Source organism: Pseudochaenichthys georgianus, chromosome 18 (assembly GCF_902827115.2).
Source record: "Pseudochaenichthys georgianus chromosome 18, fPseGeo1.2, whole genome shotgun sequence".
Classification (NCBI taxonomy): domain Eukaryota; kingdom Metazoa; phylum Chordata; class Actinopteri; order Perciformes; family Channichthyidae; genus Pseudochaenichthys; species Pseudochaenichthys georgianus.
In genome coordinates, this window is record NC_047520.1 from 19,271,767 (window position 1) to 19,343,855 (window position 72,089).

General features: G+C 42.1%; 1 protein-coding gene across 5 annotated transcripts; it reads left to right on the forward strand.

The window, feature by feature from the left end:
- Nucleotides 1–2,167: 2,167 nt before the first annotated feature.
- Nucleotides 2,168–54,023, forward strand: elavl2 (ELAV like neuron-specific RNA binding protein 2). 5 transcript variants are annotated; one of them, XM_034106434.1, is made up of 8 exons: nt 2,168–2,454; nt 22,062–22,152; nt 26,855–27,098; nt 41,988–42,091; nt 45,297–45,450; nt 46,938–47,163; nt 47,704–47,742; nt 52,033–54,023. In XM_034106434.1, the coding sequence occupies exons 2-8, from the start codon at nt 22,081–22,083 to the stop codon at nt 52,361–52,363; spliced, it is 1,170 nt and encodes a 389-aa protein (XP_033962325.1). In that variant the 5' UTR covers nt 2,168–2,454; nt 22,062–22,080; the 3' UTR covers nt 52,364–54,023. The 5 variants fall into 5 exon arrangements, with proteins under 5 accessions (XP_033962325.1, XP_033962327.1, XP_033962326.1 ...); XM_034106436.1 differs by having other exon boundaries at nt 26,858–27,098; XM_034106435.2 differs by lacking the exon at nt 2,168–2,454 and adding an exon at nt 3,190–3,280.
- The last annotated feature ends 18,066 nt before the right edge of the window (nt 54,024–72,089 follow it).

A 72,089-nucleotide genomic window follows, 5' to 3' on the forward strand; every position in this document is an offset into this window, starting at 1 on the left:
AATCAGCTAATTGATATTTTTGGCGAGGATAATAACATCCCGTAGCTCAATAGGAGGAACTTAAAACATACCAGATATGACTCTGTTTCTGATCATGCTTTGTGTCCTCCTGGATTGCATACTCATATTCAAAGTGCACTGTTTCTGCATGATAAATAACAGGAAATGATGCATAGTGTACATTCTTAATACTGCTACTGAACAATGCTAACACCAGGTGAAATCAGAAAACATCACATATATAATAATATGCATCCTAAGGAGGTCATGCTTTCGGTGTATTGTGCCTGTGTGTGTGTGTGTGTGTGTGACTGTGACTGTGTGTGTCACTGAGAGCTGTCCGTGGTGCTAAATCGGACAAAGAGAGACCTGTACCTTTTTCAGTTTTATGTAACGGTACGTCCACACGGCGGCGTGCGTTGAAACTTGCAGGTGGGCGGGTCTGAAACTCGACCAACAACCAATCACACACATGAATCTCCCGCCCCGGACACAAGGGCACGCGGTTTGATTGGCTAGAGCTTGTACTGGCATATGATTTGATTGGCTGACGCTTCCGTCGAAGCTTCAAAAGTTGAACATTGCTCAACTTTTGAAGCGAGCAATGTGTAGCAACGCTCCCACAATGCAGTTTGGTGAAGCGTGACGTCACCCCATTCAAAGTGAATGGGCAGAAGCGTTGAAGCTTCAACGCACGCCGCCATGTGGACGAGCAGTAACGGCCCCTACACACACGCTTGGCGGTGGGCGTGTCTTGAGCTTGAGGAGTTTACGCGAGCAACGCGACCAACAACCAATCACATGCATCTCTCCTGTCAATTGCATAAAAGGTTTTACATGTCACACTTTATATGATGAACATTTATGACATTAATGTCTATGGTGCTATTTTACGCAACATTCCATGCTGGCTAAATACTGTCTATGTCTGCTAGCTGTCCATTCAAACGAAGTACACTGGATATAAAATCCCCAACAGGCGAAAACCTACCAGTTTCACCCACTGTCTCTGCCACCTCCCTCCATGCCTGGCTCCTCCGGTTTGTATCCCGGTAGGTGAACAGGGAATGATCATAAAGCACCGGATGATTCCCTACCGCTACGAATATTTTCTCCTCCATTTTTTGGCATATGAGGAAATGAACTGCGGTTTGATTGACTAGCGCTTGTACTGGCAGATTTGCATAAGCGGGATTTGATTGGCTGACACTTCCGTCGAGGCTTCAAAAGTAGAACATTGCTCTATACTTTTGCCTCGAGCACCGCGAGAAAAGCTACGCTTTGCTCCCACAATGCAGTTTGGCGAAGCGTGACGTCACCCCATTTAAAGTAAATGGACAGAAGCGTTGAAGAGTCAACGCATGCCGCCATGTGTAGGGGCCGAAGGCTGAAGGAAAACAGACCCGTCCCTAACACAAATACATCAGGTCTGTTAGTCTCCTCGATGATGGTGACAGGGTGGAGATGGGAAATGAAAAATATCAATGAAAAAAAGGAGTAATATTTGTTATTATGCAAGGTGGAGCCTCGCAGCGGCGAAATAAGCGCATATATCCGCATATAGCGCATAAAGGTGCGCCGCATTTGCGCTTCAGATGAGGCTCCATCCGCAAGTCTGTGTGATCTGCGTGTGGGGAGGGGCGGCCCTGCGTCCAGACATCCAATCAGAGCAGACTGGGCTCTGGTTTCAGACAGAGGGTGAAAAGAGGTGCTGCAGCACAGGAAGTATGAGAAACATAAAGTGCTTTTTGAACATTAAATCACGTAAACATGTCACAGTAGAGGCACAACATACAAATATCAACCTGAACATGAGCTGAATAGGGCTCCTTTAATATTCAGGTTGGATAGAATGGATGTATAGTAGGCTATAGGGTAGATAGAAGGATGCAGGGTGCATGTCTTATGTCTGACAGTGCAGTGAGTGACGGTGTGGAGGACGAATGGCACGCGGATGTCTGCCGAGATCCCTGCAGGCTGCAGCCAATCCCCTTGCAGAGCTCGTACAGCGAACGAGTATGAGGTATGCCTCCGCGCTGTGTGTGTATGTCGAAAGCTTCGGCGGAGGGTTACAGACGTAGTGATGTGGCTTGAATATCAAGGGTTAGGACTACTTCCTTTAAAGAGCTGCTCCTCGCGCTGCGCCGCCACTCAGTAATGTCGCGCGCGTGTGTGGCACCCCTGTGAAGAGAGACAGGCACTGCCGGCTTTTTTAATGATTTGATTCCTTTTATTTATTCTGTTTCCTTTTTCCTTTTGTTTCATGCCTCTGCCGAGAGGAGCTCATTGTTTGTGTGTTTTGATTTAATAAATATTTCATTTCCTCATTTTATCCTGTTTGTGTTGGCTTTTATGTTTCCGAGTTAAAGAGCGGAGCCGTCATTGTGACTATTGGCCAGGGTTCACTCAGAGATTGTTTCCTCAGGACGTCCGTAACTTTCATTTGTAGAAACGGTAAGATCTCTTTTACACTCATTCCCCTGCAGCGCTGTGATGGATGCTGTGTGCATGCGACACTGACTGACGCTGGTGATGCTTCATTGTGCTCTGACGGAGAGATGCTGCACATGTGCTCCTCTCCACATCTCCTCATCTCCTCTCCTCCTCATCTCAAAGGTGCCAGACATGCTCCGGAGTGTATCTGTGTCCATAGGCCGAGCCACGGAGTCTGCACCCGGAGTAAAACTCGCGTCATGTTGGGAATATTCGGAATCGGGACTGTATTTGGAGATTTATGGCTGCTGAAAACAAACCAAACGATTTTCAACCTGGATTTAATTGAGAATTTCATTTAAAACACGTGATTTAAAACACGTGGTTTAAACTAAGGCAATTACAATGGTTTAAATGCTAAATAATGCTTGTGATTTATAGGTTAAAGTGCACTTGGAGTTAATTTCTGCATGTTTAAATAGGATTGCTGGTCTTATTGTAGGTGTATACAAGCCTACAGTTCTTATACTGAAAGCCATGAGACTGTGTATTTTAAATGCTAAATGCCACTTAACAGCATTCATTTTATTAGCTTTTATAACTATAATTATAATGCCAAAGGTAAAATAATGTATCTGTACATCTCGCAGTGCACGGCAGCTAATCAATGCTTCATAGTGTATTTCCGGGTTGCACGCTGATTGGCTGAGGCTCTGATTAGTTTACTTAGGGTGGCCGTGTTCCCGCCACCGCCCCTTTTCCGCTGCGCAAACCTGCTGCGACCAAAAGTTTGAGAGTGCACACTTTAGCTCCATAAATAACCGCAGCGCCGAGCAAACACCTACAGGTAAGAGCCCCCCAGGGTACACATTCTTTATTTGAAATATATAAAATATATCAACCGTGCATTAAATGTAGGCAAATTGAATGCATTTATCGTTGACCGCGGCTAGTGTCACAAAGGAGGAAGACATGTTGCTGTGCAAAGCTCCTGCTAATACACTTGCTCACGTTGAGCTAGCTTAAATACTGCATTAGTGTGCTAGCTAACCTCCAGCGGTGTGTGTTTAACCCAAAGTGTGTCCCACACACCGCCGCCTGCTGCTCTCTGCCGGACTAGCATGTACTTTCTCAACATTTAACACAATGTGCCTACAAATATGCTCCGTGTTTAGCTTTTGTAGAGGGTTTCCTCAGTGTTTCTGAGTTAGCATTTCTGGTAGTCAGTGCAGGTGTGCTGCAGTGCACAGGTGTGTCTCGTTAATCAATCAGAGCTCTGTTCACCTGCAGCTCTGCGGCTGTAACATGCAGCACAACGGACTTCCCTTTAAATTAAACGAATAAAATAGATGTGTGCAAGACTACAAATTACAACAACTTAAATATTTTTAAAAAATCAATCTTTTTTTTAAACAATATCATTTACACCAGAGATATCCATAATGTAAACGCATTGATTTCAAGATTTAAAATAAAAGCTTTGCTATTAACCATACTCCAATTTTGAAAGCATTTTTATTCAGACCGTTTTAATGGAATACACATTTCTTTGAGCACTGTAGCTTTGTAGTTCTATTTTGTATTTAATATTATACTTTTGCTATGTAACATCATTTGCAACTCTCTGCAGAAATTAATTCCTGAATTAAAACGACATTATCAGCCTCTCTGCACATAAAGATACAGCTTCATGTGGTGGTGCATTCAGGGTCCAGAGTTTGAGGTGTGTGCCATATATTAGTAATTGTATGCCTTTCATGGTTTGTTCAGGAATGGTTTGCACACATTCACGTGTCCATTAATTTGAAGAAATCTTCAAAGAATGGCACAGGGCACTACTTTTTTGTGTTTTTAATCCATGTCATAATCATGTCTCTGTATATTCTTCCAATCATTTTTTTACACTTATATGGACCTAGGAGTCTGAAACCAAGAAAGGCTGAATCAACAGGATATTTATTTATAGCTGTGAAGTAATCGACACACTCGCAGATTTTTTTGCGGTTGGTCTGAGAGGTGTCTGTACATACAAAAGAAAAAGGAATGCATGATATTGTATATAACTGACATTGCCATATTGTATATTGCAGTGTGAAAAACTAGTGAAATGTTTACCTGATGTCTATAAACTCAGTTACCATCTAAATCTTGTATCTGCAGTCATCTGGAGTTTCTACAGCGGGGCCTAGTTGGCTCTACAGTAAACTGATTGATTGTGAAGGTTGGATGTCACTCAGTAGCAACAAACTCTTGTTAGAGATTAGCCATGGAAAAGGCTTTGCTTTTGTACTGAGGTTGTAGCACGCTGCGTTTGATTTATGTGCCTTACTGGCGATGGCGTGTCGTGTGATGCATGCACACATTGAGATGAGGATGCTGACACTAAATTAAATCATGCAGGTGATGCTGTCCACATGTTCAGAGGACGTTTTTTGGCGTGTTTCTTCCTGCTGACAGATCAGTGTTTGTCCTCAGTAGTGTTTGTGCTGCAAGCGTTGCAGAGTGTTGTACAGTAATGTGCTGAATATAAACAGATGCGTGCTCTTTGTCTCTGTGTGGCACCTTTTCCTGCTTCTGATGGTGTGCAGAGAGTGGCTTTGAATACAGAGCAGCTGATGTCTGAGGCCACAGGCACTGAGTCATCTGCAGTCTGAGGGTCAGGAAAATGTTTATATTTTACTTTGTACTAAGGTACTTTGCATGTTATCTACCTGTGTGCATCCTGCAGGGGCGGTGCATGCACACTTTAGTGTAGAATTCTGGTATTTAAGATATCTAAGAGTATATTGTGTGCATTTGAATGCTCTCGTGCTCCAGAATTAACATGGTCACATGTCTCCTTAGTATTGATTTTAGGCTATGTGAGAAGTCGGGCTGCTCGATTATGGCAAAAATCATAATCTCGATTATTTGGGTCAATAATTGATATCACGATTATTAAAAACGATTATCCATTTACTTTGAAAACATCCATTTATTGGAGAGAAAAAATGTGAACAGTATGTTTTTAACAGTTGAAACTTTAAGTAGAATTCAACTGAAAAACCAATTAATAATATAATAATTATAATAATAAAAAAATAATCGTTTTATTTAGATTACGTTGTTTTCGTAATCGTTGCAAGCCATAATCGTAATTGCGATTAAAATACGATTAATTGAGCAGCCCTAGTGAGAAGTAAGTTGAAGTTTGATATTAATGCAATATGTGTTGAGTGTAAATGCAAAAATATATTTGATCAAAAACTCCACAATCATGTTTTGTTTAGTGTTTCTTAAATAGTAATTTTGCACAATTTCTTTAAGTATCAGTTATGTCAAGAGCAAAAGAGAATATCATTTCAAATCTTTAAGAAATATTTCCCTAATGTATAGTCATCAGTACTGCAGCTAACACATGACTGTCAAGGTCTATCAATCTGCTGAATATTCAACCAAGTTTTTAGTCTAGAATGTCTGAACATTGTGAATCATTTATTCCCTAAGCTCAAGATCAATACTGTAATATCTCAAAACATAAATACTTTTCTCATTAAATTACTGAAATGTAGGAATAAATTGTCTAAATAGTTGGCTTTTAATTTAATAAAATGGCAACTTCGGCATACATCTTTGAAGCTGTAGATTGGGGAAGCCCTTATGTTTCTATATGTCTGTCCTTATAGTTTGAGGCGTTGTCCTCTTTGTGTCCGTGCTCCTCAGGAGACTCGAGATCTGCTTATTTTATTTTTATAGGAGTTGTTTTGTCTTTAAAATGTCAGAAAGTAACTAAATAACTCAACCTAATAAATCTGTTATCATAATATTTGGCAACTCATGCATAAATGTTTGCAGCTGTAGACAGGAGATGCCCTCATGTTAATATACGGTCCCATAATGCAGACTGAGGTGTGTGTGTGTGTGTGTGTGTGTGTGTGTGTGTGTGTGTGTGTGTGTGTGTGTGTGTGTGTGTGTGTGTGTGTGTGTGTGTGTGTGTGTGTGTGTGTGTGTGTGTGTGTGTGTGTGTGTGTGTGTGTGTGTGTGTGTGTTCCTCTAAATAAATATAAATGCAGAGTGCTCTGTCAGATGATCTGGGTTATACTCCTTTTGTCCTTCTTAAATGTCCTCCTCCCCCTGGCCTTTTAGTGTGTGTGGGGTCATTACAGCCTCTCAGCAGGCTGTGCAGCCACAGGTCTCCTATTGGTGTTGTATTTTGTGTGTAGTCCTGAAGCAGAGCTGATGTAAATAAATATAGTTTGTTATTTAATTTGTATTTGCATGTCTGTTAAAGTGACAACATCAAAGTGAGGTTAACAGTGTAAAACCTGCAGAAAATAATGAATATTATATGTTAAACTTATCGGTGTGCAAATGTGTTTATGGTCTGGTGTCTTAAGTTATGTTGTGTAATTCTGACGTCAGACATGCGTAATGTATTAGTCATTCACAGGTTAACTCGGCATGAGCGGTGCAGTGAAATGTGTTGCACGAGAGTAATAACATGTATATAACACTATTTATATGAAATGTAAATGCATTAAAAGGATAATTAGTCGCACAATCAACAAAAGTGAGGTACAGATCAAATGAATAAAAAAGTAATAGACTTGCCTATTTACTAAAAAGTTAGATGCGTTATTAAGAATATAGACAAAATACAAATGGTAACAAGTAGCATTATTTAAAAATCAAGTGAACATATGAAAGTATTGAAGGAGCAAATTGTACAAAATCCACTTTGTCATGTCTCTTCTACATCAACATGTGTCCCCTCTTCTCCATGTCTCTTCTGCATCAACATGTGTCCCCTCTTCTCCATGTCTCTTCTACATCAACATGTGTCCCCTCTTCTCCATGTCTCTTCTACATCAACATGTGTCCCCTCTTCTTCATGTCTCTTCTACATCAACATGTGTCCCCTCTTCTTCATGTCTCTTCTACATCAACATGTGTCCCCTCTTCTTCATGTCTCTTCTACATCAACATGTGTCCCCTCTTCTTCATGTCTCTTCTACATCAACATGTGTCCCCTCTTCTTCATGTCTCTTCCACATCAACATGTGTCCCCTCTTCTTCATCTCTCTTCTACATCAACATGTGTCCCCTCTTCTTCATGTCTCTTCTACATCAACATGTGTCCCCTCTTCTCCATGTCTCTTCTACATCAACATGTGTCCCCTCTTCTTCATGTCTCTTCTCCATCAACATGTGTCCCCTCTTCTTCATGTCTCTTCTACATCAATATGTGTCCCCTCTTCTTCATGTCTCTTCCACATCAACATGTGTCCCCTCTTCTTCATCTCTCTTCTACATCAACATGTGTCCCCTCTTCTTCATGTCTCTTCTACATCAACATGTGTCCCCTCTTCTTCATGTCTCTTCTACATCAACATGTGTCCCCTCTTCTTCATGTCTCTTCTACATCAACATGTGTCCCCTCTGTGGAAAGAGACTCTGAAAGTTTCAGGAACAAAGACCCCTCTCTTTTTGTCCTGATCCATTTCTATAAAAACCTGTCTGAAAATGAGCTGATCAGATTATGGCCACTTTATGATGTCATAACGATTTTTTTGTCTTGTGTGACCATTAGCCAATCACCAACCAAGGTAACCAAGGGATTATGGGTAATGCTGCAATGATCTGTTTGGTGTTTCAGACAAACTTCAGAGACATGTTTTGTGTATATCTGAGAACTATAATATATTGATGAAAACAGTATAACAGGGTACCTTTAATATAAACTGACTTATATTTCTGTAGTTACATTTTATAGTTTTGATACTATTACACCTTTTCTGCAGAAAAACAATTCCTGAATAAAAACTTCATTACCAGCCTCTCTCTGCAGTTTTAGTGAAGATATTTGTATACCATGCAATGATTATATCTCTGAGTTATTCCCTTGTTTATTTATTAACACTACTATGGACTTAATGAATGGAGCAAGTCAGGCTAAATTAGTAGAATATTTATTTAGCTGTGAATGAATCCACACACTTGCAGTTATTTTAAGTAGATGGGATTGGTTTCTTTCATGAAAATAGAATTACATGATTGATGTTGTAAATAACTGAAATTGTCAAATGTGTTTCCCCCATTATATATTACAATGTGATAAAGTGATGGATTCTTTTAACGAGAAGACAACAAATTCAGTTTCTTTTTGCAATGAAATCTCTTTCTGCAGGCCTCGGATGGCAGCAGGGCCTGATTTAGCTGTTTAGTAATTTGATTGATATATATATATATATATATATATATATATATTTATATATTGTTTCAAAAAGAAAACTGTGATAAGAGAGCAGGAGGATGTTGATATGTTGACATTAGTTCCAGACAGATAGTATATATTTACTAGATGGACATGTGTGAATTTTGTTTCACACTGACTGTTGAATCTCGTTTATTTGAATAATTCCTTTCTCCATAAGTGTTGGTGAGGTAACGATCATTAGTGTGAGAGTTATGATATAAATAAAGTTGTAAACAACAGTAGTGCACTGATGTGTTTGGAGCATTGGTAACACAGTGTCAGCACAGTTGGCCATTTTTATATATATAATTATGAGCAGATATGCTGGTGTGGAAATTATTTATTGTGTATGCAATTCTATGTGTAATGTTGTGGAAATATTGTATTTTCAATTGGTTACAATACTCTCTAAAATAGTTTTTATAACGGTACTAATTCCCTTTTCTATGTCTATGTATGCAATATTTAAACCAAAGCAAATGTCCTAATTTTTGTAAGAATACTTGGTAATTAACCCGATTCTGAAAAGTGAGATAAGAGAGCAGGAAGATATAGACACAAGTTGGTGGTCTTTTACATTAGTTCCAGACAGATGTTATGTATAATGCACATGTGTTGCAGCTGGATGTTATTCCACACTGACTGGTATTTTGGTTTATTCTAATTATTCCTTTTTCCATAAGTGTTATTTGGATATAATGCACTGTTAGTTTGGAGTCAGACAGACAGTTATATGGAGTGTTTCATCCCTTTTTACTATATTTATTTTTCTATGGTGTAAGTCATGTCTGCAGCATAACATTTGAAGGAAACACTTTGTGTGGAGACATCTCTGCTCTTCTTTAAATGCCAATCGGTAATCATAGCTACTTTGCATGTAGGGAAGGTTAAAACAAAGCTAGTTTTGAGGTGTTGCATGTTGTTCCAGGGGCCCTATTCTGCTCATTTAATTCAGGTTCATTTTTGTATTTAGTGCCTCCACTGGGACAGGTTTCCATACTTTTACTTTAAAAAGACTACTACATGGAAATCATTTCAGATGCACATATAAATATATGTATCTCCATATTTGATAGCATTCTCCTCCTATTGCAGTGTCAGATCTGTTTGCAGCGAGGACATGTTGAACCTTCTTGCATGCGTTTTACTTTTCAAGGACGTGTGCCTGCGTGCGTGCTTTCCTGTTCTCTTATCTGTCACGCTCAGTGTAATCCTCTCCGGAGCTGCAGGAGAGCCTCCTCTTCCTCCTCTTCCTCCTCTCTCTGAGTGCTCACTCAGGTTCAACAAGTTCATCACATCTCTAAATCATCTTCTGATCACACAGAAGGTCTTACACAAATTGTTTCATATAATCCCTGACATTTACAGAGTTATTAATAATACCTATTTTAGCATATGTATGGCAATCATATCATGTTTCTTACTACAGATGTATTTTAATATCTCATTTTAGGAAACCAGAAACCATATGCATAACATCTTAGTTGAGCTGAAATTAAGAGAAATATTTAATTTTCATATGAGTCTCCTACAGAAAATCACTGTGGTCTGACTCAATGCACAAAACATAATTATTTTCCAAAATTATAATTATTGTCCGGGAATAGATGTAGTATCACTCACATACTGTAACATGCGCTCAGGAGTATTTATATTGTCTTTCACCCCTAAATAAATCCTTTTTAAAATGAAGGTACAGGTCACCTATAATACATAATGAGTAATTTGAATACTTTAAAAAAAAAAATGAATACAGGATTTTACTTGTAACGGAGTATTTTGAAACTTTGGATTTGCTCTTTGCATGCTGGGAGCTGCAAGAGGAGCTGGTGTTTCTGTGGTGCGTTTGAGGCCTCCGGGGGATCTGGATGCTGCGCTGGCTGCATGCTGAAAGCCTCGGCTGCTGCTTTTATATATTTTTTATTTTTTTTGGGAGAGGCGTCCTGCCAAGCGCTCTCTTCCAAGTGTTTATCTGAGAAAATGTTCCTGCCTCGTGGCTCCTACTCCGGCGGGACAGCAGCCAGTATTTGTGAATAAAAAGGTTAAACACATGGAGATTGAAGGCAGACGGCTTCTCTAACACAGTATGTTCTCGTGAGGATTTTCGTGGCTCAATATTACTTTTAAAAATGGCTTTCTGTCCTGCAGAAACGTCCAATTGTATGAGCTTATTTTCAGGCTCTGACTGGGTTTATATTTGGAGAAAGCAGATGGAAAGAGCAGCAGGAGGCAGACCTGAGCTGCACCACGCCTGAGTCTCTCACCTTTAATGACCATTATCAGCTGAAGTTCAGAGGATGATATGCAGCTTTGTTGTCGATATTTATACTGCATGAAGCGGAAACAGTAAACATCCTCTTGCATTGACAAATATCCTTTTTTAAGTCTTTAGGTGCAGCAAAAATGCATTTCTTTTTATGATTTAGGATGTTGTCTGCTGGTTTATGCTGATCTAAAGCAGTGGACACAATTTGTTTCAATGTTTTTACATCTTGGAAGTGTAAAACCACTTTTAGATGCTCACATTGTCACAACATTTCAATATATAAGAAAATGCATGATTTTTATAACATTTTAATACATTTCCTGCCGTAACGGCCCGTCCACACAGCGGCGTGCGTTGAAGCTTCCAACGCTTCTGCCCATTCACTTTGAATGGGGTGACGTCACTTTTGTTGCTGGCATTGCTCGCTTCAAAAGTTGAGCAATGTTCAACTTTTGGCGCCTCGGCAGAAGCGTCAGCCAATGAAATCCTGTTTATGCAAATCTGCCAGTACAAGCGCTAGCCAATCAAACCGCGTGTATGCTGGGAGAGACTACGCAGGTCATTTCCTCATATTCCAAAAAATGGAGGGAAAATTCATTATGGCGGTAGTGAATCACCCGGTGCTGTATGATCAGTCTCTGTTCATCTACCGGGATACAAACCGGAGGAGCCAGGCATGGAGGGAGGTGGCAGAGACAGTGGATGAAACTGGTAGGTTTTCGCCTGTTTGGGGATTTTATATCCAGTTTACTTCGTTTTAACATTGCTATTGCTTTGTATGTCGGGGGCGGGAGATTCATGTGATTGGTTGTTGGTCACGTTGCTCGCAAATAATCCCCAAGCTTCAGACACGCCCACCGCCAAGCGTCAACGCACGCTGCTGTGTGGACGCTCCGTAAGTATTGTAGTATGTAGGGATGGGTATCGTTACGGTTTTAACGGTACTACTACTTTGATCGATCCCGCTTATCGGTCCGGTCTTTTAACGGTACTCTTATCGGTTCTTTTGGAGAAAAAAGGTAAATTAACTAAACAAATTAACATTGCATTTTATTTAAATTAAATACATAATATTTCACATCAAAAGAAACGACAATGTTTTAACAAATCGTATTAAATAATCTGATGAAAGAACTGTAAACAGAATAGCTGAAACTTTAACAAAATAAATAACTCAGTTTCCTCTAATCATTAACCCATGTTTGTATAATGTAGTTAACTCAGTGTGTTGCTGCTAGCATACATAACACCTGACGTGGAAACGTTCCTCGTGGATGGGGATAAAGAGCTACTAGAAAGACAGTGGAACCCGGTGCATTTCTCCGTCTGAATGTGGTGCACTTTTGCTAAATGTTTAGACAAATTGCTTGTGTTACCGCCCTTACATGCTAAACTCTTATTGCACTTTTGGTAACGAGCATTGTCCACATCGAGACAGGTAAAGTTTAACCACACCTTGGAGCGCTTAGTTCTCTCTGCCATCCCCTCCGTTAGGGATGCACGATATTGGGTTTTTGAAACCGATACCGATAACTTCCTGCTTCTCAAGACCGATACCGATACCGATAACCGATAATAAAAATGTTACGCCACTAATTATTTTAACGCGATTAACGCATATGTATTTTTTTTCCTCGGCCGCCCCGTAGTTTCAGAGCGCATCGAGTTTAAAATACCATCTACAAGCTGATGCTGACAGCCCCGCTCCTGCTGCCGGCTTGTGGCAGACCACACTTCCACGCTCACCGGCAGGCACCGACTGGCTATTGGGAGGACCGGGAGGGTGTGTGTCTGTGTGGCCCGAGCGAGCGTGAGAGAGACCTTACGTGCATTGTTGTTGTTAGCATCTGGTGCTAGCTAGCTGCGCTAACGGATATAAGGAGCTGTTTAAATGAAAACAGAGGAGCGACATTTCGCCACAACTGCGCTGAGCACTTGACTTTATGCAGGAAGCCAGACAGTGAGACATTGTATGAAAAGTCAGCACACTCAGCAGCACGGATAGTGCAACATGATTGCAGCGTCCAGTAGGGCTGTACCCGAATATTCGACTATTCGAATATTCGTTCGTTGGCCAACTATTCGGGTTTCAATTTCATTATTCGGATATTCGTTTTTTTTTTTTTTTTCAAACAAAAAAATATTTTTAAAAATAAAATATTTTTCAAACAAATTAATATATTTTTCTAAATGTATGCTATTAATAAAGGCGAATTGCCATATTCTTATACTATATTTATACTTTTGAATTGCACTGTTAAAATGCGGAAATATATACAATCTCAGCCTGTGCTCCTGACATTGCGTTCACTGTTCACAGTCACGAACGCAAATGGCACGCTTCACCTCGCTTCACCTCGTTTCACCCATAAAATGCCGAAGACTTCAGCTGTGTGGGACCATTTTAAATTGGACGACGGTAAAAAGAAGGCAGTGTGCCAAATATGTGATAAGAAACTGGCCTACCACGGTGGCACAACAACTCTGAAAAGTCACCTGGATGCTGTAACCTAGCTTAGCTTAGCTGTTGTGAAGTTGCCATGATGAAGCTGCTTTATCCGCCGTTTAAACAGTAACGTTAAACATGATAAAAACGTGCACTTACTTTGCTTGGAAAATAGTTGCAAGCAAGCAACCAAATTATTTTTTTATATTAGTTTTTTAATTTTATCAGCATAGTGAAAATAATAGGAGTAATGTGGGAACATCTGGGGCTAAGGCAATTATTGGCATAAAGTTGAGTAGCTCAGCCTAATAATACATTGTGGCCATAGGTGCATCCCCACGCATCCCAGCCATCAACATCCTCAACAATACAGCAGACCCTACAGTTAAAAAAAACGATAACGGAGAAAAGAAAGATAGAGATAACAGATGCCATAGTACATTTCATCGCTATGGATATGAGACCCATTTACATAGTCGAAGGCGAAGGCTTCAGAAAATTAATGAAGAAGATGGAGCCCGGCTACACTGTCCCCAAACGCTCCAGTATTTTAGATGCCATGTCTCTGAAGTACAGCGATCACCGAGACCAAATTGTAACTCAGATTGAAAACTCAACTGCCGTAAGTTTTACAACGGACATTTGGACCACCTCGGTGCGTATGGAGGCGTATATGGCTGTCACCTGTCATTTCATAACTCGCGAGTGGAAACTCTGTAACTTTGTTTTGGAAACCAAAGTAATGGAAGTAAACCATACGGGAGTAAATATTGCAGAACAGCTTGGAGAAGTGGCGGACGCCTTTGCCATTCCGAATTATAAGCGAGTAGCCGTTGTCCACGACAATGCCAGCAACATGAAGCTGGCAGCTGAAATATGTGTTTTGTATCTTTGTTTGACTGTTCAGGTTGTAAAATGTTATAGACGGAATGTGGAACCAGATTTGGTCCCCGGGTGCTGCGCTGGGTTAAATGCAGAGGACACATTTAGTTTTAATGTTTGCGAGTACTGATACAATAAATACATATAAATCGTAATAGTATGCTCTATCTGCGCTTCTGCTTAACAGCGTGTTGTCAGGTGTCTCGGATTCGGAGCGTGTTATGAAACCTTTTGGGGAAAAAAAAAAAATGTGGAAAAAAAATGTATTAAAAAAAAAAAAATACAAATCTCTCCGCACCGAATATTCGAATATTCGCTGCTGATTACTACCGAATATCCGGAGCCCGAAAAATGGTATTCGGGACAGCCCTAGCGTCCAGGCAGCTCCGGTTCGAGCATATGCCTTGAGTTGCACATAGCTCCAACGCGCGAGCACACACTTTGTATTGTATTATTGTCTTCGTACGCTTTTAACACACCATCGTAGCGATGCCGATGTTTGAAGTGACTGATCTGGTTCGAAGAATTAGGGAGCGCTGGATTTGTGAAGAACTCCCCTCTTCCTAAACCACAGTACTGGCAAAACGGGAGGAGCCGAGTGAAAAACAAACGCCCCTCATCCCAATCCACCCACACCGCAGTATTTTTTTCTTTTTTTTTACCCACAAAATATATTTTATATTATCGGGACTATTAATACTGGTATCGGGATGACGTCATAATTCCTAATATCGGACCGATAATTATCGTGCATCCCTACCCTCCGTGTGTGTGTTGTAGAGATGGGCGAGTCCTGTTTCATCCGGATCATTAACTCGGATCCTAGAAATGAGCTGGTCGTGACGAGTCTCCCCTCTCCATTAACCCGAGTCCTTTGAGCCCTACACCTGGGGTGACGTACAAATTAAAACTATAAATTGCGTCACTCGCTACTCTCTTTATAACATGTAAAATAACATTACAACGTACCCCAGTCCATCTGCCTACCCTTTAGCAAGTAGGATAGCTTCCAGAAGTTGTCGTTTGGCTCAGGTTGAGGGGACGCGGATCAGTGAAACTTCTTGCAGACTCGTGGGGACTCAGAGGGGCCGTAAGTTACGGCTCCTAACCCTTATAGCATAGCAGATCCAGAGATCCATACTCGTCATGTGCACGAGCATAGCTGCGGCCGGGAAGACATTTTACTTAGGGGGTGTGGCCAAAAGTGGGGAGAAAGATTAACAGTAACATGTTGCAGCCCCTCCTCCAGCTCCCGGCTCCCGCGGCTATATTATGCACGAGTCAACAGCAGACTCAGAGATTCGCAAATCCTGACTCACTGTGCAAAACATAGCAGACTCGTGCGGACTCAGAGCCGTAACCGTATAGCAGCCGATCCAGAGATCCAGCAGACTCGTCGTCATGCAGGAGTCAACAGCAGACTGAGATTAGCAAAATGACCCTTTTTTTTGCGATCAACATGTTTTATTAAAGCAAAAGACACGACTTTACACACATTTAACACATACAAACACCAGTATTGCAATGATTACGCAGTCCATGAGAAAATAGGAGGGGGGGGCCATATGATTAGATCTACATACACACTAGTGTTGTCACGATACCAACATTTTGGTTTCGATACCGATACCAAGTCAAGAATTGCGATTCCGATTCTTTTTCGATACTTTTCTTAAAAAAAGGGAAACACGGAATATCGGCTTTAAAATTAGGAATAACAGGATGTTAGCAGTCAGAACAACTAAAGCAGCAGTTAGTAATAACAGAAACGCCAAAGAGTCACATCTAATATAAATATATATAAAAGCATTTATTTAATTGTGTAGCAGTCAGTTTATAATTCTGGCAGCACTGTTGAGCATTTTGAAAATGTATTTTCATGCCTCTGTGCAAGGCTTAGTCTTTCTATCTTTATAGTCACTGGTGTAAAGTAACTAAGTTCATAAACTCAAGTACTACTTGGGTACAATTTTGAGATACTTGTACTTTATTTAAGTATTTCAATGTTTCTTTTGCTACTTTGTACTTCTAATCCACTACAGTTCAGAGGTACATGGTGTACTTTTACTCCACTACATGTATTAGTGATGACTACTTTTACTGTCGCTACTTTAATACTTTTACTTGAGTAACATTTTGAATGCAGTACTTTTACTGTAACAGAGTATTCCTACACTCTGGTGCTTCTAGTACAAGACCTGGGTACTTCTACTTTTACTCAAGTACAAGATATATACTTATACCACCTCCGTTTATAGCTTATGAAAAAAACTAATAGAAAACGAAGGCTAAAGCTAACGTTAGCAGATAGTGATGCTAGTTTGCTAGTTAGTTTGCTCCGCGATAATATTGCGACAAACACTTTTCAGTGCACATCACGCTCTGCCGCTCCGACAGGGAGCTCTGCTCTGAACACCTGAACGGCCCGTTCACAGACTTCTGGCGTCTTTTTTGTCAACAAGCCGAGGCGCAGCGGCAGTTGCACTCCCACTTGCAGCCATGCTTCTCGCTTTCTCACATGCTCTGGCAGCTAGCGCGTGGCCGCGTGCACGAGAGAGGGGAGGGACTTAGAACGTGCTTGAGAGGAGCGGGACTGCAGGCACGGCTGCAGGGAATGGAAGCAGAGCGCTGAACACACACGGCTCTTATTAAAACGGCGCCTTTTCACGGGAGTACTTTTCCCCGTCATTCTTAAAGTACCGATACTAATGAAACGGAGGAATCGTACCGTTTTTAACGGCAGGGTATCGCGGTACCTTTCAAGTATCGGTACACCGTGCAACACTAATACACACTGTTCTCATGACCCAAATATATATATATGTTCATTTTAATTAATTTCTTATTTTTCAAAGTTATTTTTATCATTGTGTGCATTTAAAAAAATAAGTGTTTTGCATTATATGTTATTTTAATATGTTCCTTTACTAAAGCACATTTTGCACAATTGTGTTTTAATTTAATAATAATAATAATTATATAATTAAGACATTTTATATATTCTAACTGTTTTGCAATTTTCTATCATTTGTCATTGTTTGTTTCTTTTTGTGTGCTATGTTCAAAATAAACGTTTTGCCAAGTAAGATCCTTATTGGAAATGCAGCTATTACACGCAGGAGACTGTTGCACAACATGACAATTTTGTTAGAAGTCTACACTGAAACTTAATTTAGACCCGGAATCATAATGGACTTAATCAAAATCGCGGGCGGGATCCGTGAATCCAGGACAATGATCGAGAGAGACCAGTAGCCTGAGAGAGACCAGTAGCCTGAGAGTTACTCAGCGGAACTTCACAGACTCAGATTCGCAAATCCTGACTCACTGTGCAAATTACAGCAGACTCGTGCGGACTCAGAGCCGTAACCATATAGCAGCCGATCCAGCAGACTCGTCGTCATGTACGAGTCAACAGCAGACTCAGATTCGCCAAATCGCAAAATAACCCTTTTTTTTTGTGATCAACATTTTTTATCAAAGCAAAAGACACTGTGTAGTGGAGGTTAATATAACGTCAGTTTAATATGCTCGTGAAATGCAACAAGTTTTCGGTTTCACCGATAGGATTTCTACGCTCTTGGTGATGCTGACTCATATGACTCAAATGACTCGTCGTCGAATAATCGATTACTATTCGCCAGGGCTGTCCGATTTTCGATTTTGATCATGGTCAGTTTCTGGCATCCCTAGTAACCAGTGGCACACTAGGAATTAGTGGAATAAGTGTGCAAAATATAAACATTTTGTTTTCGGATCCTGAACGAGACCGCCGCCAGGGCGCGTCTCCCCCGTTACCTGCAGAAGGAAGCCATGCACGCAACGCAGCCTCGCTCTCTTTAACTCCAGGCGACTTTCTTTCCTCCGTGGTGCAGTGCTGATTGTTTCACCACGGAGGAATGTACTTCACTAATTGCAGTACCCATAAGGAGCTGTACAAATTCCGCAGTTTTTGCGTGGCTGTGTCTTTAGTTGAAAGCCCAGTGGCGATCTGCTCATCGAAATAATATGCTAAAAAGGGGCGGACTGGCCATCTGTGTGTTGAACTTTCCTGTTGGCTCCCAGACCGTAGTCAAGGAGGGCAGAAGCAACAAGCTTCAGGTTCAATAACCCACTTTAGCTTAAAAGAATGGAGAGAGGCGAGCTCTTCTTGGGAGGCCGTTGCATTTATTTAGTTGTTCTTCTGTTTCACAAAATACATCACAGACCTCTGTTTTTCTGCTGCCTCGTTTCACTTCCAGAAACATACACACGCTGGCTCACTCGCTCTAGCATCCACACACACATGCACACGCCACACCCCTCTCTCTCTCTTAAAGGGACAGCGATCTCATCTCACCCTGCATGGCCCTAATATCATAACATGTGTTCTGGAGAATCACAGAACGGACAATCAACCTTATTATTATGCCGTTCAAACCAATTATTTAAATGCGTTGCACGTACAGGTCCACACACCGCTTCCCCGCAGCGAGGCTCCTCCCACCCTCCTGTTGACAGTTCACGAGCGTCGAGTTCCTCACCCGCCCCCCGTTGATAATTCACGATCGTCGGCACGCTGATAAAACAATTTTTTTTTGTAATGGCACTCCATATAAAAAAGGTTGCCGACCCCTGATCTACAAGATCTGGATGGAGCAGGTTGTACAGATCTTTAGCCTGAAAATATTTGGATAGCCTCTGATCTTCTCCAATTGCACCAAGATGTATGTATGTATTAGGGATCGACCGATATGGCTTTTTCAAGGCCGATACCGATTATTAGTAATCAAGGAGACCGATAACAGATATTTGGAACCGATATACATTTGCAGTAAAATCAGAAAATCTTGGTGTCAAAATGTAGAATAACACAAACTCCAACACAACTCAACACAACTTCTTTGAAATGCATTTAAGCATATATTATGTTTAATGAACTTTTAGACATCTTACAACTGGTTTCCTCTCTGTGCCCTTTTCTTTAGTGCAGCCATCTGCAATGAGTTAGAGAGAGACAAGAAGTGGGGCTGCAGGCTGACATGCTTAACTGACAATAATGCTTAATTTATTATATCAAAACAATGCCTGTCTATCTTGCATAAAATCCCAATAAACTGCTAGCAACTGCAAAACACTAGTGCTAGCTAATGTTTTGCAAACTATTAAAAGTGAGGCTATTACAGTAGTAACGTTAGTCTAGTAGCCTCACTTCTAATATTTTGCTAAGCATTTGCTAGATACATGTTGGCTTGGCTAGCTAATGAGCTTCACATATCAACCTGAAAAACTGCGAGGCTCCACTCAGTTACTCCGCTGCGAGACGCTGCACGCACCCCCAACTCTGACTGACTTCCCGCGTCCCTGTGTAACTGGGAAACTGATAGAATTGGATCATAAGATCGTCGTGTTTTTGCAACTTCAGCATAGGGGACAGGGATGTTTATTGAACTTCGGTTTAACTTCGGTTTGCTTCAGTCTGTGTCTGCGTTCTTTCGCACCTGCCTATAATCTGAGAAGGTCCAGCCTCTGCCTGGCTCCCGCCCTGAAAATCTTCAGTGTTTATTGACACTTCAGTAACAGCCTATCAGATAGCGTTGTGGGCGGGACATTGCTCGTGTACACAGAGTGGTGACTACAGCCAGAGAAACGGCCGCATCAGAGCCGAAGTTTTATCTGCAATTTGATTAAAAAAAAGGCCGATAGTGATAATCGGTCAAATGCGGAATATTCCACATTTGACTGAATATAAACCCAGTCAGAGCCTGAAAATAAGTACAGACGCCTAGTATGTATATATATAAAGAATAGGTTAGTGTACACGATAATAGACCAAACTTCTACTAACAAAATGTAAACGTAGGATACATGACACCAGTGTGCAATGTATTTGCCGTTTTTAAAAGAAATGTAGATGCAAAGAAGTACATATAAATATACATTTTTCTTTTAAAACATAAACATTATATACAGGGTTTCCCACACATAGACTTTACTTGGGGGGGCCGCCCAGGTATATTAACGTCCGCCAAAGTATATCTCGCGACCCATTTAGGTTAGATCTTTATTTATCCGTCCCCGAGTTCGATTAACTACCGCTCCTGTACCTGTTCGCTCTGCTATCGCGTGAAGGGTCTGCTTTATGCGCTCTGCAGTCACTCCGCAGCGAGTCAACAGTTCATGAGCGTGCTCATGAACTGTTGATGAGCGTGATCCACTAGCAATAAAGTATGGACACTTAAAGAGAACTAAGAGAACTAAATACTAATATCAAACGGGCAGAATAGGGCCCCTTTAAGAATATTACACAGGTTTCAGAATTATGTTTATTTGAAGTAGGGAAATATCTACAGTGTTATGTATATATATATCTGTAATGTTGATACAGTCGATCTGTTTTTACCTCTATATATTGATGCCGTTGGCTGTTCGGTCTGCCGCTGTCTTTTCATTTAAGTTATTTATTACATCTCTCTACATGTGCTGCAAACTGTCCTGGTTCAGAGTCTCTGTGATCCTTTCCTCGTTGCAGTGCATGCTGGTCACGTGGACGATGAGTTACTCATCTGAGGTTATTGTTTGTTCTAGTGAAGAGAATTTTCTGTGTTAATGGGTCATCAGGGCCGGTTATGGAGTCTCTGCTTTGACCTTAGTTTGGGGACATGATGAGTCACATGAGGCAGGAAGCTGAGAGGCAGGAAGCTGATGATAAGGAGGGATATAGATTTCATGAAAAACACAGAAATATCTGCCCAAACTGCAGCATGTTAGCCTGATTGATCCTCTGTTACACTATGATGTTGTAGCATTCTCTTCATTCCTGTTCACTGCAAATGCATTTGTGTTTTCATGGAGAAAATCAATCTTAAGTTATGGAAGGTTTACAGTTCCATGAGATGCATCCAACAAGAGGAAACAAATGAATACAAAGGAAACTAAATGTTTGGTTTTTACTGCTCCAACCTGCGTGGTTCTGTGACTCTAATTTAGATGATGAAGAACAGACATGTGTATGTGCAGCAGACTCCACTCAGTGTTATATGTTACACAGTAAGGCTGCCCAATACATCAGGTTTATATTTCTTTTTGCCATTGAGATTGCAACCCATCCTGAAAGAGTTATTTGCTCTCTGCTAACAGGGTCTTCATGCATTTGTGCTTATGACTGCACATTTGGTGCATATTCAAATATTCTTTAGGAATTATTTCAGAAAGCCAGAAGAATATATTAAATGATTTGTGTTGCAACATTTTACTGCAGCTGTATCCCAAATGTACTCAATTTGACTGGTAGTTTGAGCATGGTGCAGCAATGGCTATTATCGTGTTCGTCATAGTGCAATAATATGTTAGTTTCTTCTTTGTTCGGGTGACAGAAGTCATTTTTAATTCCCAGTTTAGCTTCTGTTTGACGCACTTTGGCTCATCTCAGAGAATTTGTCACTGGTTCCTTTCTTAAGTATGAGTTTAATGAGTTGAGTATTATTCCGAAATGTCATCGTCTGCTCTGTGATGTGTCTTTCTGTCTGCTCTGTGATGTCTCTTTCTGTCTGCTCTGTGATGTGTCTTTCTGTCTGCTCTGTGATGTCTCTTTCCGTCTGCTCTGTGATGTCTCTTTGACTGCTCTGTGATGTCTCTTTCTGTCTGCTCTGTGATGTCTCTTTCCGTCTGCTCTGTGATGTCTCTTTCTGTCTGCGCTGTGATGTCTCTTTGACTGCTCTGTGATGTCTCTTTGACTGCTCTGTGATGTCTCTTTGACTGCTCTGTGATGTCTCTTTGACTGCTCTAACATGAAGTGCTCTCTGTGTCCATGTCTGCAGAAGGCCTTTCCCGACTATCATGGCAGTGAGACTGTGTGATGTAGCTTCCCTGCTAAGAAGTGGCTCGTGGGCTCCAGAGCCGTGGACTGGGGTCTGTGGCTCTTCTCTTTTAAATCATTCTACACCATTAATCAAAATGAATTCATGTTCAATGCATTTGGGGGTTTGTGAATGGTTCCTGTTTTTATGTAAGGGCTAATCTCTGGGTGTTTGTGTCTAGTAGTGAGGGCTTTATGGCTTTTTTAAATATGGTGTGATTATCTGCTCTGTTAAAGGAATGGTCCACTCATTAGATAATTAATCAAAACTTCAGTATTTAGTGAAACGTTATGTTTAAACCATACCCTGAAGAAATCAGCGATATTCCCCGATAAATAATGATTTTATAGCTCTTTTTTATCAAGACCTGTATATTCCGTCTGGCCGCCGCCATGTTTGCCATTTTCAGTAGTCACGTGATGGTCGTGACGTCATCCATGCGTTCACTTTGTCAACACACGGAAATATGGTGGAGTATTTCAGTTCGGACTCGTCAGCAGAGGAACAAGTTTTGACCAATGTGAAGAGATTGGATGGGGGAATTCAGCCATACATATCAGTATGACAATACGACACCCTCTGTCCTTAGACCCTCACATCGTACAAGGAAAAACTTCCGAAGAAAACCCAGTTTAAAGGGAACATGGGAGAAACCTCAGGGAGAGCAACAGAGGAGGGATCCCTCTCCCAGGACGGACAGACGTGCAATAGATGCCGTGTGTAAATTGAAAAGATAATACATTTGCAACATAGGTAGTCCAAATGTTTGGAAATGCATGTATGTATAATGGGAAGATGATATAAGATACTATATGTATGCATGTAGTACCACCCTTGCTAGCGATTCCCTCTCTAGTTTAGCATACTCAGCTTCGTTGTCCCTGGCCATAGAATCACGATTTTATGGGGCCGGAAAAACTGGGGGGAAATACACACTAGCCGGTACTACGCTATATGGAAAGGCCACCAAAAACTGTCCTGGCCTGGACGTTAAAACGGGGCTAGCCGCTGCAATGGAAATGCGCTATAACATACCTTATTCCGAGCACTACTTCTGCTCCTCCGTCGCTTCACACTTGCAGAGGGCGATTTCTCAACTGGCCGAACTGGTGTCCTGGTCGGTGATGACACCAGAAAGACCGATGGTACTGCATCTCTATTGAGTAATGGTTGTTCTTTAAATCCCATGTTATGTTTGATCATACTCTCAGAGTAGTCGTCCGGAAATGTGAAATGTTCGCTGCATACATGAGCCTGTAAATCTCTCGGTTCGGGCCGGCCACATTTCGCTAGCCACTGCCTCCGAATGTACTTCTTACGCTTACCTTTTGGCAACAGATGGAACCGAGCATTCCGTGGATTGTTCCTATCCGAATTATGGCAATATTTCGCGATACAGTGAGGCATATTTGAAGAGAGAAACTACAGTAAATAACATGGAGATCAACGTGTCTTCGAAAACCAAACGCATGGATTACGTCACGTCCGGAAAATGGCGGCGCCCACAGTGTTGATGTTATTTCGGTATATAATCAGTTTAAAATCACTGATAATGTCATCGGATTAAAAAAAAAAAAAAAGAGACTGGCAGAGACTGGTCTGTTTTATCGGATGATAATTTTTAAAAAATGAGTGTCATGAGCATACCATTCCTTTAACAAAGGTTCTTCATGCATTCACTAGTTGCTGTTTTAATATTTAAAGCCTATGCTAGCATGTTAATGGATGCACATCTATAGGCTTTAGAGATGTTAAGATTCACCGATTCGCATCGGTGCACCGGCATAAACGTTCAAGATGCGAGTGCACCGGTTGAAAGAGTGCACATCGGCTACAGTTTGGGTTGAACCGGGTTGAACTCGCGATGCATCGATTGCGTAGCGTCTTTGCATCGGTAAAAAACCGATTCATTCATATAAAATCCCCTCATCTTGTCAATGCTCAGCAGAGACGATCTTTGATATTTGCTTCGCCACTACGGAGGCCGAGAGTCTCAGTTATCAACACACATGGAAGTTGAGGAGAAAGAGAAACACAGCGCACCGAAAAATACCTACAAATCAAACGTTTGGCAACACTTCGGATTGTTCAAGAAAGACGGTGTAATAGTCCTTTATGCTATATAGTTGACCGCAGGTCATGGAGAGTAATAAGGTATCCGTAGACCTTTGTATGAGGTATCTTTATTACTTAACAGGTCTACAGCCATGATACATAGATCCGTCCTAGATGTGGGCTTGCATACACACAGTATCACTCCGCAGCCCTCCCGCACCCCATCAGTAACGTCCTGATGGTATATGTGCGCGGCACTATATACTACAGACAGTCAATTTGAAAAATCGCTCGCAAATTGTTAACGATGCCGAGCCGCTTTAAAGTACACAAGTAGTACGAGGAACTTAGCGACGCACATAAAGAATCTCTGCGGCTGAAAAGAGAAACCTGGAAGTTAGACATGAGTTAAATCACTCAGTGAGGTGTTCTGTCAGAGAGAGTGGTGTTTAGTTTACAGCAGCCTGTGACGGCCAATAATAATTTAAATGTCTTCCTTACTGTAAGCAGTTATGAAATACCTGTTTGTGAAAGAGGTTATTTGTATTCTTTATTGTTATAGAACCCACTGCTTTCTGCTCACTGGTGAGTTAGCCTCTGGATGAGTGTTAAGCACATCAGGCTGGCAGCTGTATGGGCATTGCACTATGGTAGCTGTTATTTGCACATTGTTAATCATGAGCAATGCATCCTTACATTGTTTAACTGTGAGGTGTTATACAATTGTACTCTGGAGAGCTTTTAAAGGGAAAAACATAAACGGCATGATGGGATGTGCAGTACCAAATATGTAATGCACTTTTTTGTTAATGCATGATTTGCTGCATATAAGGAATAAAACAAAAATCCTCTGTCGTACCAAATTGAAGTTTCATTATTTTTGCATAGTGTTGAATCGCATCGCATCGTATCGCATAATGTTGAATCAAATCGTATCGAACTGTATCGCAACAGGGGTGAATCGTATCGTATCGCATCGCCTGGTGTTTCAAATGTATCGTTAATGTATCGTATCGTGGCAACGTATCGAGATGCGCATCGCATCGGCCTCAGTGATGGAGATGCACATCCCTAATAGGCTTGCATGTAACTGCAAGAGAGGGATTTCACCTGTGGTAGCACCAGGGCTCTCGACTAACTTTTTTCCCCATCCTCCCGGAACCGTCCCGAAATACAATCCAAGCCGTCCCGAAATTAATGTGGACCGTCCCGAATTTAAAATGTTAGTTTTTCTACATTATCATTAGTTAAAATCATTCAAAGTGACCTTTAACATAAAACATCATACAAATCATTAGATGATAATTCATCAACCTTTTTATTTGAGTAAATCATTCAATCACAGAAACAAAGGCCAAATATATTTAAACAAACACACAAATGAGAAACTTACTCTAATATTGAATCCAATCAAGTCCCATCCAATTATCAAAAAAATCCAACACTCTGTCCTGAAGACAGAACCCAGAGTAACCACTAAGCAGGATGACAGTCTGTAACACAGTCAGGAGACCTTTACAAACGGCCCCGCCCCCTCGCACACAGACGGGAGAGAGAGATTTTGTCTGGATTGGAAAGCTCGAAAATACATCATAGACGCATGTTGCATATTAGAAACGGAGTTGGTGAAACTAAAACTGCGATATAATGTGTATGTAGCAATAATACATATGACATTTATTTTTTAAATGTCTCCAGTACCGATAAAAAGTCCGATAACTTCGGAGCTTAACGTTACCACTGTCTTTAATAATTCCGGCCCGGGGCTCGGTACCCATCCCTACATGGGGAGAGGCGTAGCATATTGCTAAGGACTAAATATGATGGAGGGTTCTCTTCCTTATTACCCATAGGGGATGAAGAGGAGTAAGTAAATAAAGAGGCCGGCGCTCCAGGGTCTGGTTCTGCTGTGCGTTTTTGTGATGTAACGGTAAAACATTTCAGAATTCCTCCACGGGATGCCATTGTACATCACTCAACCCGCGAAATACTCACACTTGGTACATAGCTAGACCCGCGAATTCGCGGGCACAGCCAGCTGTGCGGCTGGCTGAGGCTGACAGCCAGCGGCACAGCTGTAGCTACGTACTGCGTGCGTGTGCGTGTGTGTGTGTGTGTGTGTGTGTGTGTGTGTGTGTGTGTGTATTTCGCGGGTTGCTAAATGTTTTGTGCGTATGTGTTTATGTTGACAAGGAGGTTTAATAACTGTGTGCTACACAAAACGTGCAGTCAGTTTCATTTTCATCGCCGTTTGTAGTAGAGTTAGCAGGGTATTTTTATTTTAACTCTCGTCCCAAATTCGTCCCAAAATTATTTGTTATCCTCCCGACACTATTTTTTTCGACGACCGGACGTCCTTAAGCTCGAGCCCTGGGTAGCACCACATAATGTCATTTTTCACGTTTGCATGTAACATTTCCTGCGGGTATTTATGCTAAAAACACACATTTAGATAATTGAAGAGCCTGCCTGACTTCTTTCGGAAATGTAAAGGCTTGTAATGCTACACCAAATGATGTGACAGAAAAGGGCAAACACGCTACACGTTTGCTCCTGTTGGCCACAATGCGAGTTGCATGAAGAATCTTTAACTTTTTTTCTTGAATGTCTTGAAGTTAAAATACATTTAAATGAGTCCTCTCTCGAAGTGTTTCTGTCTTCTTTGCATTTAATTGTGACTTTGCTTCCTGTCTCTGCAGCAGGTTATAGCTGCCATGGAGACACAGCTTTCCAACGGGCCGACGTGCAACAACACAAGCAACGGGCCGAGCACCATCTCCAACAACTGCTCCTCCCCGGTGGAGTCGGGCAGCATGGAGGACAGTAAAACGAACCTAATCGTGAACTACCTTCCTCAGAACATGACGCAGGAGGAACTCAAGAGCCTGTTCGGCAGCATCGGAGAAATCGAGTCCTGCAAGCTAGTTCGAGACAAAATCACAGGTAACACAAATGTTCTCAGATGCTGTGGGCTATGAATGTGTCCGCTGCATCGTTTTTATGTTTTTTTTAAATACATGGCATGCAAATTGAAGGTAGAGCTCTAATATAATCAATTAATCATCTCAGGGGGAGTTCACGGGAATTCTACGAGACAGGAACACATTTCTTCGGATGTATTTTGATGTTGCATGAATGCAGCATTTGATATTTTGCAATATGGAGTTTTTTCCTGCACCATCACTGTGCGTCTCTTTGTTGAGAATGTTATAAACTTGCTTTACATTGCAGGTTCATAACGACTGTTTTTAAATGGTAAATACATGCCTTAATATGTGGCAATATGCTAGTGCCATAAGATAAATAGGGCTGCAACAAACGACTAATTTGATAATTGATTAATCTATCGATTAATGAAACTATTAATCGACTATTCGGACTATTATGCCTCGCACAATTTCTCAAACGCTCTGATTTAGCCATCGACTTTTAGATTTAGCTGGAGGTTGTTTTAGCCATGTGGAAACTAACAATGAAGACAATAAAGATGAACACTTGATTCAAAAATACATATATTATTGAATTAACTAAACAAATTGTGAACAGAATTAACATTGCTTTTTATTTAAATTAAATACATAATATTTCACATCAAAAGAAACAACAATGTTTTAACAAATCGTATTAAATAATCTGATGACAGAACTGTAAACAGAATAGCTGAAACTTTAACAAAATAAAGAGTAACTCAGTTACCTCTAATCATTAACCCGTGTTTGTATCATTGAGTTAACTCTGTGTGTTGCTGCTAGCATACATAACACCTGACGTGGAAAAGTTACTCGTGGATGGGGATAGAGAGCTACTAGAAAGACAGTCGAATCCGGTGCATTTCTCCGTCTGAATGTGGAGCACTTTTGCTAAATGTTTAGACAAATTGCTCGTGTTATCGCCCTTACATGCTAAACTCTTATTGCACTTTTGGCAAAGAGCATTGTCCACATCGAGACTGGTAACATTTAACCACACCTTGGAGGGCTTCTCTCTGCCATCCCTGCCGTGTGTTGCTGCATGCATGTAGCAGCCGCGTGTGTGTAAACTGCCCCGCCCCCTCGCACACAGAAGGGGAGAGAGATCTCGTCTCGATTGGAAAGATCGAAAATACATCATAGATGCATATTTTTGTCTTTTTGCATATTAGAAACGAGTTGGCGACACTAAGACTGCGATATAATGTTTTTGTAGCAATAATACATGACATATATTTTTTAAATGTCTCCAGTACCGATAAAAAGACCGATAACGTTGGAGCTTAACGGCGTGTAAAACACACATGATGACGTCACCAACGAATCGACGACTGAATTAGTTGCCAACTAATTTGGTCATCGATTTTAATCGATTAAGTCGATTCGTTGTTGCACCCTAAAGCTAAATAAATAAAAAATTACGGAATTTGAAGTGGTTACTACTCAGAAGGTAGTAACCACTTTCATTGGTTTGGACTCCAAAAATCTTAGTTTCAGAGTTTCAATGAAATGAAAAAGTCTATATACACGTGTTTATGTGTAGTAGAAGAGCATTTAAAACCCTATCTGTATCACACATAGAAATTAACACTAAAGTTGACTTGAAAAGAAAAGTCTGCCAGTTTCTTAACTAGACATGGGTATATGATCCTCAGTAAAACAATTAAGTACTAATTAACCTTTAGGTTAACATCTGTAAGACGATATTTAATGTATTTTATTTTGGAGTTTACCAGTTAAGGTTTGTACAGAACTGTTTGTAAACTGCGTGTTTTATAACGCAAACAGCGTTGGGTCAGGACCAATGCAGTCTCGCTATTTGACTTTACTTGATCGTTGTTGTTGGTTTGGAATTGCACTTAATGTGGCAGCCCCTCCATATGAACTTGCTAACGGACAAGGGTGTCGGGATCGGTTTGGTATTGGGCCGATACTTGAGGCTGCAGAATGTTTTCATGAAGGTTTCCTCCTCGGCCTTTGTCCATCTGCTTCTTTATCACAGACTGACGTTGGTTTTTAAAGGATGTAAACACATCTGACTCGTTTTAAGATTAAGATGACCTTGTTGTTTTATTTTAGAGGTATCAGTTGTCGGGAGCAGTTGGGGGTTCGGTGCCCCTCTTAAGGACACCTTGGCAGTGAACTGGCACCTCTCCAACTACCAGGCCACACGCTTTATTTCTGGTCTGATGGAGACTTAAACTAGCCACCCTTCAATTCCCAAGCCAAGTCCCTACAGACTGAGCGACTGTACAGACTGAGCTACTGTACAGACTGAGCTACTGTACAGACTGAGCGACTGTACAGACTGAGCGACTGTACAGACTGAGCGACTGTACAGACTGAGCTACTGTACAGACTGAGCTACTGTACAGACTGAGCTACTGTACAGACTGAGCTACTGTAGAGACTGATCTACTGTACAGACTGAGCTACTGAGCGACTGTAGAGACTGAGCTACTGTACAGACTGAGCTACTGTACAGACTGAGCGACTGTACAAACTGATCTACTGTACAGACTGAGCGACTGTACAGACTGAGCGACTGTACAGACTGAGCGACTGTAGAGACTGAGCTACTGTACAGACTGAGCTACTGTACAGACTGAGCGACTGTACAGACTGATCTACTGTACAGACTGAGCGACTGTACAGACTGAGCGACTGTACAGACTGAGCGACTGTACAGACTGAGCTACTGTACAGACTGATCTACTGTAGAGACTGATCTACTGTCCAGACTGAGCTACTGAGCGACTGTAGAGACTGAGCTACTGTACAGACTGAGCGACTGTACAAAGTGATCTACTGTACAGACTGAGCGACTGTACAGACTGAGCGACTGTACAGACTGAGCCACTGTAGAGACTGAGCGACTGTAGAGACTGAGCTACTGAGCGACTGTAGAGACTGAGCTACTGTACAGACTGAGCTACTGTACAGACTGAGCGACTGTACAGACTGAGCGACTGTACAGACTGAGCGACTGTACAGACTGAGCTACTGCCCGCCGTTTAGTCCAGAAACATCAGCATTAAGAATGTAAGGGTCTTTACATTGAACAGAGGGTTCATTGTCTTGGTTATGAGGCTTCATTGTTGTCATCATGTCAAATGTCATAATGCTCTCGAGGCCTTACACACATATGTTTCTCTGCTGGCGGTGTACAGACTGAGCGACTGTACAGACTGAGCTACTGTACAGACTGAGCGACTGTACAGACTGATCTACTGTACAGACTGAGCGACTGTACAGACTGATCTACTGTACAGACTGAGCCACTGTAGAGACTGAGCGACTGTAGAGACTGAGCTACTGTACAGACTGAGCTACTGTACAGACTGAGCTACTGTACAGACTGAGCTACTGTACAGACTGAGCTACTGTACAGACTGAGCTACTGTACAGACTGAGCGACTGTACAGACTGAGCTACTGTACAGACTGAGCTACTGTACAGACTGAGCTACTGTACAGACTGATCTACTGTACAGACTGATCTACTGAGCGACTGTAGAGACTGAGCTACTGAGCGACTGTAGAGACTGAGCTACTGTACAGACTGAGCGACTGTACAGACTGAGCTACTGTACTGACTGAGCGACTGTAGAGACTGAGCAACTGTAGAGACTGAGCTACTGTACAGACTGAGCGACTGTACAGACTGAGCGACTGTACAGACTGAGCTACTGAGCTACTGTACAGACTGAGCGACTGTACAGACTGAGCTACTGAGCTACTGTACAGACTGAGCGACTGTACAGACTGAGCTACTGCCCGCCGTTTAGTCCAGAAACATCAGCATTAAGAATATAAGGGTCTTTACATTGAACAGAGGGTTCATTGTCTTGGTTATGAGGCTTCATTGTTGTCATCATGTCAAATGTCATAATGCTCTCGAGGCCTTACACACATATGTTTCTCTGCTGGCCTCTCTTACCTATGCATTTTCAGGCTTTCTCTGAGAAGCATTTTATATTAAAGGTGTATTTTTAGTAAATAAGGGGCGGTGGTGGCGAAGTCGATAGGGACTTGGCTTGGGAACTGGAAGGTCACCAGTTCAAGTCCCCGAAAGACCAAGTGCTACCGAGGTGTCCCTGAGCAAGGCACCGTTCCCCACATTGCTCCCCGGGCGCCGTTCAAAATGGCAGCACACTGCTCCTAACACTAGGATGGGTCAAATGCAGAGAAATAATTTCCCCATGAGGGATTAATAAAAGTTCATCTTAATCATAACCTGCAAAGGAATAGCTTCTCTGTATGTATTTACTGAATTCATACGAGGATGAAAGTGTATGGGCTGCAGGGAGTTTCTGTGGCTATGCAACCACAATTCTGTGTGCTGGAGTGAAAGATGGACTGAATTGACAGGTTATGATGGTTTAAAATGATTGTACATGGGGTGCATATTAACAGGAGTAGTGGGAGGGATTTAAGTGAAAGGAGATAAAGTAAACAAGCAGTTAGAAATCAGGCTGCTGCAAAGAAAAGACTAGTAAACCTTTAAACGTGAATCAGCAGTAATCACAGCTTGGAAACAGTTGTACAGATGCATTATGGGTGTTCCCATGCTACCTTGTGTGTCAGACTTTAATCTGCTCTGTCCATAAACCGTGCAAATCACCGCTGCTGTTTAATAAAACTGCTTAATGTCTGGGAAGTTAATGCAGACCCGCATATTTTATGATCATCTCTAGATTGCATCTTTTTACAGAAATAAACAAGTAATAGTAAAATTTAATTTGCTCACATTGGGTTCAACGCGTCATAGAGCGAGCAGGTCATTTCATTGGACGAGAGGCATACTATGAGAGCTGGTCACAGGGATGCGTTCAAATTTAGTCAGTCATTTGAGGAACTGTCGAAATGGCGAACGCAGATAAAGTTGAGCTCGAAAATCCTCCAGCATCATTGAAGTCTCCGGTTTGGGAACATTTTGGTTTCGCAGTTACGTACAAGGATGACGGACAAAGACAGGTGGACCGAACCAAAGCTGTCGGCATTGTTCAACTAACATTGGTTACGCGGCTGGCAATACATCAAACGTGCACACTCATTTGAAAAGGCATCACGCGAACGTGAATATCACCGGTACCAAAAGACTGAAGTGCAAACCCAACTCCCGCTAGCATTTAAGCCTCCACCACTCGCAGAGAGTTCAGACCGAGCCAAAGCTATTACAAACGGCAAATATCCTTATGTTGCCATGTTAGCAGAGCGCTACCTGGCTGTATCTGCTACCTCTGTCCCTAGCGAGAGGGTGTTCTCCACAGCAGGAGACATTGTTAGTGCCAGCAGATCTGCCCTTTCGGCAAGCAATGTGGACAAGTTCATCTTTCTTTAAGAAAACATGAAAATACAATGACAAGCAAGTCATAATGTCAAACTGGCTGCTTAGGTACTAGTACAGTTCAAATACAGATTATTTCAGTTCATCGAAATGCTGCACCTTAATGTTTATTATTATATTTTGTATTTATTTGAGTGAATATTCACAGTTTAATAATAATAATAAAAAACCCAAAAAATATTTTATATTTTGTGATTATTTCTTCTGCTGTACCGAACCGAACCGTGACCTAAAAACCGAGGTACGTACCGAACCTATGGGCTCAGAACAGTCTCATAATACACACGTGCACACAGAAGGATTCACACTTGTGTCTTTCAATGCACACACAAATGTGTTCCGTTTCATATACATGTAAATAAAATCCAATTACAGAAAAAAGTTTTACATATTTATTTTTGATCCTCACATATTTGTTTTCCGTTTAAAACCGCTGCACCTGCAAACTCAAACCGCTTTCTGTGCACGGATCGCTGTGCATTCGTGTGTGGGTTTTTTGAGACTCCCCTGACGGTCAGCCGATTCGTACTTGTAATTTTTTCTATCTATAGCCAATCAGATGTCTCCTCCATTCTAAGCCAATCACATGAGCGCGCCCCCACGAGGGTATGATTTCTTGCGTTCATGATGTAGCGCTTCATATACGCATTTTGCGCAGTCCGGTCAGCTCGCTAAACAGAGGGCGGAGCATCAGGTGATCATGCAGAGCTGCGAGTCTCAGTCAGACTCAGCAGCTGATCTGATCCCTCTCTTGCGTCCGGTTATACTTCACTCGCGTTTGTTAACTTTTTACTAACGGTATCTCGGCACCGAAACCGTAGTTTCGGTTACACACCGGTGGTTTCTGACTTGGCTCGTTGTCAGCCGGTAACCAGCTGCCCAGACATTTCGAGGGGAAAAGGGATGCAAACGGGGCGTTCGTGTGCCGTGGGAAGAACCTCTGTTTATTCACGTTCTTCAGACTAATCAGTTACATTGACACTGTATTGCATAGGCCTACATACAGTTACATTTCCCGTTCTGACCACTTAATCTATACTTTCGTCTCTCTCTTCATAACTCCGCACTTCGCCTTGGCCATCACATTTTACACACACACACTCCAAAAACCCAAAATCCCTTGCGGCTGCTACTCTTAAAGTGACAGGCCAAGCCTGTAACACGTTTATGTCCATATCGATCAGATCCAGCTCTCCTGATCGGCCTTTATAGAGAGCACCGATCAAACTATTAAGAGTGAATATCGGCCGATAATGACCGGCGGGGCTCCCCCCGTTGACAGTTCACTGTCTAGCACTGGCTTCGTAGTGCACTGATCGATTAGGCTAAGCTAACCTGTAGCTGCTCCCTCCACACTCACAACAACTTCATACAGACATAAATAAAGCAGCTGTATTCGCCATGTAGGAAACACACATTTAAAACTGTTTTGCCTGCCGTTTTTGTGTACATAAGCGTTCATCAATGGTTCGGAAAGTGGTGCTGTACCTTAATAATATAAAGGCTTGTATTTGCGTGCATTTCCTGTTCGGAAAGTGTCAATGTACTGAGAGTGGAGGTGTCCTGACACATTAGCGCCTGCAGGCAGGCTCCATGGAGCTGTCAGCTCCGGACTGCGCAAAATGCGTACATGAAACGCTACGTCATGAATGCAAGAAATCTACCCTCGTGGGGGCGCGCTCATGTGATTGGCTTAGAATTGAGGAGACATCTGATTGGCTATAGATAGAAAACATTACAAGTACGAATCGGCTGACCGTCAGGAGAGTCTCAAAAGACCCACACACGAATGCACAGCGATCCGTGCACAAGAAGCGGTTTGTGTTTGCAGGTTCAGGGGATTTAAACGGAAAACAAATATGTGAGGATCAAAAATACATATGTAAAACTTTTTTCTGTATTTGGATTTTATTTACATGTATATGAAACGGAACACATTTGTGTGTGCATTGAAAAACACAAGTGTGGATCCGGAAATACAAGTTTGAATCCTTCTGTGTGCATGTGTGTATTATGAGACTGTTCTGAGCCCATACGAACCGAAATGTTTGTGAACCTTTACACCCCTAATAGATGGATGATCGCAGTAACCAGCAGAATTGGGGAGTGAAAAACTGACTTTAAACTCAGTTGGGTAAAAAAAGAGTCTGTTAATTTAAAGGAGACGTGTCATGCTTTTCTGGTTATTACCCGTCCCCTTGTGTGTTATGAAGGTTTTTATGCATGTAAACGGTCTGCAGAGTCACAAACCCTCAAAGTACACCCTGTAGGGAGTAAAACTCTAACACAGAAAATACCTCCCCAAAACGCCTCGTTGGAGATACGTCACTGTCCATTTGGTTCTTCGTGGAGCCGTTACGTTACGTCCGCGGAGCCCTTACGTTAAGCCCCCGCTGATTGGTCCAAATTGACCAATCCACGGACTTCCTCACACACTCAGTGCAGGCAGCTCTGCTGATTTCTCCTCCCTGGCTGCAGGCTGATATCAGGCAGTCGGGATTGCGGCGTTTATCAACCTTTTTCTTACTCAATATCAAGCCACACTTATTGTTTTTACTTCGGCTGTGACTTTGTGTGTGCTCAGGATGAGTTTGGCTGTGTTTCGATGTGTATCGATAAACAAGGAAACCACACCTCCACGGAGCTCAGCGCGATTCACAACGTCCCGACCAATCAGAGCACACTGCGCTCACAGAGAGGGTGGGGGCTGGAGCTATTGGAGCTACAACGAGCCGTTAAAGGCAGAGAGTGAAATTCAGTGAATACACGTAGTTTACAGAGATGCTGTTTGAGAAACCAATGTGAGTTTGGAAAATTGCACAATATAAATCTATTCTAGTAGACCTCAACAATGGAATTATGATCAGTGGTAATGGCCATGACATGGGACCTTTAATTCAGACATGCGAGTGCTTCCTGAGGCTGGCTGACGCTGCAGACGCTTGCTCTGTCTCTGCGTGTTCAGGGCTGTGGATCTAAGCCAGCCAACATCTGGGTGCTGCATCAGATGTTGAGTAATCACGGAGAGATGCTCGCTGCATCATCTCTGTTGTCTTCCTCCCACTACCGGCTGCTCTGTATCCCAGCAGGAGGCCTCTCCACCTGAAGACAGCTCACAGAGAGTAGTTTGTTTCATAGGAGGAGTCAGAGCTTCATAAAGTGTCATTTCACCCGCACGTATGCTTCTAATAGCTGTCCCTGAGGTGCAAAGTGAACTTTAGTTTATGAACTTCTCTTGCTCACAACAGAGATAGTCACGCTAGTGATTAAGCCTGGAGGCATGAAGTATGGTGGCCAATGGGTGCAAACGCGCTACAACGACCCAGAACATTTCCATTTAGAGAAATGCGCTGCAGCTTTAGCAACGATGCAATGATGCAAATATAAAAACTTGATGAAACTAAAAGCACTGAAGTAATGACCTTAGAAAAAACAATATATACATTTGCTCTGCTTCTCTGTTTTAATTCTTATTAATTGTAACGTATTTGGACATTTGAACACATCACCTCTCAAGAAGCACATTTTTCTTCTTTTTGATATAAAGAGAAACTAGTTAAAATGTTTGGGAGTGATTGACATGTTTGCACCTTGATCTGGTCTCTGGACACGTTTTGATGGGAATCTGACCCAGATTTCCTCTCATAGAAAGTTTTTATCACGAGTTTCCTCTGTGCTGTATTAATATGCTGAAGCAGCTTGAGCTGCTGAACTTGACCACACTGGAATTGCAGAGACCCAGAGAGTGGGCGGAGGAAATTGAATTGTCTCTTTGCACATAGAGAGTGGGTGTCAATCTATTATACATTTAGAGATAATCTGCAGCGGGAGGGGAACACACTGTGAGAAGCAGAGCAATTGCTGTCATTTCTAGACATGTTTGTGAAAGTTGTTTTTTTAGAGGATTTATTCTATAAAAAACCTGCAGACCGGCCTGACCTGCTGTTTTCTTCACCTGCTGCCAAATAACCAAAACCCACTGACTACATGATGCCGTTAGGTTTAACAATACAGAGCCGCAGGGATTTCTGTGGTGGACCCTGAAGGCAGCATCTTCCGGCTTCAATGGGATTTTTCCATTGGATTTTGGATTATTGCAGAAAATAATATCTGTGGCAAAAACAAACATTTTTGTTACTTCCAGGTTTTGTTCAGCAGGATAATCTCCACATATTATCACTACTTATGGTTTCTGAAGTAAGAAGCTAATATTAGGCTATAAAGGAACTACGGTCACAGCACCACTGCTAAGCTAAAGGCAGCTAAAGTTGAGCGTGATGATGCTTTGTACTCATTTAGACACTTGTTAGCAACTGCTGTTTTTAAATTCACCAGTTAAAATTAGGGATGCTCCGATCGATCGGTCACCGATCAAGATCGCCCGATACTCACTCTCTACCGATCGATCGGTGCTCTCTAAACATGCCGATCGCGAGAGCCGATCGCAAGACGTAAAATACATGACACTTTTCTCTGTGTGCGGCAAAACAAGCTTGCCAAAATGGCTTCACCGGTCTGGCATTATTTTAAGGTGTCCGAAAAAGACAGTAAAATAGCGGTATCAGTGTGAGAAAAAGTTTTTAGAGAGTACTTGTCCATGGACAAGTGAGTTTGGCAATTTACTTGTCCGAATACATTTTTCACTTGTCCAGAATGGACAAAAATTGGGGCCACTGGAATCTTCTTCTTCGTCATCGTATTTTACATTTTCCCACGGTTTTTACAACACCGCTCAACGTAAGTGAGCGGTAAGATTTTACTGCATCACACATAGGGTTGGGTATCGTTTGGATTTGAACGATTCCGGTTCTGCTTTTCGGTTCTCGATTCCGGTTCTTTGAGAGGGTAAAAATAAGTCAAACTGGGAGAAAAATATATTTATGAAAACATTAAGTCAAATCTGTATTCCTATTTACAAATCACTTCATACTGTTGAATTTCTTACGGTTATTGAATACAATTATATAAAAATAATCTCTGCATTGTTTAGTTAGTTCTAAGTGGTGCAGTTTGAGAATGTACAACTGGCCCAGTGTCCTCTGATGTTACACTGCAACCTGCCTGTGAGACACAGTCCAACCACACATGTCCAACACATAGGACATAACCTAATAATAATAATAATACATTATATTTATAGCCTACAGCAGTGGTTCCCAAACTTCTTGTGCCCAAGGCACACCAAAGGACAAGTACAAATCTCAAGGCACACCTATTATGCAAAATAGCCCTTATAACATGTGTTATCACTCATATCATGTAAAATATCTGTATTATGTGCATAATTATTTACTAATGCCAAATAAAATGTGACAAAGACAACTATATTACTCATGAAATATTTATTAACGAAATATTTCAGAAATTAATTTGAAACGTTATCAAATTAGGCTTCATCAAAGCAGCAACACACTCATTTAAACCAGACAGGTCACAACATTAAACATGAGACAAAGGAAATTCAGCACAGAGAACTGTCAATGCAAGGAAGCTGCATTGTCCATGGTCCTGAACTACAAATTATAAATGTAACATTTCAGCAGAGATGGGGTCGTTACTAAAAAAAAAGTAATATATTACATATTACTTTAAAAAAAAGTAATATATTACACTACTTCGTTACTCTCTACATAAAGTAACTCGTTACTTTACTCGTTACTTTACTCGCAGGGCCGGCCCGCCCCTCCCTGCAGGCAGATCACGCAGACTGCTAAAGTTTCAAATGTTCTCTTTAGTTCAGTTTCCATTGTCGCATAAGACTGATCCAGATCCTGAATGTTTTCCTATCTGACCATGGCTGTTCTCTGTCTCCTACTATCTGTATATTTTGCGCAGTCTATCTCTGCTCACGCTATTGCGTCGGCGTGTTCTCCTGCGTGTTGGCCATGTGTTGCACTGGAACCAGACACCGCAAAGACTTCAGCCGAGCACGTACAATAACTCTCCTTACCAGCAGGCGGCGGGAGTGTGTATTCGTCATTCAAAACAGGCAACAACCGGAAGACAGAGAAGAAGAACAGACTGTGATATAAACAAACAACAAATAGCGTGTGCGGTAGCTCCACCTTAGCATGTGTTCTTTGCAGGTGCTTGTTGAGGTTTGACGTGGTGTTTACAGCAGTGGATAACAGCTTCTGGCCTGGACACAGTTTGCACCTCACCTTCACATTCCTGTCTATTCTTCGGACGAACTCAAAATAATGGGCATACCTCCACCCCTCGAGAGTTATCGCTGACTCAGCCATGTTTATGCAGCACTGCACGCGGAGATGTGGACGCGCAAGTCGCGCAGATTACGTACATATAAACCTACAAAGTACTGATCTAGTAAATTAAAAAATAATTATTTTTGTGTAGTTGTATATTGCAATAATAACGTATGGTTGTCACAAAATCCCACGGCACACCCGGACTTGCCTCACGGCACACCAGTGTGCCGCGGCACACCGTTTGGGAACCACTGGCCTACAGTATAGGCCTAGCGCTTTTCTACAACTCAAAGACGCTTGCACGCTTACACATGTCCTGCAATACACATGCTGCAGCTGCCCAGCTGCTCACTGTTTGTAAAAGTAAATAAATAGTATTTTCATTTCAATAATGTACTTTCTATACCCTGCTTCATAAACAATACTGACATCCCTGTGCTCCTCCGAGTCTGGGGGTCCGGGGATGTGAGGACAGCGCGAGGACACAGACAGGGAGGCTGCTTCACTTCATAAAGGAAATGGCGGTCAATATTAAACAACACAGGAGCTAAAACGCTTAATAACCTTCATTACGTGTTAGAGAAAGAACATAAGAACGTTTGACAAGGATGAGGCTGTTAAACGGGCAGCGGATCCGCTGTGTGTAGAAAGAGAGAGAGAGAGAGAGAGAGAGAGAGACGCTGAGCTGCACCGTGCAGCGATCAGCTGATACGGAGCACAGAGAGAGAGAGCTGCAGTCCGCGGGGCTCGGCCTCGCCTCCTGTCCTCACAACTCTTATTAATCCCGGTACCGGACAATTGTTATTTGTTCCTACTCGGAACCGAGTTTTGCTTCCCAACCCGGCCACTGTGCTACACTTCTCGCCCCGCTCCGCCCCGCCCCCGTCTAACTGTACAGAAAACGGCGAGATGCATTTCCTTAGGAATCTACAAGCCGAACTGAAACTAACATTTCTAAACGAACAATGGCGGACACGTACAATTTGCGAATTAGTTCTGCCTTTTGTAAACTGAATTTGTCAATAAATCAGGCCTGAAAAACGTCACTTGTCCGCCGGACAAGTCAATTGAAAGATCTACTTGTCCGATATTGTAAATAACACGTCCCGGACGGTGGGACGTGTACTTTTTCGCACACTGCGGTATGCAACGTGTGTGAAGCAGAAATCCTGCAGCTCCGCCCGCCGGACCGGTAAGCGGAACAAAACACACAAGAGTTAGACCTAACACACTTAGCTATTTTATCTACTTCTGGAACAAGCTAAACTAGTTATTATAAATATATTTATTCTTCACTGTCGGGTAACTCATTACTGGATCAGTGAGCTGCATGAGATACTGACGAGCTGTCAGGAGAGAGAGAGAGGGGGGGAGAGGGGAGAGAGAGGGGGGGGGGGGGAGAGAGGGAGAGAGGAAAAGAGAGCGCTTCCGCTCATTTCTCCCGTGTTATTATCCAAAGTGAATGTAAACTTGAATAATGTACATCATTTGAATGTAATAATTAAGTTGATTGTTGTTTGTGGAAGCTCCAGTGAATGAGCCCCATTAACTGAGTTTAAACATCACTTTAAATGGAAGATTTAACGTGATGTTTAAATCTTCCATTTAGGCCCCGCCCACGCGATCGGTATCGGCCGATACTGATTCCGGTGATCGGTGATCGGCCCCAAAATTGGCGATCGAAGCATCCCTAGTTAAAATACATCCGTTCACCGGTCTGGCAGTAACTTAAGGTGTCCGAAAAAGACAATAAAATAGCGTTATGCAACGTGTGTGAAGCAGAAATCCTGCAGCTCCACCCGCTGGACCGGTGAGCGGAGCAACACACACTAAGAGTTAGACCTAACACACTTAGCTATTTTATCTACCTCTGGAACTAGCTAAACTAGTTATAAATATGTTTATTCTTCACTGTCGGGTCACTCATTACTGCAGGGGTGGGGAACCTCCGACCCCCGGGCCGTATACGGCCCGCGAGACAATTGGTACGGCCCTCGAGGTAATTTATAAAAACACGCAAAAAAGAAAAAAATGTAAGAAATCGAGACCGCAAAAAAATTAAACAAGCGAGTGCCTGTTTTTCCTGGCCAAGGTCAGGGTCCTTGAACACAACACGAGCCTAACGTGTCATCACGTGGTATATGTCTCGACTGACAGGGGTTCAGTTCTGACGGAGAGCACCAGAACGCCACTCCAGCACTTCAGAAAGTGCAGTACCCATAAGGAGCCATACACATGCCGCAGTTTTTGCGTGGCTGTGTCTTTAGTTGAAAGCCCAATGGCGATCTGTTCATCTGTCATACTGATCATACAGTCAATAACTTTGTTGTTATTAGCATCTGGTTAGCTAGCTATGCTAACGAATATAAGAAGCGTTTTCTACAACCAGTGAGGTAAAGGCACATCTTTATATGATCATTATAGTTATAAAAAAATAAGAGAATAAAGTATAGGTTTAACAGGTATAACATACTATATGACAGTAAAAAAAAGTTGTTATTAATACAGAAGAATACAGTTTGAAAGGGGAGTGATTTGTCAAATATTCATAAAGAAAAATAAATCTGCTTCCAGTTCTGTTTCATATGGGTGTTGAGAGATGTATCCAAAGATCTCCTAATGTTGCTCTCAAAGTGCACCAGATTGATGCTTTTAACTTCAACATTTAAAAAAAAAAATCTTCCCGGGGGAGCATGCCCCTCGGACCCCCCTAGAGGAGGTTAGGTCCCCCCCACTTAAATCATGTTCTCATGGATAGGAAACGAAATACATTTGCACACATCTTGTGTCCATATCGTTCTGTTTTGGTGGTCACGCCACACCGTGCACGTGCATGCATACGTGAGTCATGGTGAGATATCTGGATTAAGAGGTTGCTTTTTCTTTGCACAGAATGAAATGAATGGGCTGTGATTTTAGTTTTTTTAAGCAAAGGTCAATAATTTGTACGGCCCTCTGGGGATATTGTAAAAAATTGAAATGGCCCTTGAGAGGAAAAAGGTTCCCCACCCCTGCATTACTGGATCAGTGAGCTGCATGAGATACTGACAGGCTGTCAGGAGAGAGAGAGGGAGGGAGGGAGAGAGGAAAAGAGAGCGCTTCCACTAATTTCTCCCGTGTTATTATCCAAAGTAAATGTAAACTTGAATGTAATAATTATGTTGGTTGTTGTTTTTGTGGAAGCGCCAGTGAATGAGCCCCATTAACTGAGTTTTAAACATCACTTTAAATGGAAGATCCCCATAGGCCCCGCCCACTCGATCGGTATCGGCCGATACTGATATCGGTTTTACTTTGTGTTGCAGGGCAGAGCCTCGGCTACGGGTTTGTGAACTACGTGGACCCGAAGGACGCAGAGAAAGCCATCAACACCTTAAATGGCTTGAGACTCCAGACCAAAACCATCAAGGTGAGAAGTAGTGTATCATTAATGTATTCCTCTCTCTGAAATCTGTTCTGCATAATCCGAGACATGCCGCTCACTCGGTTTGGAGTCAAACATAATGAAGCTGGAGGAATGTGTGGGGGGGGAACCTTTTGTTAATCTGGGCACACTCTGCGCTGCCTCACCTCAAGTAGAGCAGAACTGTTTCTATGGTAGCATGTGCTGTGCAGGGAGGTGGCTGCCATTAGCATTCATCAGGCGGTGTGGAAAATCGTCTGCTTCATACAGAGCTGCAGGATTCATACCATGTGATATCTTTTACCAGGAGTTAGTCATATCCCTTCTCCACACAGCCACGGCAATGTCTGTAATGGAGAGTTCATGTTTGAATAGCAGCAGATCTGTGAGCTGCACGCCTGATTATTCCTGAATCTGACTCTTGAATATGGTACTGGCAGCTGAAGATGAGGCGTGTTATGAACCATACCGAACACATCTTCCGCTGCTCATCTCTTCATCTCTTCTGAAAGCCGAGCATGGAAACATTTTCTAACATATTTCACTCATCCTTAATTCTCCTGCTGCTCTGTGAGAAGTGAGGAGGAGTTGAAGCGTTGGCAAGTATTAGCATAAGATAAAGGTGAGGCTGAGTGCCTCCACTGTGTCAGAATAAAATCGATCTGAGAGTACAAAAGGGAAGTCCTTTAAAATGCTTAAAGGAGCCCTATTGTGCTTTCTTTGGTGTTCCCTTTCCTGTAGTGCTTTGTATAGGTGGTTGTAGGGATGGGTACCGAGCCCCGGTATTAAACGGGCCCCGGGGCTGAATTATTTAAGACCGTGTTACCGTTAAGCTTCGATGTTATCGGTCTTTTTATCGGTACTGTAGACATTTAAAAAATATGTATGTATTATGCTACACAAACATTATATTGCAGTTTTAGTGTCGCCAACTCCGTTTCTAATACGCAAAAAGACTGCAAAATGCGCATGAATGTGCACCACATTCAGACGGAGAAATGCACTGGGTTCGACTGTCTGTTAAAGTTTCAGCTACAATGAACCAACCCTGGTGCTGTTTTTGATGTGAAATATTATTTATTTAATTTAAATAAAAAGCGATGTTAATTTTGTTAACAATTTGTTTAGTTAATTTACCTTTTTCTTTTTCAAAAGAACTTATAAGAATACCGTTAAAGGACCGGATCGATAAGCGGTATCGATAAAAGTAGTTGTACTGTTAAAACCTTAACGATACCCATCCCTAGGTGGTTGTGCGTGTACTGTAAATTCCAAAAGTTCTTTGAACATTAAAGTATGTAAACATCACAGTAGAGGCACAGAATACTAATATGAACCTGATACTGAGCATAATACATTCTCTTTCAAAAAGACAATGAGGACTCTGTTAGGAAGGTTGTTAAAAATGATATCATCAAAATGTGCCCTTAAATTTGTCAAAAGTGAAGAATTTTAAGCATGAGTTATTTAAAACTGTTTGGATTTTTTTGTTTTTCTTCAAATTTGGCACAAATGTGAACTGATTAGATTCAATCGACAATGTAAGGCAAGTTTATTTATTTATATACAATACATTTCAAAGCAAGGCAATTTAAAGTGCTTTACATTTAGGGCTGCTCGATTATGGCAAAAATCATAATCACGATTATTTTTGTTAATATTGATATCACGATAATTAAATACGATTATTCATTGACTTTGAAAACATCTTATCCGGAAACCGGAAGTAGCTAAGAGGCTCCGGCTTGACGAGGTTAGTAAAAGTTGACTGTACGCTAGAGACCGGAGCATTGAGGACCGGAGAATAAAGACACGGCAACTAAAGCTTCCCTTGTAACGTGTTTATATGGATTTAAACAGACTGCAAGTCACAACACAACCTGGCTGAGAAGGATTTTAGGGTCGCTATACATCCTGTCCCAACCAAAGACAAATTTAGAGCATCATTGCGAAAGGGAATGCAGCAAATATAATCGTTTTCTTTCGTTATCGTTGCAAGCCAAAATCGTAATCGAGATTAAATTACAATTAATTGCATAGCCCTACTTTATATATATGACATATATACAGCGCAACAGAAAACATTGTAAAATGACATTTATAGCGTTAAAAAGCCAAGAGGAAAATACAAAAAAAACTAAAATAAATTAAAATCAGTGCAGTCTAAGATATATGGGGTTATTTGATTTAATAGAGGTGTATAAACATGCATTCTAACCAATGCATCTATGTTATATACATTTGATGGCAGTATTTCTGTTTCATCGGAGTTTCGATGATGTATTGATCTGCAGGATGACTGTGGCTTTATGGACAGATGTTGATTGATGCTGTATATTTCTGCAGCTCTGCACACATCTCCTGCCTTCAGAGCGTGATGATTTTTAATAAGCCGCCTCGCCGTCGCCGCTCTGTTGTCTGTAGTGATGATGACTTCTAAATGAGAGCTGTCTGCACGGCGCTGATGCTGCATCCATCTCTGTCAGATACACACGGAGACACTAATTCCTCTCTGTCCCATTTACTTGACGTATCAATACAGAGCTGCAGTGATGTGGTATTTCTGTGTTTTGAATTAAAAGCTAACGTTAGATTATAAATTAACTGAAGCACGGTCAAGGCGTTAAGTAGTCTCATTTAGACACTTGTTAGCAACTAGTTTTTATAATCACCAGTGGGGTATTTCCTGACGGATGTTAATGATTATAAAAACTGTCGTTAAACTTATTTCACGCAAATTGGCAAAATATAATGGTAAGCGGTCATTGACTTGGATGTTGGAGTGATGCAGCGCTGCAGGATGAATGTTAGGCGTAAGAGCTTTTACCGGTCAACATTTAGTCATTGTGTTTTAGGCACCGCAAGCACATTTGACCTCAGCTTTATTTGTGCAAGTTACATTGTTGTGCAGTTTATTAGAAACAAACAAATCGGACCCGTGCTTTTGTTTGCAGGAACTCCATGTTTTACGCTTCACTATCCATCCACGAGTCTCACAGTTTCAAAAACATTTTTCAATACCTGGAGCTAACCTAAACTTAGGTTGCATTATCACATGTACATGCTTAACGAGTCATAAAGAGAAAGGCAGTGTTTGAAGGCTGTCTGTTAGAAATGGGTCACAGCATCTGCTCTGATTCTCAACACATGATTTATATGTTTATATTGTGTTTAATGTGCACTCTGTAACGTGCATCATTGCTGTCTGCAGGTGTCGTATGCGCGCCCAAGCTCAGCCTCAATCAGAGACGCTAACCTGTATGTCAGCGGGTTGCCAAAGACGATGACTCAGAAGGAGCTGGAGCAGCTGTTCTCTCAGTTTGGACGCATCATTACCTCACGCATCCTGGTGGACCAGGTAACCGGTGAGTACCCCCCATCTCCTCTCTGCTCTTCCCCACACACCCTGTCACAGCCTGGTTTGGAGGTTGAGGTTGTGTGAGTGCCCCAAAAATACAATTCTCCACTCGAGGTGTTCATAGATATGTGTGTAAAGCAGTGGGGCGTCATCATTCCTCTTACCCTGCACTCCCTGAGGTGAGCCTGATGAAATGTATTCAGAGCTGAAACACTAATAAACACATCATCACCCCTGGGGCCCCTGTCCCTCCCTCAAACATGATGGGATTGCTTCTCTTTATTTCCCAACATGGAGGATTATGTTAATGCACAACCTGTGATCAGTCGGTAACAGAAAACTCTGAAACTCTGCACAAACATCATATGACTGTACTCCATGAGAGCAATGCACTTATTTGTAAAACTACGAGTAGATTGTTTAAAAGTTAAATGTGCAGCCAGGCGCAGCATGGAGAGATGGACCTGTGTGACTCTGCTCAGGCTGGTTGGCAGGAAGAGACAAGACTGAGAGAACAAACACATGCAGGGCTGCGAGAGGTAAATGAGACCCAGGAAACATGTGGCTCAGAAATAGCCTTATTTAAAGAAAATCAGGAATGATGGTGATAATCATGACCTGTAGTGTTGATGTTGTCCCGTGCCTACTAGCAGCAGTCGATCATTTCTAGTAAGATGTTCAGTCAAACATTGTTTCTTACTTCTTTTTTATTTCTCACCTCTTGGGGACGTCTGCATGTCACGATCTTCGGTCTTGTTTCTCCCTGCTGCCGATGAGCAGGTCACTGCCAACTTTTTGTGCTTCTGTCTTTTGGTTTGGTTTTTAGCAGAATTCTTTTTATTTCAGAATCTGGACCACAACATTATTATTCACCAAGAAATGCACAAAATCACCCCGAGTGTAACTCGTACAACTCAATAGGGCTGCACGATTTTAGCCTCTGTGATTGTATAAGCACAAAATGCTGCGAAAGAGTTTAAGTAGGATGCGTGTGCGATGGTGACAACATATTTGTTTTATGTGCAGTCTAATCATTATGCACGCACACCCTGCTTAGCTGCAAAATGAGTCTGTGTTAGAACAGAGCCAGAGACTAGTGGAAAGAGATGCTATGAACTGGTAGTGCCAACACATTGTACAGCATAGTGGAAGCGCCCTCGAGCCGGGGAGGCATACGATGAACAGGAATTGGCTGAACTGTTTGGGGAGCGTCTGTCACTATCACAACAGACAATAAACCGCAATATGACTTTTCACCACATCAAGCAGCCCTATACCTCACAATCAGCTAATACAGCAAAAATCATTGTATGTATTTCAGCTGTTAAAGCTCACTATTAAGCTCTGTCTCCTTGTGCAGCCTTTTCACATGTTTTCAGAACGTTTTGGGAAAACACTCCAGATCAGGGTGAAATAAATGTTTTTGTAAATGTCCCCTGCGGCATGTCGTCATGGCTGGTGTGAATGAAGTTGTGTGGATGTTTTTCTCCTCAGGCGTGTCCAGAGGGGTGGGATTCATCCGTTTTGACCGGCGTGTAGAGGCCGAGGAGGCCATCAAGGGTCTGAACTGTCAGAAGCCCCCTGGGGCTGCGGAGCCCATCACAGTGAAGTTCGCCAACAACCCAAGCCAGAAGACAAGCCAGGCGCTGCTGAGCCAGCTATACCAGTCCCCCAACCGCAGGTACCCCGGACCCCTGGCCCATCAGGCACAGCGCTTCAGGTAAAGACAATAACATTGAAGTCTTCGCTGTGCTTCTCCTGCTGTAGAGCTCAAGTTAGTGAACATTAATGTGACCAGCTCTATTGAAATCAGTCAAAGTCGCCAACGGTTCACTCAATCATGGATTTATGTGAAACAATTGGGTTTTGTGACATTTTGCTGAGTACTTGCAGAATACATATGGGAAAGATATCATTGGAAATCTTTCTCCCCTTTCCAACAAAGCATTTAGGGTGAGTTTGCCTCCCATTGCAGGAAATCGGTGGTGAAAATGGCATATTTCAATGTAGTAGAGTCAGAGAACTTTACAGCATTACGACAGCAAAAGTAAAGTGCAGCTAAAAATAAAGCGAGCCCGTTATTAGAATTCAATTCAAATGGGTTAAAAAAAAAATTCAAAGTAAGACTAAGCTGATATTGATGTTCAGTAAAGAGGTTAATGGAGACATGGATTCTTCATATCAGGCATATTACTCAGTCATCCTGTAATAATCATTGAAAGTCTTTCTTAATATTGAAATGAATGTGTGTTTGCCCTAGGCTGGACAATCTGCTGAACATGGCGTACGGAGTGAAGAGGTAAATAGATGTTCTTTAATTGATCCTGAGGGAGGTTCAGCGACCGCATGAGGGATAACTCTCTCTGTGTGTAGGAAGCAGCACAGCAGCAGGTTGCTCTGATTCAATATGATCAAAGCTAACACTGCAGCGTGTTACACATCATGAGGGTGTGTGGCTGTTTGTCTTTTCAATGTAAATATTCAATATGATACAGAGGGACATGAGTGCATGTTAGAGCAGGAAGAGACGATATCATTAAGTGTCCTCACTTTAAACAGGCTCTTTTCTGCTTTTCGGACTGTTCCCTCCCCTGTAGTGTGTTCTATTTGTGCATGTCAATGGTCTGCAAAGGCTGAATGCCAAAGGTCCCTCCGGAGAGAGTTTGGCTCCTCATATCAACCTAAACATGAGCAGGATAGAGCCTCCTTAAAGGGACAGTTCACCCCAATACAGTACAATAATGGATTCCTTCTACCTGTGTTGCTTATGCTTTACTAAATAAATAGCTACAAAACATACATAGCAATGTTTCTTTATATGTTTAACCCACCGTGTCGTTGGGAGCAGTTTTATGCAGAAGCTATTGCTGTTGAGTTTGTAATGTATGTTTGTGTGAAAACAATTACCCTTATTGCAGTTATGAAGTCTTGTCGAGTGTGCCTGTCCATAACGATAAATGCTTCTGACTCAGAATGAGCACAGGTTAAGTCTTAGTGCAGGAAACACTTAAATGTTCATTAAAAAGTAGCCTACCTCAGGCTGAGGCCTACATATGTCCACAGGAACAGCCGAGCTGCATATTTACAGGTGCATGCATACTTGCAAAGCATGTTGTTTACATCCTTGTTTGTTTAAGCAAGCATGGAGGAAAACCAACACACAACAGGCCCATTGGCATTATGGGTATGCGCCACCATGCTGCAGGATATAGACAAGAAGCATTATTTATTCAGATGTTAGAAAACAAAGTGTCTGATAAATACAAGCAGCAAATGACCTCATGCAAACATACTGATCCTGTTAATCTGATCAGAGGTCGTTGAACCAAGATGTGTGAGTGTGAAGATTTTAGAGAATGATTTTACGTTGCTGTCTGAGAAGAGGACGGTGAGGTGCTTTAATCTTGACAGGACGTGGCAACATGTCAGGATTAAAGTGCCCTCTGTGTGTCGACACAACAACAGACAGACTTTCACTGTGTCTTTCTTGCTATTGCACAAAATTGCACACTTGTATTTCTAGCTCGGCTGAAGGCCTTGATCTAATATGGACAGCGCCGTCCTGTTTTAAACTTTGTTGCATCAGACGTCTGCAGGATTCTTGAGGATGCCAGTTTGTCTCAGCTCACTCTGTGAGAGCGAGTTCGATTGAAGTCCAATCCCCTGAGAGCTCAAGCGCGACAATGCTTGGTGATTTCCATGACGTGTGTGTGTGTGCGTCCTCGCTGCTACAGCACACCTGTCAGGCTGCATGTTCCCGCAGAAGCCTAGTGGAGCAGCTAATCTCCTCCGACACCTGCGGCAATAATTTATAGGCTTCATGCAATCACTTTCTCTTCACTGTAGAAACCACTTTCCCCAAAAGCTTTTCATCCCACTGTTGGCACAACGGCCGACTGGCACATGACACGTTCTCCCTGTGTCTGGTTCTGAATAAATGCCTCTGTTGCAGCAGTGTGTTCTGCTGTCTGTAGATCTCTGCAAACATACTGATCCTGTTCATCTGACTAAGGAAGAAGTGAATGTGGCACATGGTAGTCAAGTTTTATAAAGTGTTATTTGCAGAGGTGTGGACTCAAGTCACATGACTTGGACTCGAGTCAGACTCGAGTCACCAATTTGATGACTTGAGACTCGACTTGACAAAATCACAAAACACTTGCGACTCGACTTGGACTTGAACACCAATGACTCGGCATTGACTTGGACTTGAGCCTTCTGACTTGAGGTGACTTGATACTTTAATTCAGAGGTCTCCAACACGCCGATCGCGAGCTGCCACTAGAAGAGAAGCCTCCCGTTGGGGAGAGCAGAATCTTCAGCTGCTCCTACTCTTGCTGAGAATCCATGCAGGCAGGGGCGGGACTTTATTTAGCTGGGCCACCATGCGGCCAATCATATGCGAGGACACACTAGGATCATACCATTATTTGAAAGAAGGGTGGGGGGCACAGAAGGTGTAGTGGTACAGGCCAGCTGCACAGAGCGACGGGGAGACGGATTTAAATGCAAGCGCGTCGGAAAAAGTCAAGAAATTAGCGAAAACCCAAAAAAGAAGCAGCATCTGGCTGCTTTTCAATGATATTGGAGAAAGCAAAGCCGAGTGCAGGATTTGTAAAATGAAAATAACCTTTTTTGGTTACCTTTATGTTGGTAACCACTCAGGATTTACTGTCAGAGGTGGGAGAAGTTCAGATCTTGTACTTGAGTACAAAAGTACCAGAGTGTAGGAATACTCGGTTACAATAAAAAGTCCTGCATTCAAAATGTTACAAGTGAAAGTACAAAAGTATTAGCATCAAAATATACTTAAAGTACCACCTGCAGAGGGATCTAGATGCAGGTGTTCTCTTCCCCATAGAGACCGCCTGGCTGCACATTATCCCTTGCATAAAGATAGATTGTGGGTCCCTTACAACATGTTGTGCACAGTGGAAATAAACATTCTGGTTACCTCAACATCAGGGATCTTAAACTTAAACTCCTTCTGAATCAAACCGTCACGGTAGCCTTACCGTACCTCTTAAAATAGAAAAAAACACGTTACTTTACCAGCAGAGAGAAAATTGATTATTAAATTATTAATGTGACTAATAAAGAGCGGTTTGATTATTAAGTATTATTCTGTTGATCGATGTCATTACATTTGGTGAAAACACTTAATGACTTGACTTGCTTATGTTCATGACATAACTGTCACTGCAACTGTTTTTGCAAGGAGGCTCGTTTTCACAGGCAGCGATTCATTGTTTTCTCCAAATGCATATTACCAGATATGGCAGATGCTCTTACAGCTGTTAGTTTAGCGTCTGTATGATTACTTATAAAATAATTTTATTTTTTTTTACCTTTATTTATTCAGATTGGTCCCATTGAGATCATAGATCTCTTTTTCAAGGGAGACCTGCAGCATATAGGTTCCACATGAAACATAAAACAATAAAGGACATTATACATTATATTTACAGGATACATAGTTATAGACATTTACAAGTGCCCATTGTATCAGCAAGCATTTCATTTAGCCTAGCTTTAAAAACATGCAGAGGAATGAGATTGCTCAGTTTCAATTCTTGCTGAAGATTGTTCCAAGCAAGTGGAGCTGCGCACATAAAAGCTGTCTTACCGAAGACAGTCCTTGCTCTTGGCACATCTAACAAGACTACATCATGTGACCTCAGACAATAGCTGCTTGCAACTCTCTGTGTTATCAGAGAGCAGATATAATACGGGAGTTTACCCAACAAAGCTTTATAGATAAACGTGTACCAATGACTGAGCCTCCGTACAGAGAGTGATGGTAAACCTGCCTTGGTATACAGTGTACAGTGATGAGTAAGCGCTTTACAATTTGTGACAAATCTCAGAGCGCTGTGATACGCAGCATCCAATTTGCTCAGATAATTGGCAGGTGCATTCATATAGACCAGATCCCCATAGTCCAGCACAGGTAAAAAGGTCACAGTGACTAGCCTTTTCCTGGCCTCCAGCGAGAAACAGGACTTGTTTCTGAAAAAGAAACCTAGCCTAACCCTCAGTTTTTTAAGCAGGTTATTGACATGAAGTTTAAAAGAGAGACAATCATCAAGCCAGATACCCAGGTATTTGTAACAGGCAACAACTTCAAGTTTTGTTCCTTGCGTAGTTACAATATCTAAAACAGGCTCTGGTGTCTTTTTAGCTTTTGAAAAGAGCATTACCTTGGTTTTATCCACATTTAAAAGAAGCTTTAATTCAGAATTTAATTTAATCACTTGCCCGTCTAATTTACGAGAAGTAAGGTGTTAACACTGAGGGTGAATTCACTAGAAGTGATTATGTCCGTCACTACCAGCACAAACCTGCTCAGAAAGTTGTGAAAAGTGCACTTTTTTTGCACAGGGAAATGAAAGAAGTTTGTATCTTCTGAGGGCTCTGCAGTTTTTTTAAATATGTGCAGATATGACAGTTGGCGCTGTCAGTAGCGTCGGTGCATTCTTTAGTGAGTTCCCCCAGAGGAGTGTGCTCTGCAGGACCGTCTCCTGTCCTCTGCTGTCTTCAGAGCTGTTTGCGTCCTCACTGAGTCTCTGCGTCTCTCTCTGTCTCACAGCAGGTTCTCCCCGATGGCTATTGACGGCGTCACCAGCCTGGCGGGCATCAACCTCCCAGGCCACGCTGGGACTGGGTGGTGCATCTTTGTCTACAACCTGGCGCCGGACGCAGACGAGAGCATCCTGTGGCAGATGTTCGGCCCGTTCGGAGCGGTCACCAACGTGAAGGTGATCCGTGACTTCAACACAAACAAGTGTAAAGGATTTGGTTTTGTCACCATGACTAACTACGACGAGGCCGCCGTGGCCATCGCCAGCCTGAACGGATACCGCCTCGGGGACAGAGTGCTGCAAGTCTCGTTCAAAACCAACAAAACACACAAAGCCTAAACCCTCAACTGTGTTACCATGGGAACGGGAAGATTCACTTTCTACATTAGTAAACACAGCTTTGTAAATCAGTGTTACGAAGGGAAATTTAGCGTCCAACAATGTGATTTCTTTTTTTCGCTACGCTTTGAATCTTAATATTCTTTAAAAAATAACCTTGAGGTGTGAGCTGAGACTCACAGGAGGACGGTGGGTTTGTCTTTTTGTTGCACATTAAGTCTCGTAAAGTTCAGCATTGTGATTTCTTTTGTATTTGTGTCCTCAGTTGCCTTCAGGTGCGTTTTGCCTTCAGTGGTTAGCAGTTCTTCTGTTGAACTATTTTTGTAAGTATTCTGTTCATTGTAATTTGAGTTGTTATCAGTCGGCTGCATAATGTTGTAAACTTAACAGATAAAAAGACAAAAAACACACTTCTTAAAGCAGTACCTTGCCAAAGAGCTAAGAACCTCTTTGATGTGGGTTTAAAATGCATCTATTTTTATAAAAAGAACAATTTGGAGACACTTTTTACTGGACCTGGAACAAAATATTTTGACTTTGAGAAATATCTTCATATTGTGAGCTTTTGAACTTTACAGGAAAGTTTGCAGAGGTTGACATTTCTGGGGAGATTTATGATGTAAAAAAAAAAAAACCTTTTGAGATCTTTGTATTATCTTTAGATTATAGGATCGATAGCTGGGCTGGTTTGTAAAATCTTACACGACCAGCACCTCTGAATCCATTTGGACAAAAATGCTGAGGAAAAAGTGCATGCTAAATTATAACGTGGAGGTATGTTAAAGGTGGAATGAGTTCTTCATAACGGATCCCTTCAGATGCGTCTGAGGCTGCAGCTTCTGCCTCTGAAAGCATCACCACTGACAGGTTTTTACATGAAGCCAGTGAAGGCAGCAGCCGGTCTGGGGACGGGGCGGAGGATTACTTTGTAAATAAGTCCTTTTTATGTTTATCAGTATTATTTTTGTTTGGACCTCATCGGAAAGTGTGATATTATAGATATCTTTTTCTTTTTCTATTATGGAGTATGTAAGGTATTTTAATTTGAGATATTGACTTACTCTCAGTTGAACTCTTGATTTCAAATCTGTCGTAGATAGTAAAAAAAAAAAAGACAACTATAGACATGTTTTTGTTTTTTATATATAAACATTATAGATATATATTTATGTGGTAAAGAATGGATATAAACCACTTTTTGTTTTCATATTCATATATATGCATATAACCTGTCTTTGGAGTATATTGCTTTATTCACGTGGGGAGCTGTCTGAACACCACACCCCCCCCTTACTGAGCAGTGTGCTATGCATTATTCTAATTAGTATCTGCAGCTGCTTTTCTATTCCTCTGTGTTTCTATAAAGGACTTGTGACGGGGGCAGATCTGCTGAGTCATGCCGGACCCTCGCTTTTTGTAATCTTCTTGATTGTGCAGAGGGTCCGGCATGAGCTCAGTCCCCCCCACCACATCTCTTATCTCAATTCTTACTATAAGAATGATTATTTATTTGGAGTTGTATAGTCTGACTTTGTTCACGTCTTTTTTTCTGGAATAGAATCTCTTTTTGTTGAGTATTTAAGAGGATGTACATGTTATTTACTTTGTGTTTGGATACTTTGGAGTTTTTCCATGTTCAGTACATCAATAAATAAGTTGAAGGGCAAACGCAGCTTTGTGAACGGATTATATTTTCCTCTGCACGCAGAACATGTTTAGTTCAAGCACCCTAAAGAAATATGCAAGATCACTCCGACTGTCCCTTTGAAGCAACATCTCTACTCGTGCCTGATGGATCATTGGTGGTGCTTTTGTTTGCAGCTCGTACTCGATGCATGCTCTTTGAACACATCTCCACCATATACGCTTTTTGAAGATTTCAACTTTTAGAAATGCTAACTTGTATTTGAATGCAGCGTCTTGCAGGAAGCTGTCAGATATAGAGAATTTATTTTTGCCTCTTTCAGTTGTTTCTTTATGCCTTTGAAGTGATCCCCGAATGTGACCCAAGTCACGCCTCGAATCCTTTCCTGCAGTTTAAAGCGTCTGCCATATTGATTAGAGATGTGATCGTGCACGTTGAAGCTCCTCATCATGCAAACACATTGTTCCTTAGATGCTGCAGTGAAACAGGGTGAGGGGCTTTCTCTGACTGGTGACTGCTGACAACATGAAGAACAGAATAGCTGTCACTGTGAAGAGGACACCAGATGAATCTGAGTGATGGCTCTGCTCGTCATGTGGTAATAACGTGTTGACATCTGATCAGCTCTTTTCCTCTGCATTCCTGTTCTGCCTTTATGTAATGTCATCAATATGCATAACTGGATATTGTTATTTGAGAAGCTAATACAAAACAAATTGCACTAAGCAAATCGATGAAAGGATGCCATTTTGAAGCGATACATTTGTTTGAATCATTGTGCAGTGTCAGTCAATTCAAAACATTCCCATAAACAATTTATTTGGATAAAGTTAGTGTTGAAGATCAGTGCGGTTTAGTATGATATTGAGCCTTAAAACACTTTTGTTGCCAGTTAAATTATGGTGTTATACTACACTACTATTTCAACTGTTTATCGGTCAACCGTTTTTCTTTTTCTATGATTTCAATCATTTCCTTGCCAACTATTTTGCTTTCTTCTAGTTACAACTAATTTAACCATTTTGCTTATACATTTCAAATGATCGATTACTTGCAACTTGAGCTAGCTAACTGTCATTTTCCAATTGTTTGCTAGCTAACTAGTCCGCACTCTAGACCTGTTATTCTTTCCAAAAGTGCTGAAGCTTCCCAGCTGTAAGTGGATATTCTTTTTGATGCTTTACTTGGCGATGTAGTTGATGCTTTATTTCACGTGTCGTCGTCGTGCAGCAGCATGTTCTGGGACACGCTGAATAAAACATAGTGGTACACTCTGCCCACAGCTGCTGATGTCAGCAGCCGCACGTAAACATGTCTGCAGACGCTCCGGATGGTCATCCTGATTCTCTATTACTTTACTTAGTCTGTATTCATGCACTGATGGAAGTTAATGTTCATGATTGAGCACAAAAGCAAAATGCGTTAGAAGTTGGAACATCAGCACTTTGCATAGGGTGGCCCAACGGCCCAACACATTTTTATTAGGAGAAATGCACTGCAGCTTTAAAAACACAAATGTGCCAAAACACACGCACATGAAGAAACATCTTAACGTGCTTCACAACACATGCACAGAGATGGAGCTCTTGTTGACGTTCAGGGATTATAAAGTTGCCCACCTCTTACAGCAGGTTGGAGTCGTCCCTAAAATGTAAATGTATTGGCTCATAGTGATCACATGATTTTTTCCGATATTATGTCCAACTTTATAATTCCTGAACGTCAACACGCGCTGCGGTCCCAGCTCCGGCATCACTTGGTGTCCCCTGGTTTCCGTTGTGTTTTGAGCTTCTTGCAGCGTTTCATTTATGCAGTGCTTTTAGTAAACGGTGTGCATGTGTTGTCAAGTTGGTAAAGATGTTTCTTCATTCACATGCATTTGGCACACTTTTGTTTTGGGCTGTTGTAACGCCTGTCGGACAGCGTACAATACTTACCAGGTGTAATCCTATGTGGCATTTAAAGCTTCATCAAAGTCTGGTCCAACCTGAATTTAGATCAATCACTTGATAATTATCGAGTTTTTTCTTTTGTGTACCAATTTCATTTTTCTTGGAAGTAGCCAAGTAGGCCAACAAGATTGCAACTGATGATGACCATGCAGAACTGTTTACTCAGAAAGATGCTCCTGGTGTAATTCATTGACAAATGAATGTGACTGTCCTCAGGAGATTTGTTGATTTGAGAGACAATGTGGTTTATCATTCTTTGTGCAATTGGTTTTACTGTATTATTAAAAAGGTTCAGGACTATAGTGATTTGAGAAATATAGATGGATAATAATATGTCTAGCAGGTGTCCTTTTTTCGCCCAATCCGGTATTTAATTTTGTTTTAATCTGAATCATTTTGACACAGATATCTGGTGTGCACGGCGTGTGGCGCTCCACGCGAGTCTAGCTCAGTAATTCTGGAACAATTAAACATGTAGAGAAGCATCATGTCACATGACATGATAAACCACAACGCAGCAGCTTTAATTTGAGACAGAAAATGAGTTGCATTGAATCATAAAAGCGTAGGATAAACCAGTGTTGAAGCTCATGTCCCAACCACAGTGAGGACGTTCGAATGCATTAGTTCTGTTTTTGGCGAGTATCACACTGCAGACATATTCACCACGGCCAAGTAGGTTATGGTTTAGCTTCCACGGATAATAGGAGGAGCAAGTGAACGCAGCGTTGGCTTTCTACTCATTTAAATTTGAAGTCGAATTTCCTCTGTAACTGTAAGGACTTTCTCTCATGCTGCTCGTGTACCAACCACAAGCTTAGCTTCCTGTGTGTGTGTGTGTGTGTGTGTGTGTGTGTGTGTGTGTGTGTGTGTGTGTGTGTGTGTGTGTGTGTGTGTGTGTGTGTGTGTGTGTGATGAGATGATATTACGAGCACATACTCCTCCTTGCTTGACCCTCCAGGTCAGGGAGCATCATCACTTCGTGTGTCCCCTGATGAAAGGCTCTTGGCGTCGGAAATGAGAAGTCCTTTAAAGTGATTGTGGTGGAGAGGAAGAGGAGTGCCTCTTGATGCGACCCCTATATGATCCGGTGTTGTGGATAATCCATAAGTACCTTCTCTGTGTGTGTGTGTGTGTGTGTGTGTGTGTGTGTGTGTGTGTGTGTGTGTGTGTGTGTGTGTGTGTGTGTGTGTGTGTGTGTGTGTGTGTGTGTGTGTGTGTGTGTGTGTGTGTGTGTGTGTGTGTGTGTGTGTGTGTGTGTGTGTGTGTGTGTGTGTGTGTGTGTGTGTGTGTGTGTGTGTGTGTGTGTGTGTGTGTGTGTGAGCTTCCTCCATCTTCTGCACCTGTCTGTGTGAGAGGTGATCAGTGCACTAATTCAGATGAGTGGAAAACAGTGGAATTGATTTAGAGTAGCATGTTGACCCGCCTAAAATTAATTAAACGATGAAGGTCAGAGGAAATCGTTCTGTTTTAGATTCAGCACACGTTGCAGCGGTGCCACACACGATGCTTCTCTTTGCGTTATATCCCTCAAACATCAGACACCTCCTGTTCAGCGGTGTACGCTACAACATGTCTGGTGATTGGATTTAAGTGAAGTTCTTACATCAGTGTTTGCAGCTTCTTGTCACACCAGCGCTGAATATCTCCCCCGCATGAGGCCTTGGCACCTCCGCTTCATAATGAGGTGCTGTAGAAAAAGGGTGCAGATTAGAATAACAACCTGCACTAATCCAGAATGGGCCGATGAGGTTTTGGGGAAACCGTGTCATTTCTCATTCTCCCGAGCCACGGAGAAATCAGTCTCTACCCCCACGCAAGACGAGGAGGGCGTCCTCTGTCCTTCTTTCTCTTAGCTTCTCATGTTGACTCTGGAAATCAGAGAGGAGTTTTATCTCTCCTGTGATGGCTAACCAGGATTTCTTAAGGCAGAAAATGTGTTTATGTCTCCAGGCTGGGGGTCAGCAGAACACGCAGTTTAGCGTGTCTGTGTTGCATGTGTAAAATGCGTCCTGACAGTCATGCTATGTGAGGTTTGCATCGCTGAGTTTGCAGTGTGCCTGATTTAAGGTTGACCACAGTGCAGCCGGTGGAGATGAGATCTCCTCGCAGTATTTACCCGGGGAGTGATGATGTTTGAAGTCTCACTGTGAGGGCTGTTTTCTCCTCACACAGACGCTGTGTCCACATGGAGAGACAGCTCCAGGTCATTGTTTATGGATGATGCGGGCTCCGTGTGTGTCTGAGTGGAGAGCTTCTGCGTGACTCACACTCACTTACTCAGATTATTGCATGACCCACTCGGGCTGCAGTCAGAGTGGGGACGCTGCTTCCAGACCTGAAATTAAAGACTGATAGGAAAAACAGCTTTGTGGTAATTTAGCATCCCTTGGTTGCCATGTTGCATCTGTTTGCAGTATGTATTTATTTAGCTTTGCCGTTGTTTAAAGTCTCGGTAGCCATGTGGGTTTCTTTTTATGTAGTTTTGCATCCTCCTGTGGTTCTGTTGAACTCCTTTTATTCTGTTTTGTATTGTGTTGTATCTCTTAGTAGCATCAGACACTTTGTGGTTGTTTTGTGTCTTTCTGACCTTTTTTCATCTCAGAAAAGCAGAATCTTTTGCCTAAATCTGAAATAAACAAAGACATTTTTAGAATGTAATCTTTACTAACAAACCAATTTATTTAAATGACTATTCTGAGTGCGTGGTGGCTATTTGAAGCTCAAGTCGGTATTTCCCTTAGCAGCTCAGCTCCAGTGTTGCTTCTTTCGTACAGTGCTATTTTTTATAAGTGGGGGGTGGACCGAACATCCTTTACGGGGGTCGTCGCCTCCTCTCGGGGGGTCCGGGAAGATTTTTTTTAAATATTGAAGTTGAAAGCATCAATCTGGTGCACTTTGAGACACTCATTAACACCCTTTAATGAAGCAAACTAATGGCTTAACTCACTCAAATAGTCGTTTACTTATTAAAGGAATGGTACAGTATGCTCATGACACTCATTTTTAAATAATTATCATCCGATAAAACAGACCAGTCTCTGCCAGTCTTTTTTTTTTTTTTTTAATTCGATGACATTATCAGTGATTTTAAACTGATTATATACCGAAATAACATCAACACTGTGGGCGCCGCCATTTTCCGGACGTGATGTAAACCATGCGTTTGGTTTTCGAAGACACGTTGATCTCCATGTTATTTACTGTAGTTTCTCTCTTCAAATATGCCTCACTGTATCGCGAAATGTTGCCACAATTCTGATAGGAACAATCCACGGAATGCTCGGTTCCATCTGTTGCCAAAAGGTAAGCGTAAGAAGTACATTCGGAGGCAGTGGCTAGCGAAATGTGGCCGGCCCGAACCGAAAGATGCACAGGCTCATGTAGGCAGCGAACATTTCAAATTTCTGGACGACTACTCTGAGAGTATGATAAAACATAACATGGGATTTAAAGAACAACCATTACTCAATGGAGATGCAGTACCATCGGTCTTTCTGGTGTCATCACCGACCAGGACACCAGTTCGGCCAGTTGAGAAATCGCCCTCTGCAAGTGTGAAGCGACGGAGGAGCAGAAGTAGTGCTCGGAGTAAGAATAAGGTATGTTATAGCGCATTTCCATTGCAGCGGCTAGCCCCGTTTTAACGTCCTTCATCGTCCAGGCCAGGACAGTTTTTGGTGGCCTTTCCATATAGCGTAGTACCGGCTAGTGTGTATTTCCCCCCAGTTTTTTCCGGCCCCATAACATCGTGATTCTATGGCCAGGGACAACGAAGCTGAGTATGCTAAACTAGAGAGGGAATCGCTAGCAAGGGTGGTACTACATGAATACATATAGTATCTTATATCATCTTCCTATTATACATACATGCATTTCCAAACATTTGGACTACCTATGTTGCAAATGTATTATCTTTTCAATTTACACACGGCATCTATTGCACGTCTGTCCGTCCTGGGAGAGGGATCCCTCCTCTGTTGCTCTCCCTGAGGTTTCTCCCATGTTCCCTTTAAACTGGGTTTTCTTCGGAAGTTTTTCCTTGTACGATGTGAGGGTCTAAGGACAGAGGGTGTCGTATTGTCATACTGATATGTATGGCTGAATTCCCCCATCCAATCTCTTCACATTGGTCAAAACTTGTTCCTCTGCTGACGAGTCCGAACTGAAATACTCCACCATGTTTCCGTGTGTTGACAAAGTGAACGCATGGATGACGTCACGACCATCACGTGACTACTGAAAATGGCAAAAATGGCGGCGGCCAGACGGAATATACAGGTCTTGATAAAAAAGAGCTATAAAATCATTATTTACCGGGGAATATCGCTGATTTCTTCAGGGTATGGTTTAAACATAATGTTTCACTAAATACTGAAGTTTTGATTAATTATCTAATGAGTGGACCATTCCTTTAAGGTGAAACGAATGTGCGTAGAGTTTTAAAGGATGTGGATAGTCTCACCTTGATTCTGGCGCATTGCTTATCGTTTTATAGATCTATTCTCATCCACCATCTTTGTTTGTGACGTAAAACATGTGTAAGAGTCACATATAAGGGTATACTTAGTGTGGTTACTCCATGTTTACTAGCTATAACATTAACGTCAAATCACTCTTTTTCACTTCTTACTCAGTCAGCCAGAGTGCATATCACCATTAGATTCACAAACCTGAAACATCATCCATTTCTTGACTGCTGGGGATGACATTGTTGTCAGCTGCTGATACTGTTGCTGCTGCAGCTTGTGGTGCCTGCTTCGATGACAATAACTTTCTAATATCCATAACTGTATAGGCTATTAGCTTAAAACTGGTGAGGCACTAGGAAGGATCACTTCTACTTCAGGGCAGGCTACGCAGTACGCAGGCTAATGTCCCACAGTGGCTGCCTCTCTGGTGGACTCAGGTACTGCACATTACTCCCGAGACGTTTTTAAAAAAACAAATGTTTTAAATGTTATTATTTATTTTTATTTTTTTAAGTGAAACATCCGGGGCTTGAGCCCAAGTAGCCACCCCCTAGCGCCGCCACTGAATGCCAAGTAAATAAAGGTGCACAGAATTGTTTATTGCTGTGCGAGCTGCAGACTCTGAGGAGCAACTGTAAATCAAAGTCAGAGCAGGAACAGAGATGACTGTAATTGAGTGTACCCAAAATGCATGTCCATATTAAAGCTCTCAGCACGTGCGGCGAGAGGAGCAGCAGCCCTGACTGCAGTACTGTAAATCTGGAGCTGTTTACGGAGGCTGCCATCTTGGAGCGCTCCGGGAGGGAAACTTGGAGCGGGGCCATTTAGCTTGATGAGAGAGCAGCGAGGCGACTTAATTAATACAACATCTCTGAGCCCAGAGGCTGCACAGGAGGAAGGAAGAAGAGCAGACAGAGGAGAGGAATTATAGATGTATATTCTGCAGGGATTGTTGCTCCTCCAACGGACCCTATTTCAAACTGTAGACTTCTGCATCATTTCTGTGAATTGATGCAGACGTTAACCCTGGCTGAAGCAGCAGCTGTTTCACATCCAGATTTGAGATTGAAACACCTTCAGTGTGTAGGATGTTTTAGACTTTATTAAAAATGCATCCGCTACAATACGAGACTGACAGCAGGCGTTCGCTCTAGTGAGAGAAGCTTTCCAAAAACTAAAGACCCACTGCTGCGTTAAACAAGATGCATTGGCTTTTAAAACCTCTTCAACCAAAACACTTCGGATTTGTGGGTTATGTTTCCACCATGTCACTTCTGTTGGCCTAACTTTGCCTGCAGAGCTCCATCAAAGTTCCCTGGTCCTCTCCTCCCTTTCCGTCCCCTCTCCCTCCTTGTATCCATTAAGTCAGCTGACAAAAAAACTCCTTTGGGGATGTCAAACAAGATTTTTTTTGTGTTCTGTCTGCAGTAGAGGAACAAGCAAATAAGAATCTGCAACCTCAGCTGTACAAGTTTTATTTTTGTGACGGATAACAATACGGTGAATTCAAGTCTTCATGAATAGCTCGGCTCCTTCATGGAATCAGTCTGCAGCGGACACGGAAGTGGAGGTTATACATATCCTGAATACATCCTCCTCAGGAGGAAGCTGAATCTGAAATGCTCACCAGCTTTCTCTTTTGGTTAATGTTTCCAACTCACTGGGTGATGATTAGCATATTGAAATGCAAGTAGGAGTGTGTGCAGCTGTGCTGGGAGCAGATAAGGAGAAGAGAGTGTGACCTATCAGTCACTTCCGAACTGCTTTATAATTACTGAGATGCACAGACTTAATATCCCTCTAAGAATAATGCAAAATGTCAAAATGTCATCCCCCGTCTGTTGTGCATGTTAACACGGTGTAGCCTACTTCCTGCACAGCGGGGGGGGGGGGGTTACTGCTGCCGCCTGTGGGAGAGAAGAAGAACTCAGATTGTGACACATTGGGGTTGTGTTCACTGTCGAGCTGAACTCCTCTTAACTTCTCACAGTTTTATCTGCTAAGATTTCTCATAAGTTTAATTTATTTTGTATATTGAAACGCTAAATACAACACATTTATGTGAATCTGGAGACATTTAAAGGTAGGTTGAGAAATGTTTAGTAATCAAAGCGTTTCCAGATGTGTTGACAGCAATAACAGTATAGATTAGATTGTGTTTCCTCTACCGCCACCTTGAGGTTGACATTTGTGGTTTATTCAATTTATGTAGCCCCCCCGCCCCTTTTCCCACTTAATAATAATAATGCCATTTCATTTATAGAGCACTTTTCTAAGTCAAAGACACTTTACAGAGTACAAATGTATAAAAACATAATTAAAACACACTTAATACTCCAATTCATACTCCGGCAAAGTGGAAGCTCCCTCGAGACGGCGAAGCATAAGGTGAATAACGTCATCATCTTAGTTTCAATGTGTCCAATACTGTAGTGTGTGTTCAATAATCCAGCATGTTATTCTGCTCGCTCTACTGTGATGAAATATGGATCTACTGCAACAGGTGCTTTTGATCCGTCACACTTTTAGACTTTGAAGAATAACTCCGTGAGATCAATGATGTGTGTGTTTACAGGCTGCAGACCCTGAAGTGATGCAGTGCATGCTGGGAGTGAGCCAGCTGTTTTTGTTGTCTCTTATTCATCCCGACTGCTGTTGCTGCTGTAACTGATGAGTGAATCAAACGCATTGGAAAAGTGACTTCTTCCTGCTTTTTCAGCAACAGTTTCTCCTCTCCCTCTCAGCACTCGACTCTAATTGAAATCTAATATTTCCCAAAGAGGGGTGGCTATGTTCTTTAAAGAGACACGTTGCACTCATTGTAGGGACCATGAATCCCGAGGCTGTGTTCACAAAGCCTTCTCCGCACAATATCGTTTCCTGCTCGCGTTATTAGAACTCTGCCATTTGAAACTGGAATCTCATTGTTTGGCAGACTTTTTCCCGGGTCATTGTGCGTTAACCTTGTTAATTAAAGGCCGCGCTGTACAGGATGTAGACCTATTGTGATACGGCACTTCATTCATAATTGCATAAGTATGTGGAAACTGCTCCACAAAATGGAGCAATGACTATTATCAGGTTGATAACCAATGATTACTTACAAAGTCTGTGCTCATGAAGCAGCTCCTGCAGAGACTCTGAGCTCCATATAGCCCTCCACAATCTCCTGCCCCCCGCTGCTCCCCTCACAACCCCCTGCTTTTTATTCCATCTGTTTCCCCATCTCCTTCCATCTCTCCCCTTTCTTCTTTCCCTGGCCTTCCGTCCTCTGAAACATGAACCATCTCCTCTGCATCTCGTCTCATCTATCATCCTAACAGGGGCTGCACGGAGGGGAAAAAACAATTTACAGACGTGGACACAGCCGCAGAGTGTTTGGATTGTTTCTAGTGAGCACAGCATGAGCAAATCCTTCTCAGTACGGTACACACACACACACACACACACACACACACACACACACACACACACACACACACACACACACACACAAACAAAAGAATAAAGATAGATGAACTCTAATTATGCACATTTTCAGGTTCATATTAGTATTTTGTCCGGCAAACAAAGGAATCCAAGGGAGGCGTTTCAGGCTGAGTGTGTGTGAGAGAAACTCACTTTGGACTTGAGCCTTTGCAGTCCATTAACATGCACACATCCTTGTTAACACACGACAGGGAAAGCAACACCACCTTTAAAGTTCCCTGATGACAAGATGAACAAAAGAATGAAAGTAATGAAAACTTTTAAATTCTTTATTACCTGAACAGTTTTGATATCACTACAGTAAACTGTGACTTTCAACAAACTGTTAGAAATGTATGTTTTTGTGCAGCAGCTGCTAACATGTCTGGGTTTCTGTCTCTTTTGACATGTGCTGCCCTTCTTGACATTTGAAACCAAGATGATTTTCTTACTTTAAGCTATTTCCCTTGAATATCAAAGTGTTCATTAGCAGCTACAGACTGACATTGAATCTGATATGATTTACCTGTTTGGCAGCAAGTTTCCTTCATTGAAAACAGCCTGTGTGTGCCGGTCTGAAGTGGGAGAGCAGACTGCGGGAGGCCTCTGGTAACCACATGCTATCACAGCTCGAACTCCCAGCCTCCCACCACGACACGCTTACACTCATGCACTCCACAGGGGAAGTGAGAGCACAAACAGAAACATTTACCCTCCACTGCCACGAGTACACCTCCCTCTGCCCTCCCTCCTCCTCTCAGCTTCACATCTCCCTGTCTGCTCCTCCTCTCAAAGCTTTCCCTAAAGCTTCCTCCCAGGCTGTCAATTCTGTTTCTGTTTATCTGTAAAACTCTCCTCCTCCTGTCTTTGTTTATCTGCACCTCTAACTATCTCCTTCATCTTCACTTCATTGATGAAAGTCAGAAAAATCAGATCAGATTTGACCTGAAGACCCTCCTGTTGTCTTCGGGTCAAATCTGACCGATTTACTACTTTCATCAATCATAACTTTTTTGTTTTAGATTCAATTGCATGAAGGCTTTATGATATCCTTCACAGTAGACATTTGAACATATCAAATTGCTGATCATCACTGTGGACTAAATCCACCCATGGTGTTCCCGGTCAAAAATGACCATAAGAAAAGGAATTAGTAACCATCCGGATCAGATAAAACACACAAACACATGGGGGGATATACTCAGATGTGTGTGTCCCCCCCCCCCCCCTTATATGCCCAAGGGGTGTGGCACAAACACACACACACACACAGAACAATTTGACACATTTCCCGCTCTTATGTGCCCATCCCCCCACATGGATCACACCTGGCACACGCAATACATGTTCAGTTCAGACACTTAAGTTAACAGTCTATGGTTCAGTATCTATTCTTTGTATATTTACTGCAGTTGTTCATGTATACCAGTAATCTGATACAATATATACAGTTTGAAAGGACCGGTCAAATTTGACCGCGAACACCAAAGTAAGGGGGGGGGGGAACGAAGACGATAGGAGGGTTAAATGATGTCAGCTCAATCTCTTTTCTGAGTAAAGCATTGTTTACAAGTCTTATGTAACAACTGGAAATGTTTATCAAAAAATTCGGCATAGTATGTCGAATTTTTCTGAAAAAACTACTATTTGAACTTTGTTCAAAGACAATTAAAAAACAAACAAACATTGCAGAACTCTTAAGCGAAAGCACCTAAAATGCAGAGAATCAAAATAACTTTCTTGACATACCCTTATATCAAATGTAATTGTTTTGATAATGTTATATACCATTTAACTTTTTTTAAAAGGGTCCCCCCTTATATAAAATGTACTTTCTTTTATAAGGGTCCCCTCTCATATAAAATGTAATTTCTTTTATAAGGGTCCCCTCTCATATAAAATGTAACTTTCTGTCGAAAAAATTCACCAAAAAAACATTTTTATGTTGAAATAAGGCACTGTATGGTGTGTAGAATGACAAGAAATAGCATGTCAAAAAAATGCAAAAAACAAACATTGTACTTTATGTCGAAATAAGCCGTTTGTGTGTAGAAACCAGCTGTATGTCATTAAAAATGACAGAAAAGTCTTAATATAGTATGTAGAAAGATGTAACTTTTTTGATAAGGGTCCCCCCATATTTAATATGTAACTTTTTTGATAAGGGTCCCTCCTTATGTAAAATGTAAATGTTTTGATAAGGGTCCCCGCTTATATCAATTGTAACTTTTTTGATAAGGGTCCCCCCTTATGTAAAATGTAAATGTTTTACATTTACAAGGAGTCCTTTTCATATTTATTATCCCCCAATATTCACAGCGGGCAGTAACCCATTGAATAATATACATATGCTTGCAAGGGGTCCTTTTATATTTATTTATATAAATCAATATGCCTCGATGTTTTGATAAGGGTCCCCCTATATGTAAAATGTAACTTTTTTGATAAGGGTCCCCCCTTATATCAAATGTATATTTTTTGATAAAGGTCCCTCCTTATGTAAAATGTAAATGTTTTGATAACTGTCCCCCCTGCCTTCATGCCCATTATGGAAAAACCCAATATTCACAGCGGACGGTAACCCATTGAATAATATATGCTTTGATATTTTGATAAGGGTCCCCCCATATGTAAAATGTAACTTTTTTGATAAGGGCCCCCCCTTATATCAAATGTATATATTTTGATAAGGGTCCCCCCATATTTAAAATGTAACTTTTTTGATAAGGGTCCCTCCTTATGTAAAATGTAAATGTTTTGATAATAATAATAATAGATTTAATTTGTTTTTTACAGGTGCTCAAAGACGCTTTACAGAAGCGAAGGGAAAAGAAAAGGAAGGAACAACAAATAAATATATAGTTAAAGTTAAAGTCAAATAATACAAAAACAATCACACATTAAAAGCCAGATTGAAGAGATGAGTTTTTGTGAGTTTTTTTAAGGTGGTGAGGTCAGTGCAGTCTCTGATGGGTTGGGGGAGTGAGTTCCAGAGGGAGGGGGCAGCGACGGAGAAGGCTCTGTCCCCCCAGGTCCGGTGATTGGTGCGGGTGGGGATGGATAGGAGGTTGGCTTCTGATGATCGGAGGCAGCGGGAAGGGGTGTGGTGGTGCAGCAGGTCTGTGAGGTAGGGGGGGTCTGATTGTTGATGGCTTTGTGAGTAATCAGGAGGACTTTGAAGTTGATTCTTTGACGGACGGGGAGCCAGTGGAGGTTCTGGAGGACGGGAGTGATGTGGTCTCGGGAGCGGGTGTGGGTGAGGAGGCGGGCAGCAGAGTTCTGGAGATGTTGGAGTTTATTGAGGAGGTTGGATGGTATGCCGTACTGAGGATGCTATTGCAGTCGTCGAGTCGTGAAGTGATGAATCAGGGTTTCAGCAGCAGAGGAGGAGGAGAGTGATGGGCGGAGACGGGCAATGTTTTTGAGGTGGAAAAAGGCGGTCCTGGTGATGTGATTTATGTGGTGGTTGAATTTGAGCTGACTGTCGAAGATGACCCCGAGGTTGCGGATGTGAGGGGGGGAGATAGAGTGTGGCTGTCAATGGTGAAGTTGAAATTCTGGATGTCTTTGATACGGGATGGGGGGCCGATGATGTTGATGTCTGATTTGGCACTGTTCAGTTGGAGATAGTTTGTTTGCATCCATGCTTTTATTTCTGAGAGACAGTTGGTGAGAGTGGAGTGTGTTGTGGGGGTGATGGTTTTTGTTGAGATATAAAGTTGGATGTCATCGGCGTAGCAGTGAAATTGAAGGTTGTGGCGACGAATTATTTTGCCAAGGGGGAGCATTGTAGAGGATGAAGAGGAGGGGGCCAAGCACCGAACCCTGGGGGACGCCTTGGGACAGAGGAGCAGTGGAGGAGGTGCAGTTGTTGATGTTGATAAACTGATGTCTGTCGGTGAGGTAGGATTTCAGCCAGGAGAGTGCAGTGTCGGTGATGTTGAGTGATGATTCGAGGAGGGACAGCAGGATGGCGTGGTAGATGGTGTCGAATGCTGCGGTGAGGTCGAGGAGGATGAGGATGTTAAGGTTGCCGGAGTCAGAGGAGAGGAGGAGGTCGTTTGTGATTTTGAGAAGAGCTGTTTCGGTGCTGTGTTTTGATCGGAAACCGGATTGAAATGTCTCAAAGAGATCATTGGAGCTGAGGTGGGCTTTAAGTTGTGAGGCAACGACACGTTCAAGTATTTTTGACAGAAAGGGGAGATTTGAGATGGGCCGGAAGTTGGACATGATGTCAGGTGTGAGTCCAGGTCTTTTGAGAATGGTTGTGACAGCAGCCAGTTTGAGAGAGGGGGGAACTGATCCAGATCTGAGGGAGGAGTTAATGAAGGTGGCGATGAGTTGGGAGATGGCAGGGAGGCTCTCTTTAACACATTTGGAGGGCATTGGGTCAAGTGTGCAGGTGGAGTTAATTCCAGTCATGAAGTCGGACAGTTGCATGGGGGTCACAGGGGAGAAGTGGGACAGGGGCTGTGAGGTGAAGGGGGGGAGCCAGGAGGGGAGGTGGGGGGTGCTGATGAGGGTGTCAGATTGCTGTAAATGTTGCTGATTTTGGTTTGGAAAAACGAGAGGAAGGAGTTGCACTGCTCTGTGGTGAAGGATGAGGTGGCGTTGTCACAGGGTTTGAGAAGTTTGCTGATGGTGGAGAACAGACGCTTGGGGTTGCTGGAGCCAGACTGAATGAGTTGTGAGTAGTAATTAGACCGGGCTGCTTTGAGTGTGTTACTGTACTGCTGGAGATAGTCTTTGTAGATTTGAAGATGGACTGTTAGTGTGGTTTTCTTGTGTTGGCGTTCAAGTTGACGTTTCCTTGATTTCATTTGGCGGAGTTCGGGGGTATACCAGGGGGCGGAGTGTATGAAAGAGACATTTTTTGTTTTGTGGGGGCCAGTTCATTGAGACAGAAGGAGAGGGTGCTGTTATAATAGTCCAAAAGTTCAGATGGGTTTTCAGAAAGTGGGGGGGGGGGGGGAGAGAGACATATTGCAGGTAATGGAGGCAGTGATTGCTGAAGGTGAGATGGATTTGAGATTTCTGTAGGTTATTGTGCGTTTTTGCTTTTGGGCGGGGATGGGGATGTTGATGTCCATGATGATGGCCAGGGGATCAGAGATGTGGAGATTGAGGCTGGACAGATGATGGATGGTGAGACCAGTGGAGCAGACCAAGTCCAGGATGTGACCACGGCTGTGTGTTGGGAAGTTGATGTGTTGAGAGAAGTTGCAGCAGTGAAGGGTTTCCTTAAATTAAGAGGCATATTTGCAGGTCAGGTCGTCAACATGAATTTTAAAGTCAGAGAGGTCGGAGAGAAAGGAGGGGTTTGGCTTCGGGGGACGGTAGATGATGGCTGTGACCAGGGGAGTGGGACCAGAGGGTTTAAAGATCAGGTGTTCAAATGAAGAAACATCAGGGACGGGGATTATGTTAGCTTTTATTTCCTTTCTGATAATGGCAGCTATACCACCACCCCGCCCTTGTGGGCGAGGTTTGTCAATGTATGTGAATCCTGCTGGGGTGATTTGATTTAAAGAAAAATAGTCCAGGGTTTTTTGCCATGTTTCGGTCAGATACAGAAAGTCCAGGTTATTGTCTTTAATGAATTCATTTAGAATGTGGCTTTTATTGTGGATGGAGCGTGTGTTGAGCAGGGCTGCTCTGAGGTGACGTTGCATTGGGGGGGTTGTGTGGACCGGGGGAGTGGAAGGAGATTGGTCAGATTCACGTGTTGTTTGTTGTGATGGCGTAGTGTGGGCGTGTGACAGGACCAAATGGACGGGATGGAGTGTGGAGACGTGAAATGAAATAAAAACTTACGGCCAGAGCCTCTGTGTGGAGGACGGCGTTTGCGGAGTATTTCATTATGTCCATGCAGTCCGGACGCAGGCGGTTATTAACCTCTTAAGCCCGAAGGTCCCCCCAGTGGACCCCTCCCACCGTTTTTTTTACGAGACTATGTCTCAGGGCTTCTTAACATTTATGAAACTATTAATGTTTCATACCCTTTTAAAAGGTAAGAAACTCAGCTAACTGACAATAAGAACAATTGTTAGCTAAAAAAAACACGAGTAATATCAAGCCTTTGAATTAGCATTGAGCGAAAAAATGCTAACTAATGCTAACGCTTTTTTACACAGAACTCACGGTAGAAATACCCTTATTACTATCTTAACTGCACAAACAAGATATACGATTTAAAGCTGAGACTCCACAGATTCCACACATGTAATGTCATCACTGTACGACCTCGAATTCCTGGAGCTATCAGCCAGAAAAGAGAAAGTAAACAACATCCGGTTTCAAAAATATTACAATAATTACGTCTTGTTTTGCATCAATCTTGATACAGGGTACTTATTATATGTTATAGTTTGGATTCCTAAAGCTTTTAGTCTACTAGCCCATCATTCAAGGGTGGTGTTCACTATAAGTAATGGGGTTTTTTTAGGCGGACATTATAGAATTTACATGTTTTTACTGTGTTCCATCTGAATTTACTTTAAAATAAAAACATCTATATTGATTCTGACACTTCTACATCCAACTCACAGATGTAACCTTGCTTTGAGAGAAAAAATATGATTAATTTACCACTTTGAGAAGTGAAGATATAGTCTTTGTTGTGTTAGTGGCATTTTCGAGCCTGAAACCTGAAAAACAGGCTCAGGGCTTAAGAGGTTAAAGGAGTGGAGATCTGACAGGGAGTAGAGCGGCGGCATGATCCGGTGAAGTGGCGCTAGCACGGAGCTAGCTCTCTCGCACACACACACACCACACACACACCACACACACACACACACACACACACACACACACACACACACACACACACACACACACACACACACACCACACACACACACACCACACACACACACACACACACACACACACACACACACACACACACACACACACACACACCACACACACACACACACACACACACACACACACACACACACACACACACACACACACACACACACACACACACACACACACACACACACACACACACACACACACACACACACACACACACACACACACACACACACACACACACTTCTATGCATAGAGAAGCTGTTTGATCCTGTTTTCCCTTGATCTTTACCCTTTGTAGTGTGTACACAAAACTATCCTAGAACATTATAAACATTTTAGATCTTCCAGAAATGTATAAACATTTTACATTTTCTCGCACTGTCCCCCTCGCACCTGCATGCCGGAGGAGGGACTAAACAGAGACATAACCTCAGTGTAGTAGCAGTGTAGTGTAGAACTACAATTATCTACCAACAAAATGGCCAAAAGATGTTCTGCTCAGAACCTTGGAGCTAATGATGGATGAGAGTGAGTGGAATGCATTAGAAGAACACGGTGAAGTGGAACAGGAAGACATTTCTGAAGATGAGGATAATGTGGAGGTAAACTCAGAATTTGACAGCAAATTGGAAGATGAACTTGACTCAGAGCCAGCTGCTGGAAGACTCCCACAGCCAGCCGCTGAAGGACCCCCATAGCCAGCTTCTGGAAGACCCCCACAGCCAGCTGTGAGGTCTGTGGACCCTCAAAGGACTCAAAGACACAGACTACATGCAGCAACTGCAACAAGTACATCTGTGCTATACACACGAAGAAGTTCTGTACATCATGTGTTTCCTAAACGGACTTGCCCATTGACTCACACGATGTTCTGCAGCGTCACTTCATCAATATATTTTTCGGATATACGGTATTTTATGAATAGTGACTGTTAATTGTTTTTATTTGCTTTGTGTTTATATCTGTTCTATGTACTGTAATGTATATGGATGTTTCATTCTCTCTATATTTCACAGCCAAATACTTTTGGATGTGTGGTTCTTGTGTTCCAATTGCTTTATATGACAGATTAAAAATAATAAACATTAGTGAAAAAATGTTTCATTTACATTTGTCCTAGAAAAGGACAAAATGTAAACTTAGTTTTTATTACAGTGTATTTCTTTTTAACATAAATTACATTTTGATCACAAAAAACGATGGACACTTCCACTTCTAGCAAAGAGTATTTTCAAAAACTAATCATATATTTCATTTATATTGTTGGGGAATGAGTTATGGGGAATCACATATCAAACTTTTTTGATAAGGGTCCCCCCATATTTAATATGTAACTTTTTTGATAAGGGTCCCTCCTTATGTAA

Coding starts and splice junctions, on each gene's coding strand:
- elavl2 (XM_034106434.1), top strand. CDS start 22,081: ATGGCAGTGAGACTGTGTGATGTAGCTTCCCTGCTAAGAAGTGGCTCG. Junction 47,164..47,703: donor CATCAGGCACAGCGCTTCAG/GTAAAGACAATA, acceptor TGTTTGCCCTAG/GCTGGACAATCTGCTGAACA. Junction 47,743..52,032: donor ATGGCGTACGGAGTGAAGAG/GTAAATAGATGT, acceptor TCTGTCTCACAG/CAGGTTCTCCCCGATGGCTA.